This window comes from Gossypium hirsutum, chromosome A07 (assembly GCF_007990345.1).
Source record: "Gossypium hirsutum isolate 1008001.06 chromosome A07, Gossypium_hirsutum_v2.1, whole genome shotgun sequence".
Lineage (NCBI taxonomy): Eukaryota > Viridiplantae > Streptophyta > Magnoliopsida > Malvales > Malvaceae > Gossypium > Gossypium hirsutum.
In genome coordinates this window covers 12243978-12316066 of record NC_053430.1, presented here as the reverse complement: position 1 = coordinate 12316066, position 72089 = coordinate 12243978, and the positions used below count along the sequence as shown (strand labels likewise).

Here is a 72089-nt window from a genome sequence, read left to right as displayed (position 1 = left end):
ATTTTAAGGGTGGAATGATCTAGAACCAAGGAAAATTGATGAATTAGGACCAAATTGAATAGGTGAAGAATTATGAGGGACTAAATTGTAATTTTACCAAATTAAGTGATGACTCAAGAATGAAATTTTAAAAGATTACTAAGGAAAAAATGGTCAATTGGAAGAGAGAGAAATCTAAGACAATGATGATGTTGGAGATATTTTAGATAAATTAAATAAATAAATATTAGTTTATTAATACTTTAAATTTATTTTTAAATAATATTTTATTATTTTATTATTATTTTATTTAGTATATATAAGGAAAGAAAGATGAAGAATCATCATCTTTTCTTTTCCATGCAAACCAACGAGAGAGAGAGGAGGAAGAAAAGAAGTTTTCTTTTTTTTACAATATGGTCTTTCCATCAAAAATTTACCATTTTCACCTAGAAATCAAAAGAATTTCCATAGCTACTAAGAGAGAAAAATGTTAAGGAGACCATGAGGAGTTAGAATATCAAGTTGGATTCAAGCAATAGAAGCTGGAGGAGAGAGAAAATCAAGTTAAAGATTAGTATCAATAGAACAAAGTAAGTACATTAAGATTTTAATATGTTTTTAGGTTTGTTATTATTGACAAAGTATGGAAATAATGTAATAGTAGAGTTTTCTTACATAAGGTCTTATATTCTTGATATGTTAGTGAAGAGAAAATAAGAGAAAGTGATGAGAAATGGTGTAGAAAAAGAAGATAAGGGTGTTATAACATGGTAATTAATATCTTGCACTAAAATAGTTTTGGACAGCAGCAGTAATCTAACTTTGAAAAATCATAAAAAATTGTATAAATCTAATTATAGGATGAATAAAATATGAAATTAAATATTATTAAGTCTAGTTTCTTATAGAAGAAATTATGTAAGCAATGTAATTGTAAATCATGAGATATGATGAATTTTGTGAGACAAGGTCAGAATAATTTCGGGTTCCCCTGTTCTGAATTTATAAAATCATAAAAAATTGGATAAAAATAATTATGAACTTAAATTTGTATATTTATAATCTTGAATGAGTCTATTTTCAATAGAAACAAATGGGAACATCATTCAAATTCTGTATGAGGAGATAACTATTTTTTAGTGAAGAAGGGTCACAACTGTCAGACAGCAGAATAAGGGTGACTTTAAAGAATAAACTGTATTTATTGGCTAAACCAAAAATTCTGAAAATTTTATGGAAAGAATATATATGAGTCTAGTTTCAGGAAAAATTATCGGATATTAATTTTAAGTTCTATATCTCCAGATATAAATAATTTAGTGATTATGACGCAGATAGACAGCTTGAATATTCATAAAAGTAAATAATAAAAATTATAGATAATGTTACTTACAAGTGTGTATATACATTAAGGATGTGGAATGGAGAGAAGGAGGAGGAAAAATATGTATGAATATTCATCTAGCATGGCTAATTTGCATATTTTAGGCTCAGGGACTAAATTGAATAAAAGTAAAACTTTATGGGCAATTTTGTAAAAATGTTAGAAATGACCAAATTGCATGAAATGGATTATTTTATTATTTAAATTATAAAATTGAATGAAATTATTAATTTAGTTCAAGATCGGGGGAAAACATGTTCTAGGGATTAAATTGAAAAGAGTTGAAATTATGGAAAATTCTGATATTTTTATAGAATTCATGGACTGTTATCAATATGTATGAGAATAATAGCTGGGAATAAGGATTAAATTGCAAGAATTTTATTTTCCTGACCCTAAGGATGAAATCGTCATTAATTAAAAATTTAGGAGCAAAATGGTAATTTTGCCTAGGGCATTAATTAAATGCATTAGAATATGAAATGAATGAAAATGATGATCAAATTTATTTATAAAGATCCGGATGACTCAAATACGAGACTTGATCGTGGAAAAGAAAAGATATCGGATTAATGAAATTATAAACACAAACAAGCAATGAGGTAAGTTTGTGTAACTTGAATTGTATTTTTAAATACTTGAAATATGTGGTTATGTGATGAAAATATGATTTGAATGTTCAATTCATGATAATTGATGAAATATTGATAATACTCGATATAAATTGAAAATAAATCCCGGTTGAATGAAATGGAATTCGATGGATCATTGGAAAAGGAATTGACGGTAAAAAAGATTTAGCCCGGACGGGTGATCCTATTCTGATATAGCCCTCCCGAAGAAAACGTGTAAAATGGATTTAGCCCGGATAGGTAATCTGAATTAGGGTCTGAATTTAGCCTGGACTGGTAATTCAGATCCAAGCTCATTAGAGTAATTGTCGTTGCAGGGGATTTAGTCTGGACTGGTAATCCCAACAATACTCTATGAGTTTATATTACAGGGGATTTAGCCTGGACTGGTAATCTCGCTGTAAGGATGAGGTTCGCGGGAATGTGCTTTCTGAAATGAAATGTGTAAGACCATGGTTGAAAGACACCATGGCAACATGATATAAAATGTGTAAGACCATGGTTGAAAGATACCATGGCAACATGATATGAAATATGTAAGACCATGGTTGAAAGACACCATGGCAACAGGATATAAAATGTGTAAGACCATGGTTGAAAGATACCATGGCAACATGATATGAAATGTGTAAGACCATGGTTAAAAGATACCATGGCAACAGGATATAAAATGTGTAAGACCATGGTTGAAAGATACCATGGCAACATGACGGGAATGAATAAGACCATGGTTGAAAGATACCATGGCAATGTAACATGAAATGAACAAGACCATGGTTGAAAGATACCATGGCAACCTGACAGAAAATGAGTAAGACCATAGTCGAAAGACACTATGGCATCATGTCAAAGATAAATAAGACCGTGGATGGGAGACGCGATGACATCTATTGAACAATTGATATTCAGGTAATATATATCAGATGACGAATGGTTATATGAAATGATTGTGTGAAATGTTTACAAGAACTGGTCATATGGAAATGTATGTACAAAATAGTTGTATGAAATAATTATGAAGATAGATAAACGAAATAAGAATAAGTACATGGAATATAATTTATGTTAAGTTTGATATAAACTTTACCGGAACAAATATACATAAAATAAATGGAAATGATAGAGCATGAAATATTAATATAATGAAATGATTGATATATACTTATGAAGAAACGGTAAGAGAATGATATGTTTCATAACATGTACATATATGATTATCTTTGATATGTTGATACAAGGAAATTATGTAAGTAAAGACAACTATTAAACTCAAGCATGACATGTCGAGAAAATAAGTATATCAATGTTGAATTTATATGAAATATGTGCAAGTATACTAACAATGATGTTGTTTGACGCTTAGGCAAGTGTCAAGCTATTGATTGAATGGTAACATGTTTAATTATAAGAAGCATTGAAATGATAAGTACTTAGATAAAAATATTTAAGATTTTGCGAAATTTTTTATGATCCCGATTTAATTTCGGTTGGTTTTTAATGTATGTTTGGGGCTTCAAGGGCCCAATAGAGAGACGTTATGATTAATTTCAAAATATGAATAATAAATGACTCAGAATTATCTGAAAATGTTCAATAAACTCCAGTAATGCCTCGTACCTATTTCGGCAATGGATATAGGTAGGAGGTGCTACATAAAGTCCATGTACAAATATCATCATCTCATGTTTTCAAATATCATTTGTCAAGTATCATCATTTTCTTGTATTTCCTACAGATACGTGTAATAACTCATTTTATCATTCATATCTTCTTATGTCTATAATTGTCTCCCGTTGAATTTATTCGGAATATCAATGGATACACAGGTAATACATTCGAGGTGTACAAATCAGGATCCGTCAATTCATATCCAATGGTACCCATATGTTACTATATCAAAAAGTACACTCTCGAGTCACACATGTATACAACAAGATTACTAGTCTAGGCTAAATCCTTTTATGTCATATGCTCTAAGGAGCTTGATCTGGATTACCCATCCAGGCTAAATCTAATCCATAACATGTGCTCGAGAGGACTTATATCAGGATTACCCATCTGGGATAAATCCTTTCTGTAATGAGGTCAATAGAATTACTTGTTTGAGTTAAATCCCATTAGCAACAAATGCAAGACCACATTTATTTTGGGGAAATCACATATCCATCGATTTTCCATTTGATTCAATTGGGATTTAAACATTTCTCTCAAGCATTATTAGCATGTGATTATTTCATACATCCACAACGTTCATGTAATTCAAATAAACACATTCCACATTCATTTCAACCATATAAGTAACATTCGCATCATTCATCATTCATCATTTATCATTTATCATCTATCACGCATTATCATTTAATTTAAACATTATTATTTATCGGGCTTGATCGAATATGTAATAATTTCACATATTTATGACGTTTACACAATTTACATAAACACAATTAATGCAGGCACGTAAATAAACACAATTTAGTTACACAAACTTACCTCGACAAAACTTATCCGACATTTTCCTCGTTCTAGCGCCGAATTTGGTCTATCCGAATCTATACGAGTAAATCTAACATCAGATTCACACATCTCATATATATTTGGACTCAATTTACATCCTAGGAAAAATTATCATTTTGCCCCTAACTTTTCCATAAATTCCCATTTCGTCCCTAGGCTCGGAAAATAAATTTTGTGCAATTTACTCCCTATTCCAAACCCAACCAAAATCCCATTACAAAATTTACACCACATGTATTCATAAAAATTCAGTATTTTTCTTCAATTTCACAAATTTGCATTTTAGTCCCTAAATCATGTTTTCATCAAAAATCACTTTATAAAAGTTGTTTATCTATCAACAATCTTTCATTTTCTACCATAAATTTCTAATTTTCAGTATATACATCCATGACCCATTTTCCATACTTTGATAACTTTTCAAATTAATCCTCTAAATAGATAGATTAGACTATCCCGGTTTCAAAAATATTAAAATTACTAAAAACGGGCCAAGAAAACTTACCCAATTTGGCCATGAAAGTTTCTTCTCTCTCTCCTAGGGTTTCCATGTATTTTTTGGGAGAGAAGATGATAAATAAAATGATATTTCTTTTTTATCATCTTTTAATTAATTAAATATTTTCACTTTCCAATTTAATCCTTAGCCTTTTCTTATTTTTTCTTGGATGAGTCATACCAAAATGTCTACATATTTTCTTTAATGGTCTAATATCATATAAGGACCTTAAGTTTTGAATTCCATAGCTATTTGATCCTTCTAGTTACTAGAATCCAACTTTTACATTTTATGCGATTTGGTCCTTCCCGTAATTAAACACTTAACCGATAATATTTTCTTATCAAAATTTTCACATGACATGCCTATCATAATACGGACCATATAATAAAATAAAAATAAATTTTATTTTTCGACTAAGATTTGTGGCACTGATATTGCTGTTCCGATTTCACCGAAATTGAGTTGTTACAGGGACAATTGTAATACCTACACCTCCCAAACACATGGCACCACGAGTGGCTATATGAGACTTGAGAGACATCGTTGGATGACTTTCTACCTTATATCGTCCAGCTAGAGTTTCACCCTACATCACCCAGTAACTAGCCACCAGCACGCCTCGTCCTCTATACTACCAACTTTTTAGTGGGAATGCCTTTATCTCCAATAGGGGACTACCGAGGGACCATTGAGGAGTAACAACCTCATACTACCTCAACAAAAGGAATGTTAGAACAATACCATGTTGTACAAGCCCATTTGGCCCGTAGCCCAAAACCCATTTTCTAACCCCTTAGCCCAAACCTAAAAATTTTTAAACCCAAATAACCCCCAAACCCAATAACACAGCCCAATACATTAAAAAAAATCAAAAAAGGAAAACAAAACCTTAAAACTGCCAGCCACCAAACCTTCCCACTTGCCTGGCCACCGCCTCTGCTTCCACTGACAGGTCACATCCACTGCCACAATCCCTTGCAAGCCATTAAAATGAAAGGATAACAAAAATATAAAATTCTTGTAAAATGGCTATAAAAAGCCAGATCTAGTATCCTTGTAACATTCGGCATTTGGTGATTAATAAAAAAGCAATATTAGATTTTAAAAATACAAAGCAAGAATAGAGACCAGAAATATCAGAGGCAGAAATAGTCCAAACGAAGAAAAAATTCAATAACCTAAGGTGACTGTTATTTGATTATCACCATTATTTTTATTCTTCTCCTTTTTTTACCGATTTATCCACATGCACACACATATTATAAATATATTAAAGAAATAAAAAAAGGGAAGAAAAGGTATACCTTTTCACGCGATGGCCGACGATGGTGGCCGGCGGCGATCCCACGGCTATCTCCTTGCCGGATTCTGGCTCTGGCCAGAGAGGATAGAGAAACCCCCCTTTTTTTCTGAAGCAAAGAGAAATGAAATTTTTTAAACAAAATCTGCCTTAAATAGCCGATCAAAACGACGTCGTTTTGGTCGGCCTCCTTAATGCCAAAACGATGCCGTTTCACGTGACCCACGAGCGACCCGACCGGGCGCCTGAGGATCTGCATGTTTGGCTGCTATTGGGATAATTGCACGCACGGTCCCTCCGCTTTCTGGGGATGTTTTAATATGGTCATTTTCGTTTTTATAATTTTGGCCACGGTTTGTTTATCTATTTCATTTTAATCCTCAAACTTCTTAATACTCAAACCAACGAACGGCGTCGTTTAGAAAGGTTGGATTATTTACTCCTTTAGGCCCTCCTGTTTGCTCGCGTGTTCAAATCAGTCCCCTTCCCCTTTATTTATTTTAAAATTCGCCCCTAAAATTCTGTTTTCAACCCAATTTCGTCCCTTTTTTTTTACTTTTTCCTCATTATTCTAATTTAATTTTAATATTATTCATAATATTATACTTTATTACTGTTATATTTTTATTTATTAATATCTCATTTTTATTTAAACTTACATATATATGTTATAAAGTATTATTAATAGTTTAATATTATTGTTTTTTTTTGTTATTATTAATGTATTTGTATGTTATATATGTATTCTTTTAAATGTATATACATTGCACTCCATATTACGCGTATATATATTAGTATTATATTACGTATATTTGTTTTTTTAAACATTATATATATATATATTTTATGTATATTATGTATATATTTTAATATATTATGTGTATATTTTGTTTTGTATATTATGTATATATTATGCATATGCTTTTAATATTATTATATATTTATTTTTAATATATATTTATATGATATTATTAAATGTTTTTTTATCATTATCTTTGTATTGTTATTATTATTATTACACCTTTCATTAGTATCACTATTGTATTATTACTTTTATTATTATTATAACATTTTTTATATATAATTACCTATACGCTATTGCTTTTATACTAACTAATTTAATATATATATACATATTTTAGCGTACTTATTTTGCTTATATATATCATTACTCTCATCATTATCGTTTCATCACCTTTTTATTTATTTTTTTGTAAATTCTTTCAAACCTTAAATCATTCATTACTTGTATCATCATTATTATTATTACTAACATATATATATACTATGTAATTTTTATTATATTACGTATACATTTTTATATCTATACTATGCATAGGTATATTTTAATATTGTGCTATTATAATTATGTACATATATATTTCTGTATTTCTTATTACTTCTATTATTACGTACGTACTTTAATACATATATATACTTTTATATCATTATTATCGTTTTTGTTATCATTGTTATTTTATTTTGTCATTTTTATATTTATTTATTTATTAATTTACTTATGTATTCGATCATTTCATTTTCCTCATGCGCTTGTTTACTAGCCTTGTTATTATTTCACCTTTCATAATTGCTCGTATTATTATGTTTGACACTGTCACGCTTATTATTACGTATTAGCATCATAATTTGCTTTTATATTTTACTATAAATCACATCATGTTTTTTATTCGATACCTTATAATAATTCGTTCATAAAAGTGATATTCTGTATTTGGTAATTCGAGACGATCGTGCCCTAACTTACTGGGTTTCGATTCTTCTTTTTACCTAAATAACGGAATATTCTTTTAAAAAATCACAATACGAGTTCTGAAAAATGCTTATTCTCGGGGATACGAGGTGTCGTGCCCTAACTTACCGGGTATGACATTTTGTTAGCTCGAAATAAGATTTTCACAAGTGAAGGCAATATTCGGTGTTTGGAAATTTGAGGAAACGTGCCCTAACTTACTGGGTTTCGATTTTCTTCGTTTACCCTAACTAACTGAATATCCTTTTAAAAAGGGGTTAAAATATACGAATTTTTAAATAAAGGCAAGCTCGTTCTCAAAGTTCGAGATGTCGTGTCCTAACTTACTGGACATGGTGTTTATTACCTCGAGACAAGAAGGTCTTTAACATTTGAGCCTTTTTTACAAATAGGGATCATATTTCAAAGTCTTTCAAGTTTTCAATTTTCGACATTAACACATTAATTAATCAACTAGGTACCAATTTTTGGGCGTAACGAGGGTGCTAATCCTTCCTTGTGCGTAACCGACTCCTGAACTCATTTTCTGATTTTCGTAGACCAAAAATTATCATTTTAGTAAATCTTAACTTTTATTAAAATGATTAATTTGAGGTGACCCGATCACACCTCATCAAAAAGGATTGGTGGCGACTCCTCTATTCGTTTTCATTTTCAAAATCTAAGTCGATTCTCGTTTTTCAAAAAATGGTTATGACACACGTTTGAGGACAACTGGCCCACTTGGTTGATCACGTGAGCGAGCCACCACTCATACTATCGATGACATGGCACTACCAGACACAGGGCCTCCCACCTATAAATACTCTGAGAAACGATGAAGAAAGGATCTCTCCCCTCTAGCAACCTTAAGAACTCAACTTTAACACTCTATCTTCCTCTTTCTCTAACTCTCTGGCTACTTAGGTAAAATTAGATTAAATAAGCTAATCGAACCAATTGCATTGAAATTTGATAATTCATCTAACCTAATATTGTATAAAATTCATATAATGAGATTTTTTTTTTACAAAAAAAATTACAACTATAATTATAAGTATAATAACAAATAATACATATTCAAATAATTATTATTAAAATCAAATTATTATAATACACAAACTCTGAAAACACAATAAAACTTAAAAGTAGAATCATAAAATTTGATTAAATAAAAAAAATCTTAAAAAAACCCCCACAAATAATTTACATGAAATCTCAAAACCTTACCATTAAATCTAAGATCTCAATCACAAACAATATATAATAGTTGAATCACAAAGAATCTGTTGAACCAATAAAAAACTATATATGTGCGTAGGGGTGGAAATTAGTCGATAATGAATTGGAAAAATAATCTTTAAAAAGAAAAAAAGCAGAAGAAAACAAAAAAGAGGCCCTCGTGCAAGTGCAACAACTGGACATCACAACTTTTATACTCAAATTATTATTAAATTGTGAGCTGCATGTATGCGTCTGGGTAAACATTCTTTTTTATCGACTAGACATGCAACTGTTAGAAAAATAAGGAGGAGTTTTGAATCGGTTTTATGATTTAGGGTGGGTTTGGGGCGGTTGTGCGGTGCGGTGCGGCACGTTTAATTTATTTTTTGTCTCAAGTTACAATATTGTTATAGTATCTAATCTTATCGTCACCGCTGTTTTTACACTAAACGCAGGTAAACGCACCGCCTATCCAAACTTATCTTTAGTGTTGTATTTTTTTAAAAATAATTACTATAATTTAATTTATTGTATTGTCATTTTAATTTGTTATTCCCTTAAATTTTTTTATAATATCAGTTTTGAATTAATGGGATTACTATTTCTTAAATAATTATTAATATTATTTTTTAAACCAAATATAGAGGGTAAGGTAACAATTTTTGTTTCAAGATATGTTATTTTAAAAAAAAAAATCAATTGCAGAGTAGGTGCAATAATTCTAATATTTATGGTTTTCTTTTGAATATATATTTAGGGGTTTTATTGGGTATTTCTAATCAAATACCAATATTTGTGTCGGCAATACTTCTTTCCATTATTTTATATTAAAATCCACTAAATATTGTATTTCAAATTTCAATTGAAAATTTTGTGAAATTTTAATATGGTTTTTTTATTTATTAAAAAGCAATAAAATTTGAGATTAAGGCCTTGCTCCATTTCTAACCAATCAATATTTTCGTTTTCTTTCAAAAACAAAATATTGTTATTTTTCATTTCCTCAAAATGTAATAAACTAAAATCAAAATAAATATAATGAAATTCCAATAATTCAATTGTCATTAAACTAAAATTTTATCGGTAAATACCATTTTTATTATTAAAACTAAAAATTAAGATTTATTTTGAAAGAATAAATTGTACTCAATATCATTAAACTATTAATAAATTTATATTATGATCACTTAACTTTAATACGTAAATTTACTAATAGTTTAAATAAAAATAAAAATAAAAATTTGCATAAATAAATCAACTTTGTCATTAAATCAAAACTACTAAATTATTAATAAATATATATTTTGGTCACTCAATTTCAAAACATAAAGTTACTAAACATAAAAAGGGATTTGCATGTGATAAAATTCTAATAATTCAATTTTGTCATTAAAGTAAAATCTTGTGGATAAATATGATTAAAAGTAAGAATTAAGACAGATGATTCTTGGCCATTAAAAACCCAATCTTTTATTTTATTTTTTTCAAATTACTTAGAAATTTTTTTTTGGAAAACAAGAATGAAATGCATATATTTTTCTTTAGTGTCAAACCCTTTTCTAAGGATCCCAAATGGATCCTACACTTTCTTTCAAGTCACCATCTGTTTCCACTTTAAGACAAGCCATCAGCTTCAACAAAAAGTCAATATCAATTTTGGAGTAGACTTGGAAATAAGAGATTAAATAAATTTTAACAAAGCTGATTTTAATTTTATAAGTATAGTTAAGATATGTTTTGATTATTTAATTTTTATTTTTTTAATATCAAGTGACAAATTTTTTTTAAAAAAAATGGAGTATCATTATTAGATAAATATTAAAAAAATAGAAATTGCAATAAAAAAATCTCATATATGTCATTATAAACACAAAAGATTTGTGTAATTTGCCTTTTTCTTTCATGATTTTATTCGATAATTTTGAAACCTAGATTACCCATAAGAAAACCGTGAATAATTATTTTTATGTACAAAGGGCATCATAATTTTAAAATTATATGTAATAATAAGAGATAATTGCATTTGCATATTTTCAAATTATTGTTCATATCCTTAAAATGTTGATAAGATATTTTTATTATTAAAATTGTTAACTTAACCATTAAATGACATGTAAAATTTTGTATAGCATAATTTAATAAAAATTAAAAAAAATAAAATGTTGTCACCTAATTTTAAAATTAAACACTAAAAATAAAGTAAAACCAAGAAAAAGATAGAATAAACAACAGTTTTTATAAAAGCTTCGGAACCTTAAAATTAATATTTTTATAATATTTATTTTTTTTAAACTTTTATTTTAAATCATGTCCCATATATCTTATTTAACGATTAAATTAATAATTTTAATAATAAAAGATATAATTAAAATACTTTGAAATATTCACCAAAATAAAAAAATTAACCCAACTGACTCTGTTGAGTATAATATTATATCAAACTTCAATTCCATACAAAATTAAGAATAAAATTGTTTTGATTAAATATAAAATGCAAAAATGGTTGGGTGGCATTAATTTAATGCAAAGGTGAATTTATTCATTCCATGTTTCGATGACAAAAGGACCATCTTGGCTGCACACTTTTCAATGTCGCTACTCACACGAACATCACAAATTAAATATCCTTTTTATTTTTTTCAAATACCATAAAACCCACTTATTTCCTACTTAAGGAGAATCCATGTATTTATTGTATTACCAATTTATTAAAATATTGATAAAATCAATCAAGTTTCACAAATTTAATTATTAATCTGATCATAAAAAATATTGAGAAAAATCTGATTTTTAAAAATTTATAACAAAAATCTCAAGAAAAGTAATTTGAGAATTTTAAGCTTTTAGGTTTAAATTTTATTCTCTGTAAATTATATATACTGATTTTCAGTTGAGATTGTATATTGATTAATTTATGTAAAATTTGTCTTCTAGAAATGTTTTATTTATCAATCAGATTATAATTTATAATGATTAATTTTGATGATTCAAATTAAATAATGATATTTCATTAATTTAATATATTCTCTAATTCAATTTAATATTAGTTAAAATATTTAAAATCAAATAAGTCAAATTATTGAAAAAAGGGAAGTCGTCGAAGCCATTAGCAATAGTTTTGGCAACATCAATTGGAGAGACACAGATGGATTTGAGTTTGAGAAGAGGTGAAGGCTCTATGTAAGAAACTAGAATAAAGAAGAGTGATGAAGTTAAAGGTGAAATTAAGGCTTTCAACGCTCAAGAAAATGGCAGCATTACAGTAATGGTGGTGGAGGTAATAAAAGATTGAGCTTGAAGAAAGGCCAAACTGTTGTCGGCGGTGTGGGGAAAAGAAGAGCTTGGAAAAATGAAAGTTTTGAAGCATTATAGAAGAACCCAATCAGATTGTAAAGGCAAAGCCGAGGAGCAATTTACATGAATAATTTAAAACTATAAATAAATTTTGCTAATGCCTTTTTTTTCAATAATTTGACTTATTTGATTTTAAATGTTTTAATTAAAATTAAATTGAATTAGAAAATATATTAAATATGAATGAATATATAATATTCATTTTATGTTTTTAAAAAATAATGAGGTGTCATTATTTTATTGGGGTCTAAAAACTAAAATTTTTAAGATAATTCTAATATTAACAATTATAAAATACGAATGATGAAAAAGTTTAAAGTTTATGAATATATGCTATGTATTGTATTTGTATTAAAAGTATTTATGGGTTTGCTTGGAATAAGCAAAGTCAAAAATCTTAACCTAGCTCAAAATTTTAACAAAAATATACTAAAATAATTTTAAATATCTTCCAAATGAAATTTAAATTTTATTTATTAAATAATATCCTCAAAGGATATCAATAATTTTACCCAAGTTTCAATTAGTGATTTTTGGTTAGTGCTTAATTTTTAAACCTTCTTTTTTTTAGTTACTTTTAAATCTTCTAAACTTACAAAATAAGCATTTAAGTTCATTCAAATTAGAACTAAAATTATTATGAAGGTTTTTATATTAAAAATTAAATTGTATTTGTCTTTTTTACTTTAAAAAATGGGTAAATTATTCCTACATGTTAAATCAAAGAGTAAATTAGTCTTATAGTAAATTTAACAAATACTGCAAAGTAGAAATCATTGGATAATAAATCATGTGCCTAGGGAGTGTAATCAAATTGCTGATTTTATAACCAAAATGTCTTTTGTTGAGAAGGAGGGTATGCAGGGAGTTAATTGACACTCTTGAGCAATACAAGGCTTTAGGTGTTTTTGTTCATTTCAATTTAATATAGTTAGGGGCGGAACCAAGGCACCCTAAAATGTAAACTTTTACCTTTAGTCTTTTTATAATTTTAAAAATATATATTTATATATAATAAAATTACACTTTAGCCCCCAAAATAAGAAAAAAATGATTTAATCTTTTAAAAATAATAAATATATAGGCTATTAAAATGGTGAAATTTTACTTTTGCTATCATAAAAATATACAACTTTATTTCGGCTTACCATAAAATTTTTTTGGCTCCACCCTGGATATAGCATTATTATGTTATTATCCACAAAAAAAAAAGAGTAAACTAATTTTTTTGTTAAAAAATTTATCCATTTTTACTGTTAAAAATTAGTAATTAAACAATAACACGTAGTACGTCATATGTACATCATTTTGATACAGAAATCAGTTTTTAATAGTAGAGATGGATAAAATTTTTAACAAAAAAATTAATTTACTCTTTGACCTAATATACATAGATTAGTTTAATAATTTTTTTAATAAGAAAGATAAAATACAATTCAACAATATTAAAAGATTGAGAATTCAACTAATATTCAATTGATTAGTAGTGTAGTCAATAAAGCTTTGAAAAAGCACACATCTTGCCCTATCTCAAGGATTAAAGTTCATATTTCATTTTAAGGATATGTAATTAATTTGATGCCCTACTAATTATGAAAGATTAAAACAAAAAAAAAATGTCCCTGAAATTTCGGAAAAATTAAGCAAATTCAGGGCAATGGTCGGATTGTGTTGTCTCATACACACATATTTATTTATATTCCAATCAATCAAAAATAATAAAACATCCAAATCTTCCACGCAATTACAAAAAAGTAATGTATTAGCAAAATTCCAAATCCACAATCTTTATTATTTTTAGTCAATTGATGTGATTAGTGTATAAGACTAGCCTTAATATCTTATTCTAATTGCAAACCTCCAAATTTTCATTGTTCCCTTTTTTGGATTTAAACCATGCTTCCCTTTTCTCTAAATCCTTTTCTATTTAATTATTGCATAATTATGATTTGAGTGGAGACCTCCTTTTTTTTTAATAAATAACAATTACTTTTTAACCATTTTTTTTCTCATTCTCACTTTCATCCTTACTTTTTTTTAGTTAAATTAGAAATTCAAAAAGAGTTAAATCGCTTTTTTTTAAATAAAATGTAGATTAAAATATTAAATTTTTTAATGATGTTGGTATCGTAATCTACGTGATTATTTATGTATATTTTATGTTTACTTGATACTATTTATTTTATAATCATGTGAAAAAATAATTTAAAAATTATTCAAAACATAAAATAAAAATAATAGAAGTTCATAATTTTTTAAAAAAAATAATATGAAATATATATGCATTGTCATGCGGACTACCTTATTTAAAAATTTAATATTTTATTAAAAAATAATATTTTAGTAATCAAATTTGACTCTTTTAAAAAATACAATATCGACAAAAAAACTATAAACATTGTGCCTTTTAATATTTAATATATATTTTGGGAATTAATTTTTAAGCAATTTTTTTAAAAAAAGAAAAAAGAAAAAGTCCATTATTTATATAAAAAAAATTGTTTAGAGACAATTTATTGGGGTTTTTTTTCTCTCTCCTAACAATATTTAATAATTAAATAATATGATTCGGAATTGATCACAAATATCCAAAGATGTCTACTGAAGGTAATGAAAAGATTGTTTGAATGATAATTAGTAAGGTCAGTTCATAGTAATAGTAAAATTAATTAAACTCTACCTAAGAAATGACTTTAATTCTCGGAAAAGAAATTCAGGGTTTTCTTGATTCCAATTTTACATCAAGACAAATGCTTAGTGTTTTCTTTCCTTGTATTTCAATAATTAAACACCTTGCTAAAAATTGAGAATTTAGCCCCCTCGGTTTTAATTTTTCATAATTTTATTTTACTGAAAATTGTCATTCAACAATTTATATACAATGAATTAACAAAAAATCAATAGTTAAAGTTGGTGTGTAACAAATTAAAGTAAATGGACTACTAAATAGATGAAATTCATAATTAAATCTTAAAATTTTAGATATATCTCTAAATTTTCAAAATTTATGAATAGTAATTAATTATAAAATTAAATAAATCAAATCAAATTTAAAATCTCAAAACTTAAATTTCTACCAGTAGTATTTTCAAAATTATAATTATAAATTTGTTAAAAGTACATCTCCTCCAAAGTACACTGCACAACGTATAATCAATCAAAAAGAAAGCAAAAGAATTCTACTTCTTCACGTAATCAATCTAAGTCTGTAAACTGTACTGTTTGCTCTTCTTTTTTCATTTTTAGTCTCTGTTGAAAACAAACCTGAGACACAAATATAAGTTGCAATAAAATAATAATAATAATTTAATTTCAAGCTTTTAAAATAAAATTTTCCTTTGGGTACTAAAAAAAATTCCATTTTATGGTTAAACATTAACATAAATGATAAAATAATCAAACAGTTATTTATAACGTGTAATGTGTATTTAAAAAAAAAACAAAACAACCCAACCCCTAATAAAGAAAACATCCATGGTACTTTTAGCCAAAGAGGGGCAGTCAAAAGCTTGAAACTAGTAGTTACAATGGAACCAAACCCCTTTCTCTATCTCTCTCTTCACTTATTCACATGGTAACCAGGAGCCTGTCTTTTAGTGGTCTTTTTTGTATATCCATGAACAGATCTTGTTGACAGACATGTGAAGCACTGTGCTTTGGAAGTAAGCTTATATATAATATATATTATATTATGTAATATAGAGAGAGATATATAATTTTTAGGTCCAATAGGGTGGTATGCATGTGCCTCTTACCCTCATCACACATTTCCAACCTTTACCTTTATTTTACTTTGACTGAATTAGTTGCATCTTTCATCTAGTTTTTATTCCAATTATATCCAGATAACTTCTTTGTAATTCCATACACACACACACACATATACATACATTATATGTATGTGAAGAAACAGACAAGAATTGGGTTCATTCTCCTAATGCAGTTCTTTCATTTAAAGTTAAATTATATTATATTTTATTTATTTTAAAAATTAAAAATTAATTTTTATATATTTTTTCAAAGAACAAATTAGTTTTTTCTATTAAATTTTTTATCTATTTATACTCTTAAAAAATGTAGATATAAATAGTGATACGTGAAATGTCACATGTACATTATATTAATGTGTAAATATTAATTTTTAATAATAGAAATAAATGAAAATTTTTAATTAAAAAATCGGTTTGCTCTTTCATTATTGAGATTAATTTACTTTTACTTCTACTGGTAGAAGACTGTAAAATCTTTACTATCAAACAAACATTCATGCCCCCGTATTCTTGAAGAATGAATTCTTTCTTAATCTGCATAGTCTGTTTCTTTCTTCTTCTTCTTCTTTTTTAAATGTTTAAAATAAATATATATAATTTCCTTGAAATTCTTTTTTTAAGGTGTAGGGTCCTTTCCTAATGAGCTGCATGGTTCAGCCTATATGTCTTTTATCTTGTCAATGGACTATACATAGAGAGAGGGGTGTGTGGGACTATGGGTTTTAACACTTTACACTCCTATATATATATGGGTGTGTGTGCACCCCTTTAGTATATGTAGACTAATGAGAGAACTCCCATAACCATTTTTGCAGAGCTTTTGGAGATCTTTAAAAGAAGAAAAAAAAAAACAATGGCTCTTTTCATGGTGGTTTTGGTACTGGTGTTCATTCTGGCCCTTTCTATATGCACTGCTTTGTTAAGATGGAATGAACTTAAGTTCAGTAAAAAAGGGTTGCCTCCTGGTACTATGGGTTGGCCAATCTTTGGTGAAACCACAGAGTTTCTCAAACAAGGTCCTAATTTCATGAAAAACCAAAGAGCAAGGTAAACTGCCCCCATACCCCGCTCTCATTTCAAATGTTCTCAAACATTCTGTAATTTTTTCATTTTGGTCCTTACAGGTATGGGAGTTTCTTCAAATCACATATACTAGGATGTCCTACAGCTGTTTCCATGGATCCAGAGCTTAATAGATATATACTAATGAATGAAGCTAAAGGTCTTGTTCCTGGTTATCCACAGTCCATGTTAGATATCTTGGGTAAATGTAACATTGCAGCTGTTCATGGTTCTACACATAAACAAATGAGAGGAGCTTTGCTTGCTCTCATTAGTCCTACTATGATTAAACAACAACTTTTGCCTAAAATAGATGAATTCATGAGAAATTTTGTGAGTGATTGGGATAATAAAATCATTGACATTCAAGAAAAGACCAAACAGGTTTGTTTCTTTTACAGCTTTGCATTAGTTCATAGGTGTTTTCCTCTGTTTTCCTAATATGTATTTTTGTGTATGTCTGTAGATGGCATTTTTATCATCACTTAAACAAATTGCAAGTGTTGAATCAACTTCAATAGCACGAGAATTCATGCATGAGTTCTTTAAATTAGTGTTGGGGACTTTATCGCTGCCTATCGATCTCCCCGGTACGAATTATCGACGAGGACTTAAGGTAAAAAATCCATCAGCATTTTGTTTTTCATTACATTCCATAGTCTCAAGTCGATTAAGTTGTTCATTTATCACCTTGCAGGCAAGGAAAATTATACTTACAATACTAAAGCAACTGATAGGAAAGAGAAGAGGCTGTCAAGAATCACACAAGGACATGCTTGCTTACTTGATGAGCAAAGATGATAATAATAGATACAAATTAAGTGATGCTGAGATCATTGATCAAATCATTACCATCTTGTATTCTGGTTACGAGACCGTGTCGACGACATCGATGATGGCCGTTAAGTACCTACATGATCATCCATCTATTCTTGAAGAACTAAGAGTAAGTAACAAAAAAAAAAATCATGTTCTTCATATCTTTGTAATGAAATTTTTTTGATCTATTGATGAACAAATTTACAGAAAGAACATATGGCAATTAGAGAAAAGAAAAGACCAGAGGACCCGATTGAATGGAATGATCTTAAGCCAATGAAGTTCACTAGAGCTGTAAGAAAAATTGTGGGTTTTTTTTTTTGAGACATTATTTTTATTAATGAGTAATTTATTTTGAACTAAATAGTGATTTTGTTTTTTTATGCAGGTGATTTTTGAGACTTCAAGATTAGCTACTATTGTTAATGGGGTTTTAAGGAAAACTACTGAAGAAATGGAACTAAATGGTAAGTGAGCATTTAAATATATATTATTAAAGTGTGGGATCCATATATTGAAAATAATTCTTTTTGATCCTTACCTTTTGTAATATGAGCTTTATGGGCTCAAGAAGCTGAGTTTGCACTTTGCAAAAGTTATATATAATATAAACATTAGATTAAATCACTTTTTTGGTCTAAATTTTTTTTTTTAAATTAGTCATTGAACTTGGCAATTACTCTTATATTAGACCTTAAATTATTTTTTTGTCCAAATCAGTCATTGAATTTGGCAATTGTTCTCACATTGAAGCCTAAACTTTTTTTAGTTCAAATTAATCTTTGATATTTCCTTGAAAACTCTAAAAATAAGGTTCTAATGTGAGAACAATTGCTAAGCTTAAGTCCCAATATGGAAATAATTGTCAAGCTCAATGTGAGAATAATTATCTAAAGTTTAGGCCTCAATATAGGAACAATTATCAAGTTCAAGCACTAACATAAAACAATAAAAAGTTTAAGTCGTAATGTGAGAGTTGTTACCAATTTTAGGCTCTAAATGGTGATTTAACCCATAGTGTATAGATGTGTATGTGTGTAGAAGGGAAAATGTAATAGACATGAAATGATCTTCCCTATGTGGACCTTAGGTCTATCATGATTTACATGGAATGCTTACCAATCCAGCTAGGCAATCCCTATGGATCATTCATGGTCTTATTTTCAATGATTTTCTTAAAAGAAAGGTAGCTTTTTCAATATATATATCAAGGTAAACTTTTTCTTTAGAAACTCAGTTAGCCAAATGATTAGATTTTCATTGGCCCTCTAGATAAATTGGTGGGCCTTTGTCAATTTAAAGTTCAATAACATACTTAATCTTGAATCCCAGCTTTTGGTCTAGTAGCACTGCCTGTTCACTTCAAAACATAAATTTGTGGGTTCAAATCACAAACTTAATCCCCAATTTTTCATTTTTCTTTTTGTCAGGATTTGTGGTCCCTAAAGGATGGAGAATCTACGTATATACAAGAGAGATAAACTATGATCCTTTCATCTATCCTGATCCATTAGCTTTCAATCCATGGAGATGGATGGTTAGTAATGATCATATTTTTCTCTTTTTTTTATTTAATTTTTTTTATCAACGATATGAAAGTATTAATGAATGTAGGACAAAAGCTTGGAATCTCAAAGTAATTTCTTGATATTTGGAGGAGGTACAAGGCAATGTCCTGGAAAAGAATTAGGAATTGCAGAAATTTCAACATTTCTTCATTATTTTATAACTAGATACAGGTAACATAAATTAATCACTGTTTTTTAATCCGAAAATACATTTGTTTAACAAAGTTAATGATCTTAATTAATGGGTTTTTTTTTTCTTGGAGTGCAGATGGGAAGAAATTGGGGGAGAAAAATTGATGAAATTTCCAAGAGTTGAAGCACCAAATGGACTACACATTAGGGTTTCATCTTACTAACTATTAAAGAGATGTATATGTACATATGATATAATGATTTGTTAAGTTGAAAAAAAAAAGAAAAGAGGTTTAGGGTTGGAGTTCGATTTTAGAACACACTCCGATACTTAAGTCAGATCGAAGTGCAAAAGGCTGCATATGCCGTATTTTCCCTCACTTGGGTTGTATATATCCGGTCGGACACATTAGTGGATGGGACGATGTTCTCTTATTGAGGGGTTTGGTGGCTAATGGTACGAACGATTTTTTTTTCTCAAGGGCGGAACTCGGCTCAAGCTTTGAGAAGCTGGATATGGTCCGAAATATCTTATGCGATGTCGGTTCGGGTTATCGGAACTGCTGATTTGGACTCTGAATCTAATGGGCTTAACAGTAATCAAAAGGGCAGACAAAATGATGTTAAAAATTAATGTGTTCTAACAAGAGATGAGTTTCCTTTCTTTCTTTTTTTTTTTAGGCTAGATTGTGAATTTTCTGAAATTGAGAGTTTGAAAATATAAATTATCTTTTTTTGTACACCAAAGCTATAATGATCTCAAGTTAGACTTCGAAGGAGCATATAAATCATTTCTACGTATTTATACTATAAAATTTTTAAAAACGATATACACTAGTTAGAAAACTACATTTAAAAAATAATAATAAATAGTTATATTTAGAGGTATTCATGAGTTGGGTAAAGTTGAAACTCGTTTCTAAAATATTTCTAGGCTCAAGCTTGACCTTCCCAAAAGGTTATTTCATTATTGAAAAGCAATTTTATATTAATATTTATAGCTTTTTACAAATAGTGAAACAAGTTGGGCTAGGGTTGGAAAATATAAATCATTTTTATTTTTTTAATAATCTCATTATCTACTCTTTTTGACACAATGCCTGAAACTACTTATAACATTTCAACAATTTGGTTATAAGTACATATACATATCTATGTGAGTTAATGATCTTAACTCGAACCCATGTCCTCTTATATTAGCAACAATGCCAATGTTAATCAAGTTAAGATTTGATCGACTCTTTTTTATGTATTTATACTATAAGAGTTTTGAAAGAAATATTATCACAAGTTAATCAGAAATTAATTCAATCAAAAATTTATTTAAAAACACATTTTTAAAAAATAATAAAAATTATTTAGTAATATTTAGAGATGTTCATGAGTTAAATAAAGTAGAAGCTCGACTTGCCCAAGCCCACCCAAAAGGCGTATTTCATAATTTAAAAATAAATTTATATTTTTTTATAAATACTGAAACACGCGGGACTAAGACTGAAAAATATAAATCTAAATCAGATCCAAAACGGATCCGGCCGGCCGGACTACCTAACCCATAACCATATTTAATCTATTATATATTTCTTTTTTTTTCTTGGGTTTATTAGCAGAATGGACTTTTTTGATGGACTGAATTTATGGGCTTCTTAATTTGGTGGCTGGCTTAACCCATTTTTTCTCACTATTTATTATTTTTATTTTTAATAAAATTATAATTTGGTATAATTTCAAATAAAAAAGATAATAAATACTTTTAACTCTAATATTGAAAAAAATATTTTTTTGAATTATTTAATGAAAAGAAGGATAAATAAAAAAGTAAAAATATATAAACAATGAGAATACAAAAATATTCTTAATTTTCTCCCTCTGCCTATTTTCTTTATTCTCAACTAATTTCTTTTCAAAATAAGAATTTAAAAAAATAATATATATACACACGACGTTTGTTAAGAGTATTAGTTTTTTTATACGTGTTTTAATATATGGGATAGCAATAAATTAATTCAATTAGTAATATTTAGCTACTTCCATTACTTATTTTCAGTAAAATGAAGAAAACTTTTTCACCTAGTTTGAAGAGGTTTTATTTTTTTTTACTATAGCTATTACTCATCTTTCTAAGTTTAACTTTAAATTTATATTAATTATTCTTTATTTTATGTCTAATTATTGTAATATATGTAATAAATAAGTTTTTCCTTCATGTTATTATACTAATAATCAAGTCAATATTATTTGATTATTGTAAATTTATTATTTAAAATTTTTTTTTTGCAACTTTATATTTGTATGAAAAATATTTTTTAGGTTTAGCATTTCTCATTTTTATTTTTTAAAAGAGTGAAACGAAAAGTATAGCTTAACGCCGGATAGTAAGATTCTTCTTATTACTTGTTATTATTTGGGTGTAACTTAGAGATCTTTTATTATTTTTGTTGAGGAATTTTCACTCCTTTTGCAGAGAAATATGGAAAGTGTTTGGATTCAAGTGTCTAAAGAGATATCGAGTTTACGTAGAGTAGAAACAACTCATCCACTATTTGAGAAGCCAATTTATACATATTATAATTCGTCTGATCAAATATTTACTCTCTGTAAATTAATTATCTCTTTTAATGAAACTAATAAACAAAAACCTCACCAAGAGATGGATGATGTTGAATTGAACTTCAAAACTTCTTTTGAAAATATCGAAAATCCAAGCAATTTTGCTTTAAATGGTGTCCTCTTTTTGGAACTTGTTCAGTATTTTTCCAACTTGTTTAAGTGGAAAGTTGCCCATTTTTGTTTACAAAGTAACTTCCTTTGACAAAAAAAAAAAAAAAAATACACTGCTTTAATGCCAAACTAAGCTTCCATTGAATGAGATCTCATTTTCATGGACATTCACATGGGACACAATTTCTTTCATGTGAGGTAATATATTTTAATAACAAAGAAATATCATGGAAGGTGATACTCAAAACTAGATTATACTACACAACTTGATCAGCTTAATTCAACTCATAAATTTGTGGGTAACATGAAGTTTTGGATTAAAATAATCAAGGGTAAAATATAGTTAAGTTCACTAAATTATTATTAAGTTTATGTTTGGGCCACTTAATTTTAAAAAGTTATAAAATTGTCACTAAATTCTAGGGGTGAGCAAAATTCGATTCCACTAAAAAAAATCGAAAAAAATTCAAATTTCGAGTTAAACGAATTGAATTATTCGAGTCAACTCGAATTTTTTTCGAATTTCGAGTTCGAATCGAGTTTAGTTTTCGAATTCGAATAACTCGAATAATTCGAATATCAAACTATAATATTTTACATTTTTACCCCAAACTCCCAAACCTTTTTATTCTTCCCTCAAAACTTTTACTCTTTCTCACTTTTCCCCCAAAACTTTTACTCCCCTCCTATCCCAACCCCCCATCTACCTAAAATCCATTTCCCACCAAAATTTTACTCTCCCATTTACTTTTCCTCAAAATTTTACTCCCCAAAATCCTTAAAACTTTTTATTTTCCCCCTAAATTTTTACTCCCTCCCACTTTCCCCCAAAACTTTTACTTTCTTCCCATCCCACCCCGCATCTACCCCAAACCCATCCCCCTATTTTTTTTAAATATTTTTCCTCCAAAATTTTACTCTCCCTATTTACTTTCCCTCAAACTTTTACTCTCCAAAACTTTTTATTTTACCCCTAAACTTTTACTTTTCACTCTTTACTCTCAAATAAAAAATCAAAATTATCCAAAAAAATCCCTAAATATAAATAGTAATAATTTTATTTATATCTACTATTTATGTTATTAAATTAAATTTCACATTTTATATTATTTATATTATTGAATGGTTTAGTCATATTGAATATTTATATTAAAATTGAATTATTAATGATGCCATAAAATATTAGTGTTAAAATTTTATATTGGTATCAATTTCACATTTTATCTTTAAAAATAATTTTTATTAAAAAATCACATTTTTACATTTAATATATTTTTTAATTCCAAAATATATAGTGACAAGAATATGAAGATAATTGAAACAACTAAGCAAGAAAAGAAGCTAACCCATATATAAAAGATTAATAAATAAATTATGAGGTGATGAAAGGTAATAAAAAATTTGGTTACGGTGGACAAATTTTATTACGATGGGTGACAGTTGTTACAAGGACCCAAAATTATTTTTTAAAATTTAACTCGAACAAATATATTTGATTCGAGAAAATTTCAAATTAAATTAAGATGATAAAATATGATTCGTCAACTCGATTAACTCAAAATTTTTTCATTCGATTCGATTTGATCAAACGCTCACCCTTACTAAATTCTACAAAAATATTCATTTAAGTCAGTGGATTGTTAGAATCATTAATACATAGTCTTCTCCATTCGCACTGTCTATACTAAGCAAAAGCTCTTCTTTCTCCTTTTTTTTTTCTTTTACAGTTTAGTTTTTTTTATAAATCAATTTTAAACGTCATGAACTTTCGAAACAAAATCTAAATAATTTTTTTTCTGATTTCCGACACTAATTATCATATTAAAGTATTAGATCTAAGATATGTTTTTTTATTCGTCGACATACATGCATATATTTTTAATTCAATTTTCTAATTAATTATAATTTAAATATAAAAAGAGGCAGAGGAAAACAATTTGGGAATAATGACTCTAACATGCCAGCATTTATTAATAAATCTACATATTCTAGCACATGGATTCATATTTTAGTCTTTTAATTTAATTAAATAATAAAAACAAACCCATTTTTAATAGGTTCATGTAGACATACATGCATCCCAGTTGTTCCACTACTTGTTATACATGGGAAGGAAAAGTCAATTTTCTTTTTAGAAAACACATTAAAATTAATATATTGCAGAGATGGAATATTTACATTTATGGCAACACATTCCTTCTCTCAATGGTAGGTTGAAATGCATATATTTATTGCCTTCTAAAACTTTTAATATTGCATTTGGATTTTGTATTAGAAGTTAGATTATATTTTATTTTTTTACTTAAAAAATAAATAAATTAGTCCTTGTACATTAAATCAAAGAATAAATTAATTATCTTTGTTAACATAATATTAATACTTTGTTGACTTCCAACATTTTAAAATTTAAAAATCTAATTAACTCAAGAAGTAAAATAAATAAATAAACCCTTACATTAAAAAAATAGTAAACTATACCCAATGTCACTAAACTTCATAAAATTACTAAATAATCACTGAATTATTTAAAATTTTTTATTTAAGTTACTAAACTATTCAAAAAAAATTATTTAAGTTACTAGGATGCTACTTTTTTAAAAAAAATTTTTTGACTAGCTAACTCTAAACGATGATTCGACGATTGGAACGATAGATCAATACACATCAACGAGTAGAAAAATATACCTTAGATTCAAGTTGATCTAATGGACAATGTCGGATATTAAAGAAGAAAGTTTTTTGGATATTGGTTCACAAATTTGTGACATTTAAAGTTATTTCATGAAAAAGAAATTGAAGAGTAGAATAGAAAGGGAAGAGAATTTTCGATATTGGTATAGGCAATGTGAGCATAGAAAGCAATACAATAATGATTTTAATAGCACGGTGGCTTTAAATGAAAATTTTTGAATTATTCAATGATAATCATTTTGTAATTTTTTAAAATTAAATAACTAAAACATAAATTTACTACTAATTTAGTGACCTCAGATACAATTTTCCCTTAAAACAATTGAAATTGCCTTAAGCCTTAGATTCAGGCTTTTTGCCTCTTTGAAGAAGTCAAATTACATTTAAGCACGTCTCTTCACACGTGCCACCACTTCATTTCGCACGTGCCATTCTTTTCCCCTTCCATATATACTCGCATTAATTCACAAAATCTCCCTCTCACCCAATCCCTCAAAAAGAAAAAGAAAAAAAAACCCATTCTTTTTGTTGTTTTTTAATCCAAAAATGGCTGAACCAGCAACGGCAACCCAAGCAGCAGCACCCGCAGTACCTCAACTAAAAGATGAACTTGACATTGTTATACCAACTATAAGAAACTTAGATTTTCTTGAGATGTGGAGACCATTTTTTCAACCTTACCATCTCATCATTGTTCAAGATGGTGATCCTTCAAAGACTATCAAAGTCCCTGATGGTTTTGGTTATGAACTTTATAATAGGAATGATATTAATAGGATTTTGGGTCCTAAAGCTTCTTGCATTTCATTCAAGGATTCTGCTTGTCGTTGCTTTGGTTATATGGTGTCTAAGAAGAAGTATATTTTCACCATTGATGATGACTGTTTTGTAAGTTTTCTTCTTCTTTTTTATTATCTTATTTTGATGTTTTGGATTCTGGGTTTTTGGTATTTTAGTCTAATTCTTGATCTTTAGATGTTTTGGTTTCTGGGTTTTTGTTGTTTTGGTCAAAAGATGAATTTTTTTTCATTGTTTTGATTGGATATTATCAATTGAAATTGATAATTTTGAGAGGAATGTGCACAATATGGATAGTGTTAGCTCTATTGGTATTAGGAATGACCCATAGGGAGGAAGCTAGTAGTTTATTTTCGGGGTATTAGAAATGAGTAATGACCATATTGTGCACAATATGGATAGCCTTTGTATATGCTTATTTTTTAAAATTTTACAGAGATTAAACTGAATTTTTTTTCAACTTTGGGATCTGAGTGTATTTTTACCATCAAACTAAGTAAAATGATAATTTGTCATTTTGGAGCCAGTGTCCCTGTCTGCCTCCTTCACTGTCCCTGCCGAGAATGTGGAAATTACGAGTAGTTTAAAATTTGTATAAAAAATATGAAACGATTTGATAAGTAATAACCTTCTCAATAATTTCATAATTTGAATTGATTTATGCATTTTTTTTATAGCATGATGCTGCATTATGGAATGTCTATTGTGATTTCATCTATTTTCATTTGACTAAAGAAGGTAAAACTACCACGGAAGCCTTAGTATTAAGAGTTACGGAAGCCTTAGTATTAAGAGTTGGATTGCATTTCTGTTATAAATTCCATCCATTTCTAGGGTTAAAAATTGGTCTCTATACATAAATACATGTCATTGTTTGGTTATTCCATCAATCACGTTAATTTGCTCTTTGATCTAACGTATTTTAAGTTGAGGGTATAAAATGCAATATAACTCTTAGTACAAGGTGCCTCTATGATGCTTTTACGATTAAAAACTTTTAAGTTATTTTTCACATGGAATGGTCATTTAGCTGCTTAGCACATGCTCTATCATATGAAAATTTACCTTTCTAATTTCTAAATAATTGATTTGCAGTGTGATCTACAACTTTCGGATTCTAAAAATTCTGTATATTGTTTATGATTTTAGGTTGCTAAGGACCCATCTGGTAAAGCAATCAATGCACTTGAGCAACACATCAAGAACCTATTGTCCCCATCCACACCCTTCTTCTTCAACACCTTATATGATCCCTTCAGAGACGGTGCTGATTTCGTTCGTGGCTACCCTTTCAGTCTTCGCGAGGGTGTTCCCACTGCCGTCTCTCATGGCCTATGGCTAAACATCCCAGATTACGACGCACCAACTCAACTTGTCAAGCCTCTCGAGAGGAACACTAGGTTTGTTGACGCGGTCTTGACAATTCCAAAGGGTACTTTGTTCCCTATGTGCGGTATGAACTTGGCATTTGACCGTGAGCTCATTGGCCCTGCAATGTACTTTGGACTCATGGGAGACGGTCAACCTATCGGTCGTTACGATGACATGTGGGCTGGTTGGTGCACCAAGGTATATCATCAAAACCCAAACCGTTCTATAAATTTTCAAATTTCATTACAAGGTAACCGGCTAACCTCCATTCGACGATTTTGTGTAGGTGATATGTGACCATTTAGCACTCGGGGTCAAAACCGGGCTACCGTATATCTACCATAGCAAAGCAAGTAACCCATTTGTGAACTTAAGGAAGGAATACAAGGGTATTTTCTGGCAAGAAGAGATTATTCCATTTTTTCAACAAATTGTACTTCCAAAAGACTGCACCACTGTCCAAAAATGTTACATTGAATTGGCTAAACAGGTCAAAGAAAAGCTAAGCAAAGTTGACCCATATTTTGACAAGTTGGCTGAGGCTATGGTCACATGGATTGAAGCTTGGGATGAGCTTAACCCAACTGGTTCTTCAGTAACAAATGGCAAAGCAAAATAAAAAAGAGAAAAAAAGCGGATCTTCATTAGCCACAGTTGCAATTGTTGAGTTATTATTATTATTATTATTGTACCATTACTTATGTTATAATGGGGTTTTTTTTTTTACAGATTTTTGAAGGACCTTGATGTAATTTTATTGTTTTTTATGTTCCATGAAGTTTAGTTTACAGCATTAAAAACTTCATTAGCTTTATTTTTGTTTTTATAATATTAATAAAATGAATTCCTTTTTTTGGAATTTTGATTCGAAGAAGATTGCATTTACTTTAAAGTTTAATTTTTTTTTATTTAAATTAGTATCTGAATTTGACAATTACTTTTCCATTGGGTATTGAAGTAGGCATCTCTTTTCATATTGTAGCTGATTTTTATCAAAACTAGTCCTTGCACTTACCAACTCTTCTCACATTAAAACCTTGAATTTTTTTTTATCTAATTTTATTTTTCAAAGAAGTATCAAGGATTAGGACAAAAAAGCTTCAAGTTCCAATATAAGAATAATTGCAAAGTTTAAAGGTTAATTTGAAAAAAAAAATTCAGGCTCTAATGTGATAATAATTATCAAGTTTAGATATTAACTTGGATAAAAAAACTTTAAAACCTAATGATTGCTAAGTTCAAACCTCAAATATTGCATTAACCCTTTTTAATATTTCAAATCCAAATAACTTAATGAAAACAATTCCTTTAATTTAATTTATTAGAATTTAATCGAATTTAATCATCATATTTTTGCTAAAATTGATAAGCTATTACTAAACATATATACTTAAACAGTTAATTTTTATTAATTTGTTGTATATAAAATTTCTTAATCCACCATTTTGCTAATTTTTTACATATAAACTATTGATTTCTGAATCAACAATTTAATGCAAGTGGTTCACAGTATTGTTTAATTGAATAAAATTTTCAATTTTTAAAAATTAAAATTAAAAAAATAATTTGTAATTTCTGTAAAAGGATAGAATTCATAATTAGACCACGAAAAATATAGGAAGAATTTGAAACTAATTTAAAATAACTTTAATTAAGAATACATCTAATCTTGAGACTAATTTATCATTTTAACCCTTTTTTCTATATGATGTAACATTCATTATTATAAAATTAATTTCACATCTTATTACGTACGTACGAATTGTTTCTTTTATCTTACAATTTTGATAACTATATAAACAAAGTAATCATCTAATCCATGGTCCACCATTTTCCTTAATATTAATCTTGTCATATATATATATATACTTTTATTTTCAAGAATTTAGATTCTTTACTTTTTGAATTTCAAAATTTAGGTTTAACTATTAATATGGATTTTTTTTTGTTAAAATTGTTGTAGTGACATTTTGAAATAAAAAAAATACTCACTTGATAGCTATGTAATTAAAATAATAACGTAATTAACAAAAAAAATTAATAATATTAACAATTGAACTTGAATTTTGAAATTTGAAAAAGTAAAAAAAAACTAAATTCGTAAAAATTCAAATACAAAAACTAAATTTCAAATATTTAAAGAGTATAACCACCTTATAAATAGAGGATAAATAGTAAAAGGAAAGTCTAACATGTTTACTAGTGTCTTCAAATTAGAATGGTGCCAAAGGTAGGTAAGAGCCTTCATCTCAAAAACAATAAAATTGTAATTATTATTATTATTTTGAAATTGTGAAGCATAAGCTATTGCAATCATAAAATCTAATTTTAACTTAAAAAATTGTAATTCAAAATGGAAGCTTTCTATAAATTTGAACAAAGGGGATGCACAAAATACAAACAATTTTTATGCCTAACTTTGAATGGAAACTCAAAAAGAGATGATAAGACTCAAATTCACATCTCTATCAAATCAAATATTTTTCACTTTAAGATCTAAACAAAATCTTAACGATACTTACATCAATTACGAATTTAACGATATCAATAAAACGTGTGATGACATTTCGTTATTAAATAAATATAAATTTTATTATTAATAAAAAAATTAAATTACTTATCAATAATATATAATTATATAAAAAAATTATAATCAAAATCAATCATTACATATACCGAATTAAATAACTCATTACAAGAAATCTAAAATTAAACTCAAAACCTTCACTTTAGCCTTGGTAGTATTAAATAAATGCTTTTTATTATCAGACATCAATACCTATAAATAGGCATCCTTCATTTAAAAAATGGACTTAATCCAATTAATTATGGACCTAACATTCCAAATATGTTAAAAAAATATAGTATATGGTCATAAAAAGACCAAATGTAGCATTGATGAGTCACCAAAAAATCGTACCTTATCATATATTCAAATGCTCCATTACTCAAAATGGCATCCTAGAAAACCTTGATTAGCAATAAACAATTTCTAAAGCAATCGATTAAGAACTGTTTTAGGGCAACAAGTGTTCCTTAAAGATTGCATAAAAAAACAAACAAAATTTAACATCCCCCACTCATTCCAAATGTTATTATTATGCTTATTCCCAAACATCAATCCTCCACCTTTTAAGGATTGAAAGATTAAAAATATTCTAAAAAATTATAAAATAAACTAAACTCTAAATTTTAAATTATGAATTTATTTATTTTCATATGAGTGTAGTATCACGATTTTTAGTCTTTTCTTTTTGGTACAATGCCTAAAACTACTAAGAACCCTACTCTAACCCTTAAATAAGAAGATAATGCACTTTCGTACACTTGAACCCTCTGTCATTGGCATTGACATGTCAACTAAGCTAAGACTTGATCAATTAAATTATAATTAATTAATTAATTTTATTTATTTTATTATGATTAAAAATAATATAATTCGAATTATGTTTTAAAATCACTGTTAAGAAAATATTGATAAAATTTTCCTCATTATGTTTATTATGATTAAAGATATAATCATTCTATCATGTTATTACATTCATTGTAATCATTTTTATTTTTCATTTTACATCATCATTGTGATTATAATATAATCATCTAAAAAACCTTATAAGTTTATAGTTTTGTGTTTAATTGTTGTGAAAAAAAAAACCATTAATGAAGAAAATAACCAAATATTATAAAACATCAAATCATGTTGCAGTCCCCTAATTAAAATAAAATGATCGAGAATGATGATTTTGAGTTTCAGCATTTAATCTATTGACTAAAGGTATTCATTTTATATTTAATATTGTGATTTTGAATAATAAAAATTAACTGATTTTGAATTAAATTAGATTGGTCAAGGTATTAATTTGGAGAATAGTATTATATCAGTTAAATCAAAAATTAGTATGGATTAGTTGGAGTAATGATTAAATTAAATATTTTTTCCAATTTTTAATTTTTTTAATCGAACCATTCAATTTGGTTAATTAATATTCTAATCGAACCATTAGTTTAGATCACAGGAATTATTTGTTAGTGGTGTGTATGTATATGGCAGCGATTCGTTGGTGCTATTGGTGTGTAAGTTGTTCAAAAAAATGATGACTTGTATTTGATATAATATTAGTTCATAACTTCATATGCTATCAATTAATTAGATAACGATACGTTATTAATTTAAAAAATAAATTCATGTAATTTTAACTTTTAATGATATATTATGGCCTAATTCATTGATAATTTATAAAATTATACACCACCAACACACTCAAAAACACTAAAATTTTTAATTACTTGTAAGAGATGGAGCTGGTAAGCACCTAGACATTTCGATTCAAAGATCTTGCTTTGGCGGTACTTAAAATCATCAATAAATTAAATAAAAAAAATTAAACAATTGAGAAAAAACCATGGAATTGACATGATTGAGGGAACTATATATATAAGAGGGTAAGGCTAACAAGTTATTCAAGTGGAAATAGTTGAAAATGATGGTTTGGGGAGCTCCAAAACAAGCATGGAGGAAAGGTCCATGGACTCATGAAGAAGATAAGCTCTTAGCTGAATATGTTACCTTCCATGGAGAAGGAAGATGGAGCTCAGTAGCAAGGTCTACAGGTATATTGTATATAAATTTTAATTACATACATACATATATATATTTGAGATTATTTAGCTAATCTAAATTGAATTATGGGTTTTATACAGGCTTGAATAGGAGTGGGAAGAGTTGCAGGCTTAGGTGGGTGAATTATTTAAGGCCAGGTCTTAAAAGAGGTCATATAACACCTCAAGAGGAAGGGATCATTGTTGAATTGCATGCCCTTTGGGGTAACAAGTAATACTTCTTCTTTCTGGTCCCTAAATTTCATAACGTTTTGATTAAGTCCTCGAAAGCATCAGTATCATATTAACGTTAGCTTGAATTTTGAGCACTTAATTAGAATGTTATGAAGTAATGGGGATCACCCTTTTTTGTTGTTGTTTCTTGTTAATTTATTGGTCCTTAAATTTCATAATCTTCTGATTGAGTTCTTAAAGCATCAATATCATATTAATCAATTAACTCATATTTTGAGGACTTAATTAAAATGTTTTGAAGTACGGAGATCAACCTTTTTTTTTTGTTATTGTTTGTTGTTGATTTATATTCTCTATTATATGAATGTTAGCTTGGAATTTGAGTACTCAATTAAACGTTTTAAAGAATTGACAACCCATTTTTTGTTGTTGTTTTGTAATTGTATGTGAAATGAATTATAGGTGGTCTACAATTGCTAAATACTTGCCAGGGAGAACAGATAATGAGATAAAGAACTATTGGAGAACCCATTTTATGAAGAAGGAAAGGTCAGCTCAAAGGCAACAAAAAAGAAAAGCTCTAAAGCTGAAACAACAGCCACCACAGACGAATAAAGAGGAGACGGCAGCAGTGAGAGATGGTGGGGGAGCGACGGATCACGAGGGAGGAATGTGTGAAGAGGCTGCTACTTTGTTAGATGACTATTTAATGAATGAAGGGTTATGGTGGAACCAGCAGCAGCAGGCTAATAATATTGCCATGCAAATGCAACAAGTAGCTTGTAATTGTTATGGAGGGGATGTAATTAGTAATGAATACAATGGTGTTGGGTACATCTTCTAAGAATACTTTTGGGGATAGAATTTCCTAATTAAGATGAGTATATATGTGTATGCATGCATGTATGGACTGTTTATAGCAATGATAATAAAGATTGGATGTCAAATTGTTGATTCCCTAAATAACAAAATAAACATCAGACATCACAATTTGATAAGCACAGAAAGATATTTGGACAAACACACATGTAAAATCTTGAAACATGACATCCCCATCATATTAGAAGAAGTAGACTCAAATGATAGTAAATTTCCGTTCTCAAATATTTTCAAAATCTAATCATGCTTTGGTCCAAAAATGAAAAGATAGTCAGTTCACCAAGCCCAAATGAATCTTAATATGCAATGAAGATTCATGCCCAATTACCCGACCCGAATATATTAAAAAGGGAAAGGAATAAAAAAATATTAAAATAGCCCATGCAGGTCTCGAACCTGCGACCTTCGCGTTATTAGCACGACACTCTAACCAACTGAGCTAATAGGCCACAACTTTTAAGACATTCCATCTCTTGTTTTTTTTTTTCAAAGAAAGTTGTGAGTAAAATGCAGATTTATTAAAGGTTTTGAAGCATTGTAAACAAATTTGATAATTAAAAGGGGTCATGAATTGAGAGTGATGAAAGGTGCTTTGCCTGGTTTCTTGATTATTAGGGGTAAAGTTGAAAATTACAAGTGGCAAAGGGGATTATAAAATTTTGATTCATTCGTCGAAATGTAGGTAGGTTTATTATTTGTAAACCATTCCAACCTCCATCACTTTTGATTATGATCTTGTTGCTGATAATATTGCAGATTTTATAGGGTGACCCTCTTGGCTCAGGATTCCATACTCCTATATATCTTTGTTAATCTTCACTATGCTCTCTTTTGCATATTTCAGAATTTGGATTTCTGTAATATATAAACAATTATTTATCAAATCCATGAATTTGTAAAATACCTATTTGCCCCTTATTTTTTTAAAGCTGTAATCTTTATTATTAAAAGGTTTAGTGTTTTTAAAATTAATTAAAAGAAAGGGTTTCAAAATTAATCATATAGATATCGGTATTAAATATTAGACCATCTCCTTGAAAAAAATAAACGAAATTATTCCATGTAATTAGTGCATCAATTTATGTACTCATAACTTCATTTGGTTTGTAGTAATCTACAATTGCATTTCCATTTTATGATATATATATATATATTTTTTAATTTGGGTATTAAATTTTTTAAACAAATTAAAAAAATTTAAGTAAAGTCAAACAGATTCTCCACTTAATTCAATTTTTTTATATAATTAATTTAAAGTTAAATGATTTGTTAATATTAATTCTGCTTTTAGAAAAAGGGTTCATTATTCTTGTATCAAGTTGCTCGAATGTGCAAATAAAGTGATTTAACAACATTTTCATTATAATCAATTCAATACACCAATTATATTATTCTACGCACGAATCATATAATAACATATCATCAAAAGTTGATATCATTTTTAATGGAATGCCTTCATTTAATTTATGGAATAATATAGCATCATATACACAAACACAATCAATGCATTTAATATAAATCTTATTTTTATTTGTATTTCTATATCAACCCCTACATGTGAGAAAAAGTGAAAGGGATGAGAATGAAAAGTTGAGTAAATATTTCTTTCTCTTTTTATGAACCCTAAGATATCTTGGGATTATATATATATATTTTCACATTACTCCATGTTTCCTATGAAATTTGATTCAAGGTTTTAAGCTTTATAGGTCATAAAATGTCCTTTTTTAAGCAACATTGATGAAGAAATCACCCTAATCTACCAACAGAGTGGGGAGAGATCTAAAGTTTGAACGAGCTCTATGTTTTCAAGAAGCATAATAATGATAATATTAACAATTCTTTTCCGTGCAACATTCTCGAGAAAATAACAAATAAAAAATTTAAAATGAAATATAATTTATTCCTTTGAGGTAAATATTTTTTATTTTAAATAAAATTAAAAATAATAAAAAATGGTCCCCTCCTTAAAGAAGGTATGGACTTGTACGAGATAAATTATAAATTGGTATATTTTTGCTGGAATGGAGCATATGGCTTGTGGTATCATGTGTCTCCCAATGATCTTTATCTTATAAAAATTATAAAATTATACCACTCTTTAAAATTAAAAGTTAAATTTGGTTTTGGGACCACTTTCATGAGAATATTATAAGCTTCACTGATTTAAATTAAATAATAAAGTATTTGTACTAATCTCTCATTAACCAAAAATAATTCATATTAATTATTTTCATTCTTGTACTATGGTTGGACCACAATAATATATTTTATCCGTCATAAATTAATAAATATGTATATATGTATATATTTGTCCGAAAATCAATTGAAGTTTGTAAAAGAATATATCAAAGAAAAATAACTTTTTATATGATGACCTTTTTTTTTTCAAAGGCAACAAAAATAAATGCATACTAATGCATATTTTAGGTAATAAATCAAATACATTTAAATATATTGAAATCTTGTGTCTTGTTAAGGTGTTCACGGTCGCATGTGTAATTTAGGTTTAAGTCGTGTTAGTTGTATTATTGTTAAAACTTTGCCCTCCTCTTGTAATTTACTAATTTTTTTGAATATATTAGATTATTTATTTTCTTTTTTTATTTATTAGGATATTATTTTGGCAAAAGTTTAAAAATAGCTTTTAGTACATGCACTTTACCAATAATGGAGGAGATGCTCAAAATACAAAAAGGTGTGTTTGGTAGCTACAAGTAGATAAATTTATTTTATTAGAAATAAATATTTAAATTATTATATTTAATTTTGATTTAAAATTATATAACATAATAATATCAATAAAATTAAAATTAAGAAATAAATAATTTAAAAATCTAGCATTTATTTACTAATTTATCAAATAATTTTTTAATATAAATTCAAAATTAAAAATTCACCTTAGAATGAATTTGCCCTCTTATTTTGATATTAAATTAGAAATCTACCATAGTAATATTTTATTTTTTCGTTGCTTCAATTATTAACCATTTTCTGCACATGTGCGATTGTCCCTGTTTATAACAACTAAAATTAATGTAGAAGGGATTTTTATGTTTTACTTTTACTCTTTTACTAAACTAGTTTCCGAAAAACTTATTGTCTCCAATTTAGTATTTTTGTATAATAATAGTTTGGTAGAATTAGTTCTATTCCTAAATAAAATAAAAATTATAAATTCTTCTTAACATATTATCTCAATAAAATATTTAAATTTTACATAAAAAACTATTAATAGTATTTTATTAAATAAAAATAATTTATAAATTTTATTAAAGATATTATCTATAATATCCCAATTCCGGCCTAGACATTATGGCCGAATTTGGGAGTGTTATGATGAAGGGTTTTAAAACACACCCTTTACGTTAAAACTTTACGTATTATTTGTTACCAAAAAGAGTCCACATTTTCGGAAAAGCTCGTTTTATATTCATTATTACAAACCATTATTGTTGTTCTTTAAAGTTCACAAAAACTTTGCAGCGGAAGTTTCAAAATCATTTTAGTCGAAACCATGCTTGTGCCTTCGAAAAACATTTGCTCACGTAAACCGAAATTTTGTCAAACCATTGTAGTTTAGAAATCATAAACGCATCCAAACCAAAAATTCCAAACAAACAGTCCAAAAGTCCGAAGAGCCCCAAAATTACAAAATTCTCTCGAAAACTAGAAATTTAAGTAAATCCACTAGATAATAAATAATAAAATAATAGATTTCTGACTAGTGGTCACCGCTGAGCCTCCGTAATACTGACCCGCCTATGACTGAGGATTACCTGAACAGACAGACAAACGGATGTGAGTTTTCGTAAACTCAGTATGTAACCCAACAGAGATAGTCATGCAAATAAACACAGAATTCTCGTATGCAGAACAAATATAGATTTAGACTTATGTCCTTGCAGAAACAGATGCCAAAATCAAATAATCAGAACAGATATACAAAATCCTACCCCCATTCTCTACTCACCATCTCTGACCATCCCATCATACCATGTGGAGTATAAAACACTCACCCGTCCCTACACACCATATAGTGTCTATATGACACATAACAAAGTAGTATGCAGCCAAGCTGCCAGAAAATAGGTGAAAGGTCACCGTACAGAATGCTTCCTCCACATATACGAATCCCACCTTATATGTAGATATAGAAATCAAATAACAGAAAAACATAAATAACATGCCTCGCATGCTCGTGTACAGATATCCTACATGCTTATACAGTACAATCAGACATACATATCAATTTTCTTACTTAAATAAATCTATCAGAATTACCGATCTTATATAATAGGGTTTGGTTAGCCTTTACTGACCATACGGAAGGCCTACAGTCGATTGGAACAACACATACGACCCTAGGAAAAAATTGAAAATTTTGGGCTAACATGCCCGTATATGCCTACACGCCTAAATTAGCCTTGCCCGTGTATCCCACACGACCTAACCTAAGACCCACACGCCAGTGTAGTATGCCTGTGTGGGCTCACAAGCCCAATTTGGCCTAGCCTGTGTGGCCCACACGGCTACACACTCGCTTGTCACACGGCCTGGCACATGCCCGTGTGGCGTTGACATGCCCAATTTTTAGATTTTACCGAATCTCATTTTCTCGTGTTTTTGTTACACACTTGGTTCAGTTTTAATGCTATTGTAATCCCAATAACGCTGAAACCTATAAAAAGTAACCCAAACACCGTTTTAGCATTCAATTTACGACTTTACAACAAAAATTCAACAACGCTGACAAAGCTACCGTCGACGATAACCATCAATATCACAGATTAAGCCATCGGAACGTAATTCTCTACTTTATAACCTACTCCTAAATGCAGAACCCACAATTAAAGGCTACAAAACAACATTGCTAGCATCCCAAAACTAAAAACGTTTAAAGGCAAGCGAAGATATACTTACTGAGTCAATTAAAGAACCTGGAAACCAAGTTGTAACAATTAAACGAATGATCCGCCAACAAAATCAACAGAAGAATGAAGGAGGATTTTTGCAAAGAATGGAAAACGTCAAAAAAGGGAAAAAAATGAATGAACAGAGAGAAAAAAAGGTCAAAAAAATATAGGAAGGAATATATTATTTTTATTTTTGAAAAAAGAAGATAAAATTGAAATAAAATAAACAATCAAATCCACAAAATCTCAACTTCCCCCTATTATCCCACTAACTAACCAACCCACTAACTCAAGTCTACAGAATTCTAACTTCTTCCAGACTCTCTCAGATAACTGGAGCAAAAATTATCACCCACGCTCACGTAAGAATTTGAACACAAGACCTCTAGCAAGCTAACTCCTTACTACTCGAACCAGCAAGCTTATTCTAATATAAGTTTACCAAAAGTATAACATAATCCCACCTAGCCACTGAGAGAAAAAATACGAGAATTTTCCAAAATTGAGACTTGAATCCAAGACCTCAAACACACACCCAGAACACTTAGCCACTGAAGCAGATACATATTTGTGCCATATTTCATAAAAATAAAATTAAATAATCGAGGCGTTACAACTCTACCCTCTAAAAGAAATTTCGGCCTCAAAATTTACCTAATTCGAACATATGAGGATACTACTGACGCATCGAGTCCTCAGGTTCTCATATGGCTTCCTCAATGCCATGATTCTGCTATAGAACCTTAACTAATGGAATGGACTTCCTCATCAGAACTTTTACTTCTCGATCCAAAATCTAAACCGATTTCTCCTTAAATGTCAAATCCGGTCTAACATCAATCTCCTCAACAGAAACAACGTGAGATAGGTTAGATTGATACCGCTTCAACATCGAGACATGAAATACATCATGGATACGATCCAACTCTAGAGGTAGTTCTAACTGATAAGAAACCGGTCCTACACACTTCAGAATCTGATATGGCCCAATGAACCTAGGGCTCAACTTGCCCTTACGATCGAACCACATAACTTTCTTCTACGGAGATACCTTAAGAAATACGAAGTCACTTATAGAGTACTCGATATCCCTTCTTTTCAGATCTGCATAAGTTTTCTCTTTATCAGAAACCGCCTTAAGATGATCTCGAATCAGTCTAACTTTACTCAAAACCCAAAACCTGTCGCACACCCAACTCAGTCCAACATAGTGGAGTGTGAAACTTACAACTATGCAAAGCCTTGTAAGGTGCCATTTAGATGCTAACTGGAAACTATTATTATAGGTGAACTGAGCTAACGATAGAAAATCCTCTCAACTATCTCGAAAATCAATTACCCAACTCCGAAGCATATCCTCTAATATCTAAATCACCTTATCAGATTGACCATCGGTCTGAGGTTGAAACGCAGTACTAAAGCCCAATCTTGAACCCAGAGCTTCTTGCAGTTTCTTCTGAAACCGAGAAATGAAGCGAAGATCTTTATCAGAGATTATCAAAATCGGAACCTCGTAATGTCTCACAATCTCATAAATGTAAAGCTTCACTAACTTCTACAGTGAATAATCTGTCTGAACTGGAATGAAATGAACGGACTTGGTCAATCGATCCACGATAACCCAAATAGAATCCTACTTAGTAGGCGTTAAAGGTAACCTACTAACGAAATCCATTGTTACACGTTCTCATTTCCATAAAGGAATCTTAACAGGTTGGAGCAAACCTGAAGGCAATTGATGCTCAGCCTTAACTTGCTGGTACGTCAAACAATGAGCAATAAAACTTGTTACCTTTTGTTTCAAACCCGGCTATCAGTACAGTTCACGGAGACCCCGATACATCTTATCCTCACCGGGATGTATAGCATAAGGGCTACTATGCACTTCCTTCAGAATCGACTATCTCAAATCAGAGTCATTCGGTACACAAACCCGTCCTCAAGAACGCAGAAATCCATCTTTATTTAGTCTAAAATTAGATGTATTACCACTCTCAACCTGACGAAACTGCAGAACCAAAGACTCATCCCCTAACTGTTTTTTCTGAATCTACCCAATCCAAGTCAGCTTAACTTGCAACTCAGCTAACAGACTCCTATAATCAAACAAACTGAGATCCACTTTAGAAGGCCCATCAGATCTGGCTCGTTTCTTAGACCTCTGAGCAGAACTAGAGGGCTCTGAATCCCTTTTGTTTTTGCGTCTCTCTCGATCTCTATTCTGGCGCTCTTCGCGCTTAACCTATTTAGCGATCTTCGCTTATCCACCAGAACAACAAATTCTCGCTCTCTTTGCGGAGCTATCAATACCTTCAGACTGTCTTTCAAGCCGTCCTCAAAGCGGATACATTTCTTACAGTTGAATGCTACCATGTCTCGAGTATAGTGGCCCAGTCTCAGAAATTTGGCCTCATACTCGGCCACAATCCTATCACTTTGCGTGAGATTCATGAACTCACGCCTACAAGCATCTACATAGCTCGGCTCACATACTTTCCCTAGAAGGCAGTGCTGAAATAGTCCCAATTAAGACGATCTGGTGGAGTACCCTCATCAACCGATAACCACTACTAATATGCCTCATCGCGAAGTAAAGAAATTGCACCCTTTAGTTTCTTCTCAGAAGTGCAGTTTATGTCATTCATTATCCTTTTGGTGGCCTCTAGTATTCGGCCATGGTAGAGGCGACTCTAGTGATGCCCCTAAATAGTTCAGCTTCATTAGACCGAAGTCGTTCAGTTACTGACCCTTTCCATTACTCTTAGCATGGCTTGGGACAATGCGTCGTCCCCAGCCGAGCGACTTTAAGACCTAGTCTTGGTAGTAGGTAAAACCAGTGTCTTGCTCATATCTATATTTGACATACTGCTCAAAGAAGAAGACTCAGCTCGAGTCCCCTTACGGCACCCGCCGCACCCACGAATACCACGACTGTGAGTTTCACAAGCACTCATTATTTTTTAAATTTTATCTACATTATGAAATTTTATGCATCAATTTCAGTGTTTATTAGCAAATGTGTTATACTTCAAATATTTATTAGAATTTTCAAAAATATTTTAGAAGTTTCAGTTTCTAACTAAATCAGTATAGTTTCAAACAATTTTAGCTACAGTATTTCTAAGTTCAGAAGTACTTACAGGATCAGTGTCGGAGACTCGGTGTACCACATACTTTACTCATAAAAATAAACTTGGTTGAAAATTGTTTCTTTTACTAATCAGATTTTGAACCCAAAATTCACAACTCGAGTTTTGTAACCTAGCTCTGATACTACTTAATGTAACATCTCAAACCCAGCTTAGATGTTATAGCTGAATTTGAGAGTGTTATGATGAAGAGTTTTAAAACATATCTTTTACGTTAAAACTTTATGTATTATTTGTTACCAAAAAGAATCCACATTTTTAGAAAAGCTCGTTTTATATTCCTTATTACAACTGTTATTGTTGTTATTTAAAGTTAACAAAAACTTTGCAATGGAAGTTTGAAAATCGTTTTAGTCGAAACCATGCTCGTATTTTTAAAAAAAACATTGCTTACGTAAACCAAAATTTTGTCAAACCATCACAGTTTAGAAATTATAAACGCATCCAAACCAAAAATTCAAGACATAGTCCAAAAGTCTGGAAGTCCAAAAATTACAAAACTCTATCGAAAACTAGAAATTCAAGTAAATCTACTAGATAATAAATAATAAAATAATAGTTTTCTGGATAGTGGTAACCGATGAGCCTCTGTTGTATCGACCCACCTATGACTAAGGATTACTTGAACATACAGACAAATAGATGTGAGTTTTCGTAAACTCAGTGCGTAACCCAACAGAGATAGTCATGCAAACAAACATAAAATTCTCGTATGCAGAACAGATACAGATTCGGACGTAAGTCCTTACAGAAACAAATGTCAGATGTGAGTCTTCGTAAACTCAGTGTGTAACCCAACAGAGATAGTCATACAAATAAACACAAAATTCTCGTATGTAGAACAGATACAGATTCGAACCTAAGTCCTTACAGAAACAAAGTCAGAATCAAATAATCAGAACAAATATGTGGAATCCTACCCCCGTCCTCTACACATCATCTCCAACTATCCCATCACACCATGTAGGGCATAAAATACCTACCAATCCCTACACACCATATAGTGTCAATACGACACATAACAGAGCAGTATGCAGCCAAGCAGCCAGAAAATAAGCGAAAACTTACTGTACAGAACACTTTCACATATATGAATCCCACCCCATATGTAGATACAAAAATCAAATAACAGATAAACATAAATAACATGCCTCGCATGCTTGTGTACAGATATCCTACATGCTTATATAGTACAATTAGACATACATATAAGTTTTTTTACTCAAATAAGTCTATCAGAATTATTGATCTCATACAATAGGGTTTGGTTAGTCCTTACCGACCCTATGGAAGGCTCACAGTCGGTTGGAACGACTCATGCGGCCCTAGAGAGAAATTTTAAAATTTTGGGCCTACATGTCGTGTGCCCTACACTCTCAAATTGGCCTTACCCATGTGGCCTACACGGCTTGGCCCAAGACTCACATACTCAATTTGGCCTAGCCTGTATAGCTCACATGGTCATACAATCATCTATCACACTGTCGTGTCTCGGATACACGCCCGTATGACATTGATAGACCCAATTTTTGGCTTTCACTGAACCTCATTTTCTAGTGTTTTTGTTACACACCTAGTTTGATTTTGATGCTACTATAATCCTGAGAATGCCGAAACATATAAACAGTAACCTAACACCATTTTAGCATCAAATTTACAACTTCACAATAAAAATTCAACAACGCTTACAAACCTATCATCTACGAGAACCCTTGATATCACGGATTAAGCTGTCAAAGCGCAATTCTCTACTACACAACCTACTTCTAAACGCAGAACCCATAATTAAAGGCTACAAAACAACATTGCTAGCATCCCAAAACTAGTAAACGTTTAAAGGCAAGTGAAAATATACTTACTAATTCGATTAAAGAACCTGAAAACCAAGTTGTAACAATTGAACGAATGATTCGCCAACAAAATCAACAGAAGAACAAAGGAGGATTTTTGAAAATAATGGAAAATGTAACACCCCAAACTCGGCCTAGACATTATGGCCATATCTGGCGATGTCACATAGAATAGATTTTGAAAATGGGGTTATCTCGGTAGAAACCATTCTCAATTATTTAATCTCCCATTTATTTATACTTATTCCAAAATGTTTATTTAATTAGTCGAAATGTCTTAAGACGTACCTCTTTCAGCGGAAGCTTATAAAATCGTTAAGTTTAGGAAAAATCATTCGACATATTTTTTAAAAAGCCTTTGTTTTTGGTAAAATCTTAGCTTTTTTCAAGTTTGACAACATTAAAAGCATAATACACAGTTAAACTCAAACAAAACAACAGTCCGAAAAGTCCACATTTTACAAAAATACCCAGAAAGGAATCAAAAATTTAAAGTAAAACCAAATAGAAAATAGTACGTAACAGGTGGTCACTGCTGAGTCCCCCACTGCACCGATCCGCATAACTCTGTGGATTACCTGTACATATCAGACAGAAAAGAAACTCTGTGTGTAACCCCACAGAATTAAGCATGCACACACATATAGTAAAACAGAATCGGACAGATACAGATTCGGGCCTAAGCCTATTACAGATACAAATACACAAATCAGAATTAGAATCTACCCCCAACCTCTACACACCATCTCCGACTATCCTTACACACCATATAGTACTGAAGCGGCACATAACAGATATAATGCAACCATGCTGCCAGATAACAGGCATAAGTTGCCTTTCAGAACACTTCCTCCAATATATATATCATCCCAACCCCAATATCAGATACAGAATATGCAAGTATAGAAAAAACAATCTAACATGTTCGCATACTTATGATCGTATACAAATAGCAGATAATAGTGCATGTAGACATGCATCAGAATTCCAATCAGTTCAAAATATCAAACAGATAGTGCATACCGTTTAGGGTTTAATTAGCCTTTACCGACCCTACAGTAGGCCTACAGTCGTTTGACGACCCGTACAATCCTAAAGAAAAATCCAGATATATGAGCCCACACGTCCGTGTAGGCCCATACGCCCGTGTGGCCCACACACCCAGGTTGGCCTTGGCTGTGTGGATTACACAGCCTGGCCCAAATACCACATGCTCATGTAGGCCCACACGCCTAATTTGGCCTAGTCTGTGTGGCTCACACGACCACCTTCCAGCTATCACACAGCCTGGCCTTCGTCGATCACACTGTCGTGTCGTCACACATGGCCTACTACACGGGTGACCACATGCCTTTGTGGCGTCAACAGTTTCGTTTTTGGCTTTTATCAAAGCTTCGTTTTCTATGTTTCGGGTACACACCTGGTTCATTTAAGATGCTACAGCAACCTTGAGCCCTTCGAAGCCTATGAAACAACAACCTATTGCCCATTTAAAAAACAATTAACGACTCATCTCATAATCCCGAAACAACGCAAGAACTTACTGTCGACAAAAACAGATATCAATACAATTTAAACTATCAAAGCAAATCTTTTTCACCACCGCCTTCTCCTACACCAGAATTCTGTAAAAATCAAGCCCCTTAACAACACCGGAAATCACACTACAGAAAAAGGATATATCTAACAGTTTACCAAAAGTTAAATATGAAAAAGCCCACTTACCTAGATCCCACGACAAGCACCAAATTTCGAGTATAACACGAGCAACAAAAAGAAAATTGCTTAGATTGACAAAGGGAAGAAGAGAGGAGGAAAACTCACGTCAAAAATTTTTAGAAAAAGAGAGAAAAATGAAATTTTTGAAAAAAATAAAAGATGATGCTATAATCCCCATATCTCTCCCACTAAACCCACTATGTAACCACTTACTCAGAACTCTTGTTCAACCGAAACTCTCTCAATTAAATGAGCCAAAAATAAATACCCACACTCACGCAGGGATTCAAATAGAGGACCTCGAACACACCAACACCCTTACCATTCGAACCAGTAGGCTTATTCTGATGTGGTTTTACAGATAATTAAATATAAGTCCATTGAGCAAGTGTAAGGCTTAAGTCAGAAAAATACCGAAATTTGCTAAAAGTAAGGTTTGAACTTGGAACCTCACACACACACACACTCATAACACTTAACCACTGAAGTTGATACACAATTGTGTCAAACAATTACAAAAACATAAACAAATATTTTGGGCCGTTAAAACGTAAAAAAAAAACAAAGGAAGAAATATATTATTTTTATTTTTGAAAAAAGAAGATAAAATTGAAATAAAAAAAAAATCAAATCTACAATATCTCAACTTCCCCCTATTATCCCACTAACTATCTAACCCACTAACTCACAATTGCCTCAGAATTTTAACTCCACCTAGACTCTTTTAGACAACTGGAGCAAAAATTATCACCCACGCTTATGCAAGGATTTGAATATAATACCTCAAACAAGCTAACTCCTTACCACTCAAACCAGCAAACTCATTTTAGTATGAGTTTACCAAAAGCATAACATAATCGCACCTAAGAAGGATAAGGCTAAGACTGAAAATACCATAATTTTCCAAAAGTAAAACTTGAACCCAAACCTCAAACACACACTCAAAACACTTAACAATTAAATCATATACATATTTGTGCCACGTTTCACAAAAACAAAATTAAATAATCAAGGCGTTACATTATCTAAATCTCACTAACTACTAGTATTATTAATGTATTATAGTTTTTTTAATTTGAAAATTAAAAAACCCTAAATATCAAATGTTGTCATAAATGTATAAATTTTTTTTATAACATTTAAAAATTTAACAAATAAATGAAGATATTGTAAAAGGGATTGATTGCTTTTTTTTTTCTTTCTAAAAAACAATATATATTGTGTTTTAAGAATAAAAATTCCAAATAGACTTAATCACAAATCAGAATCATCAAAGTCAATCGTCAAGTATCCTACCTTATATTTATAAAACCCAAGCAAGTTTTTTTTGGTATTCCAAAGTGTGGAAATTCAACAAAAGGATATGCTAAATGGTCATTTTGCTTTTTTTATATGATTACATCATATAGCTAACTTTAACTTTTGTTTGAGTATCCTTCCCTCTTAAAAATTCCCAATTCCAAATAAGGATGATCTTAAAAAACTTAACTTTAAGTATTAATAAAATTTTGTCATATTATTAAATTTTGAAGACATTCAATTATTATCATACATCTAACCTCCTCTTCAACTAATTTTTTTTTAAAAAAATAGGTAATTAAAATATAAAAAAACAAATAACATAGGAAGTTTAAAATATACACAATTCTTGTTACGGAAAATTCAATGCAATATATTTTTTACTTTTAAAAAATGTATAATACGAAATAGTAAAAAATTTAAAATGAAAAAAAAATCCATTGTAGAAGCTATTTTTTTAAAAGAATTGGTTACACAAGAATAAAAAAAATATTAACTTCTGAAAAAAGAATAAAACGATTAAAAATTGTAAAAGAAGAAAATATGTTTATTTATAATTTAAAAAATTAATTATTTTAAGTAATTTAGTTAAAGTTAAATAAAGTTGGAGAAGATAGTAGATATGGATAGGTGCACAATAATAATTTGATGTCTTTAAAATTTGATGACGTGGTGAAATCTTATTGATGCCTAAAAACTAGTTTTTAAGAGGATCCTAATATAATTTATTTCTTAAATAATTTATTAAAGAATCAAATCTTAAGTCTTTATTTTTTACATATAAAATTTTATTTTAAAAAATCGAGTTTTATCGATAAGTGGGGCATAATGGTAAGCTTAGGGAGAGAATTGCGGGAGAGGTTGCAATTTTACTATTATACTAACTAATAATATTATAAATTTTAAAAGGATTAAAAGGCATATTTACTATTTTCGAAAGATCATTGTCTGCCCTCCTTATCTATACTTCTGGAGAGAAATCATATTTAAATTATAAAGATAATATTATCGAGAGAGACATTTATAAATTTTAAAAAGATTAATATTTATGAACCAGAAAAAGTAATATAAAAAATGTATTATTTAAAAAAAGAAGTATGTTGTACTAACTTGAAAATATATAGAGAGATATAGATATAAAAATATTGTTGTAAGAAAAGCTATAATAATAGAAGAGATGAGATATGATGCACACAACTTCACAAGAAAGGCCTAAAATTCTAATTATTAGTAGCTATTAGATTGTAAGATGGAGCTTTTTTTAATTTTTTATTTCAATTTCCTTTGATTTCTCTAAACATTGACCTGAAATATATATCTATGTCTTAGACTCCTAGCTAGTACCTTCAAGGTTTCAACTATTATCCAACCCCAAAAAAGGGATAAAATACATTATCTTTTTATTCACAATAAATTATCTAAAGGAAAAGAAGAAATTAGAGAAACAGACAGTCATTGAGTGAAAGAAATAAAACTAATATAAAATTTTAAGTAATTATTTTTTATATAATATGAGGAGTAAGGGATGGGGTACACTATTTAAAATTATGCTAAATGAGAGTCGATCAAAATTTTAACCACTATTTCTTTCAAGTCATGACTCAAAAAGTAATTATTATTGATAAAAGTAAAAAATAAAAATTATTTTGTTAATTAGATATCAGTTATATTGGTAAGGTTGAAAATCTTAGACATCTCTAAAGCTAACATCAATTCTTAGAAGAGCGATTCTTGTTTTATTTTAAAAATAAATAAATTAAATTAACCATATAACCTTCTAATATATCACTTGTTTTAAAATTTTCATTATTTGATAAATTTTTTAATTGGATTGACATCCCGTTAATTCTTAATACCGACACAGTTACGTGCTTAAATAATAATATAAAAAACATACATGTAAATTAATTTTAAAAAAGAAGAAATTTATATAGATATGTTCGTAATAGAAAAATGGAAAAAAAAACAAAAAAAGAAACTTTATGTACCTGTAACATTTATTTATATTGTTGATAAAATCAAGTTCACACAAGGGTGCTAAAACTGTTAATGTAGTTTTCAAGGGAGCTACGAGAGTCTAATGATATTTGGATAGAGTTTTGGCTGAGGAAAAGGAAAATAGTCTAAATGCCTCTATAGAAAAAAAAAAAAGGGAACTCATATAGAAGAAAGACATGACGCGAAGGCGCATAACTAATGGGGCAAGCAGGAGCCTTGGTCCCCTTTAACTAAATGGAAAGTTGTTTTATAGCTCCTCCTAAAATTAAAATAATTTACTCTTTTTTAACCTTTGATTTTATGAAAAAAAATTTAATATTAACCCTTTTAAAAAATTAATAATTTAATCTAAGTATTTTCAATACAAGATTTTTTGGTTTACCCCTCATTTTATAATCTTATTTTGACCTGCCTATACAAAATTTATGGCTTCCAAGCAAGTGTTCTGCTATAGTAGAGCCATGGAATGCTCCATTTGAATGTGATTGGGGAATTTTATTAGATGTGATGATAGTAATTTTTGAGTAAATTTTGACATAACTTTGTGACTGTACACGCAAGCATTTTGATTGAGCACTCTTTAATCGAGCGATTGAGAGATAGGCAAAATAAGAATATTTTTTTTACTCTAAACCTTACATCCTAACAACAATTAAGACGGGTAAGAATGTCAAAAACCATGATTAATAAAGTGATTACTATACATGGAAGTACTTAAACTTGGTAATTTGTACTTATTTAGTACCTAATTTTTTTATCTAATTAATATTTGAACTTAGAAACGGTTAATCAACTTGGTACTTTTTTTAGATACCAAACTAACTTTGTTAATTTTATCATCTTCAACCTACTAAATTACACCACGTATATTTAAAAACCAATCATATTAAGCCATGTGTATTAACAAAAAATAATATAATTTTTAATTTTTTTATTTTTATTATAAAAAACTTTTAATTAATTAACAAATATTTTCTCTCCAAACTCGTTTCGTCTTCTCCAATTTTCAACCAAAAACCAAGTTTTAGAATCCAGTAACCCAAAATCAATATCCAAAGATATATAGTGAAGTAGGCAAAATACTGATTAAGGAAGCTGGTGGAAGTTTGTATGTAAATAGGCGCAAAATCTGCTGATTAATAAGTTTCAACAATCGATGGTTGTGTGGATAAAATACCCATCGACAATATTCACTATAATTAATGGTTGGCCACGGTAAAATATTAAATAAATAAATGCTAGATTTAAACCATTAGGTCCTTGCAACTTATGTAGGAAGCATCAAGAACACCACATTTTTCGAACACCTCCAACAACATATCATTATCCAAATTCGAACCCTTTTTCTGTATCAACCGAATGATCTGTTCATAGTTCGCCTCATCTTTTCAAAGTAATCTCTCACAATCCGATGCATGGCTTCCTTATCACACACCAAAGAAAATTTTAGAAAGTGAGTCTCCTGCCTTTAACCCTTACTAAAATCCAAAGGGAACAAACCAAAGGTTAATGAATAAAAACAAAGACTGACACCTGACAACACCAACAACAAAATGGTAAAAAAAAAATCAAAAAGATGACAAACTTAATCAACCGAACAAAACACTAAATGAGCCAACCCTAATCAAACCCAGAACCATGAAAATCGCACAATCAAGCACTAGGGGAAACACCTAAAACTCGGCCATCAATACAAGCAAATGACCTCCATCAAAACACGAAACAGCAGAAGCCTTTCCCTTATCACCAAAGTAGCTAAACACATGCTCAAAGTATAAACAATTCACTAATATAAGTATTGTGATATTATTACGAGATATTATCTTTTAAACATATATTTAGGAATATATTATATATCTTTCCTATTTTTGTGTGACTATTGTAGTATAAATATTTTGTATACTCTTGAGGTTTTTGAATAAGATTGGAAAGGGTTACCTTATTCTTGTCATGACATCTGAGCTGGGTATTTAATACAAATTATTTTTTTTCTCTACGGCTGGTGGTGATTTTACTTCACCACCACCCTCACTACCATCACCTGAAATTGAACTTAACTCTTCGTTTTTCTTGGATCCTCAATTTCGACCTAGTGATTTTATTACTCTTATTCAATTAAAGCTCGACAAATTCAATGATTGGGCTTATTCTATTTGTGTTACAATATCTTCGTGACTTTTGAATGCATTAGAGATGATGAATTGGTTAGTATGGATTATCCACGGACTGTTGAAGAAGTGGCAGTTTCACGAAGGGTAACGAATGCAATGAGGAATCAGTGTGTGCCTTAGATTACCCTTTGATTTGGTCATCTATTTTTGATGATTTCCTACCCCATTTGAGTAAAAGGGTTGTGGTGATAGATATGTTTTCTCGGTCTTCCGCTGAGGTTGAGTATAGGTATATGGCTGAGCTCAAGTGGCTAAAGACCTTGCTATTAAGCTTAGTGTTTATCATCCTAAAGCTATTTCTTAATTTTTGTGATCATCAATCTTCGTTGCATATTGCTATTGTGACAGCCCTAATTTGACCCTAGTCGGAAAGTGGTTTCGGGACCACAAAACCGACTCATAAAAATAATTAACCGTTATATTCTATGCTTATTATATGTGTAAATGCATGTGTGAAAGTTTCATGCTTTGATTTTGTCATTTGTGTGTGAAATTTAATAAATAGGACTTATATGAGACATTTTTGAAATGTGATAGGTTAATTTTAAAATGGTCTAATAATGCATGTTATCAAAAATGTGGACTTGCATGCCAAATTATCCATTTTTGTTAGTGGCCGGCCATGATATTGTTTAATATATATTATATATATTTTCTATTAACATTTTTTTATTTACTAAATGAATTAATGAATAAAAGATAATAGAATAATGGTTAGTGGGAGGAGAAACCAAAGTTGGTTCATCTTTGCTCCTCCATTGCCGTAGCTAGAAGAGAGGAAGAAGAAAAAATTTCTTGTTTGAATTTTGGCTTAGGTGATTGCTTGAATGAGGTATGTACAATGCAACTCTTAGAAATTTATGCATAATTGGGATGATTAGTTTGAATTCTACTTATTTCATGGTTTGAATTTAGGATATTTGGAGGTTTGAAATTCGGCCAAGGAGCTTGAAACTCTTAGTTGATACTTTAATGTCGTTAGAATGGATAGTAATGTTGGGTATGATGAGTTGTTAGTTGTTTTTAACTTAAAAGTTGAGGTTAGTATGTGTTTATAGGGAGATGCCGAATGTGGTCTTTGAATATGACTTAAGGAATAATATTTGTGGCTTGAGTTAATAACATTCGGCCAAGGACTATATGTGCTAGCAAATTCGGTATAAATGTATAGGTGTTAATTACCTTGTATTCGATGTTTTGAAGAATAGGTAGTGGTTGATTAAGGTGAGATGGAGTAAATTTTTAGTTTAGTTAAGTTTGAGCATTCGACATTACTTATAACATTAGATATGAAAGTGCGAGAGGTTAGAATTTCTTTTAAGTGAGTTATGACCTTAATATGAACAAGATAGAATCGGCTTTAAACATGATTGAATGGTTCGGTCATCGTTTGGCATAGGTGACACCTATATGAATTTGCTACATTTGGTCATAAAACGGAATTGAATATGAAGGCTAAGTTTGAGTAGTTAGGGCTGAATGGGTTATATATGATATTAAAGCATGCAATAAATATATATACATGTGTATACGTGGTTGTGCATAAATATGAGTAAATGATTAAATTGTGACAGTCACATAGGTATATATATGCCTTATGTATGTACCTTGTGTTATAGAGACATTCGGATATATATATAGTTAAATTCATGTATAAGAAAGCATGGTAAGTTATGTGAATCTTTGTTTGTGTATACTAATTAGATATAGGTTAAATAAGCATGAAATCGAGTCATGGCATATTTTATAAAATATAATATGTATTGGAGTTTTATATGATTGTCAAATATGATTACTAAGAAGTAAAATTGAGTGAGTAATTAAACAAATTCATTTGTTTAAATTAAGCTCAAGAGCAAAGAGGATCTAAATCAGATAGGGGAAAGGAGAAAGCAATCGAGTAGCCTATCCGCAATTGTTCAAATATATCCGAGGTAAGTTTTGAGTAGTCTCCTTTAATATATAATTGATGATGTTTTTATATGAGTATATTAGGTGAATTGTGATCTTTTGATTTTTCCTTGAATGAAGTTGTGAAATGGATATGTGATATGTGATATTTATGTATGACTTTTGAGCCGAAATGTAAATGATGGTGTGCATATTGAGTATTAGATCCGAATGTAACAAATGACTACTAAAGTGATAAGTAGAATGAGATGTGTTAAAGTATGACTAAATATGCATGATATTTGGAATTATAATCCGGATTTAAGGTCCGCAGGCTATATGCTGGAATTATATTCGGACTTAAGGTCCGTAGGCTATATGCTGGAAATATATCCGGACTTAAGGTCCGCAGGCTATATGCTGGAATTATAATCCAGACTTAAGGTTCGTAAGTTACGTGCTAGAAATATATCCGGGCTTAAAGTTTCGAAGGCTTTGTGCTAGTGGCTGGACTCGGGTTTTAAACCTAGCAGGCTTAACGCCGGTGATTCGAGTAAGATTATGAATTCGAATGTTCGAGGTAAACTAACTATTGATTATGTATGATACATTATAATAGTCAGGTATGTATTATGTACTTATATGTGAATTGATTTTAAAGTGAATTATTAGTATCAAAGAACAATATATATGTGTAGATGATTATTGTATCTATGAATAAAAGAATAACCTATTCGGTCAATGTCTGTCATTATAGAAAAGTATGTGACTTAAATTAATTGTATGAGGCATATAGTAGAGCGAAGAATGTGCTGAAGATTTTCTTTGTGTATATATATATTCGGCTAATTGGCTTCATAATTAGTATACTTGAGTATATTCAGCCAAGTGATTTATAATTAGAATATGAGTTTTGTGATACTTAATGTTTGAAGTAAATGATATGTTTTAAATGTTTGTAATGCTCAAAACTTACTAAGCCTCGAAAGCTTACTCGGTTCCTATTTCTCTGTTTTATAGATTGTTGATTTTGGCCACCAACTCGGGGATCGTCAGCAGTTCATCATACTATCGACCTTTTTGGTACATTTATATTTTGGACTCGATATGGCATGTATAGGTTAGGCTGATGATAAAGATGTTTTGAATTTGTAAATATTTTGGCCATACGAAAATGGCGTATAACTTAAATATCGGTATGTATTTCAGCTCAATCTCTGTTTATATTTATTTGCAATGTGAATGAGATAATTAAATGTTTAGTTCGGTAATACCTCTTAGCCTTAATCCGGCGATCGGATTCGGGTTAGGGGTGTTACAGCTATTGAAGTGGATTGTCACTTTGTTAGAGATGCAATTCGGGATGGGTTGATTTCACTTTCTTATGTTCGACCTCCGTTCAATTGGTTGACATTTTTAGAAATGTGCTTAGTAAGCCGCAATTTGAATACTTCTCAACAAGTTGGGCATTTATGATCTGCATGCTTCAACTTGAGGGGGTGCTAGGCTATTATTATGAGATATTATTTTTTGGGAATATCTAAATATGTTGTATATCTTTTAAACATATATTTAGGAATATATTACATATCTTTCCTATTCTTGTGTGACTACTGTAGTTAAGGTCTATGAATAAGATTGAAAAGGATAACCTTATTTTTGTTAAACATCAAACAACCCCAAAGCTCCCCATAACAAATGCCAAATAAAGGGGGGAAAAAATCAAAGTCATCACAACAACACAAGACAACATCTCTTAGGAAAAAAAAGACCACGCCATCCTACGGAAAGAAAGCGGCATAAACGAAAATTCTCATTTAAAGGACAACACTCAAAACTCCTTAAACCAAGAAATTAAAAATTCGAAGTTCAATCTATACTCCTCAATCCCCACTGTTGACTTGAAACAAGTGCTAAGTTACAAGCAAAGTATAAACAGAAGTTATTGCATGCAGAAGTGGACACTTTTACAAGCATTGCGATAGGCACAATGAAAACAGGGACTAAAAAGGTTTGTTTACGCAGTGTGGTTTCTTCACATCTATGAAAGCTAGCTCAGTTCTAGCTTCAAATAAATACAACCAAAGATAGTAATTCTAACACACCCCAGCTAAGAGTACTGTAACAGCCCGTTTTTTTAGGGTTGACCGGAACAATGGTTTCGGGGCCACCAAATCCGAACGAGTAGGTTGGTAAATATTATATTTAATATTTACGAGTTAATTGTGATTTTAAAAATGTTTTTGATATTGTGATTTTTGTTTTATAAGCGATTTATTAAGTTCAAGTGGTATGACCCTAAGGTCAAGTGGGTTTAGAAAATGAGGTATCGGGATCTTGTTTCTGTAAACCGAGTCTTAAATATTTTTATAAATATTTACGTAGTGGCAATAAGATGGTATTAAAGTTTCGTTGAACAATTTTATCGTTTCGATAGTTAATTAAACAAAAAGGACTAAATTGTGTAAAATGCAAAAGTTGTGTTCTATAACCTAAAGGTATTAAATAGATATAGAACTTAAAAGTAGAAGTCCTTATTTGGTAATTAGCCCATTAAATAGATAGTGGGATATGATGGCTTGGCATTTGGTGTAATAAATAAAGTGTATAAAGGTTAATATTGTAAATTGGTTAAAAATAATAATAAAATGAATATAATAAAAGAATCAAGGTGTCATCTTTTTCATTCTCTTTTTACCAGCCGAATATGAAGGCTTGAGAAGCCATGGAAGAAGCTTCCAACTTTCAGCTAATGCATGGTAGGCATTTCTAGTCCCGTTTTTAATTATTTTTATATTTTCGGGATCGTTGTTGCTTAATCTATCTAATGAGGGGACTATTTTGCAAAACCATTGAATAGTTTGATATTTTCCATTGATGAGTATAATAGGGCTTTGAAGTTTAATGGAAGAATATGAGTCCTTGTTGATAGTTAAACACTTTTTGTTAAGTGATTTTTTGTGAAATTGACAATTAAGGGCTAAATTGATAAATGTTAAAACTTTGTGGTTAAAATGTCAAATAAATGAAATGTGTGGCCTGCTAGAGACACTAGTGATATTCGTCTATAGTAGAATTTTACTCAATTTCATGAATTTGCATTTTTAAGATATAGGGACTAAATTGTAAAGAAGTTGAAATATTAGGGGCAAAACTATAATTTTTCCAGAAAGTGAATTATGGACTGTTTTGATACCATCAACATTTGGCTAAGCTTAATTATGGTTAAAAATGGTTAATTTGCATGTTTTGATCTCAGGGACTAAATGAATAAAAGTAAAACTTTAGGGGTAATTTTGTAAAAATGAAAAAAATGACCAAATTGTATGAAATGAGGTGTGTTAATGTCTAAATTAATATACTGAATGAAATTATTAATTTAGATCAAGATCGGGTGGAAAATCGAGAAAAATGAAAAAATTACCAAAATGCCCCTGAACTTTGGTACCTCTACAATTTAGCCAGGTAAGTTCCTATGCAATAAGCATTGTTAAATTGATGTTTCTAATGCTTTAATATTGTATAAATTGTATATACGTGAATATTTTAATGTCTGACGACATATCGACAAAATGTGGCACTTAGTGTGCGGGGCAATCAAATATGGTACTCAGCGTACGAAACATTGAGAATGGCACTTAGTGTGCGAGATATTGAGATTGACACTTAGTGTGCAAAATATCGAATGATTCAAAGGGAAATTATAAATTGTGATTGAATGATTGAATAGAGCAAAGTGAACAGGTATACATGCTATATTATATGAATTGTTTATGAGATGACTTTATAATGGTGATATTTGGGCTTTGAGCCTATCAAGCTTTAAGCTGGTGAATAATATTATCGGGTTTAAAACCTAGCAGGCTAAATACCGGTAATTTGATAAAAGTCTAAGACTATGAGACCTTGTGTTAAATCGGTAATTGAATTTGTTCAATGCATTAAGTTGGCCAGGTATGTGATATATTCTTATGCATGTTAGATCGATTGGAATTGAATCATGAATGTGAAATGAGAAGCATAGGTGAAAATGCCTATGTCATATATGTGAGTAAGGGCAAAACCATCGTAAATTATCGATAAGGGTAGACTATGTGCAGAATCATCTTATAATTGCTAATTTGAACGGTTGTGTGCGAATCATTGAGCATGATGTATTGTATTGAGATTATGCTTGAGTGAAATTATAGATATGTGATGAAATTGATTTGTGATATACATGTTTAAATAATGTGAATGCAAAGAATGTGTGAAAGAGTAAATTTGTAATAAATCTGCTTGGGACAGCAACAGTAACGTGATTTTGGAAAATCACCATAAATTTTTGGAGTTGAGTTGGAAGCTGAATAAATTATGTAATTAAAGCTTCATAAGTCTAGTTTCTTAAAAGAAACCTGTAAGCAAAAGAATTGCTGATAATGAGATATTTTAAGTGGCGTGGGATAGAGTCAAATGACTTCGGGGTCCCCTATTCTGTCTTTAGAAAATCATTATAATTTGTACAAAAATGGTTATAAGCTAAAATTTATACGCTTAGACTCCTTAATGAGTCTAGTTTCAAATGAAATCAAATAGAACATATTTTGAATTCTGTACAATAAGAAATTTTATTCGTGGTGAAGAGTGGTCAGATTAGTCAAACAGTGAAACAGGGGAAACTTTAAGAAAAATCTGGTATTGATTGGCCAAACCTAAAATTCTAAAAATTTTATGGATGGAAGATATATGAGTCTATTTTCAGGGAAAATTAACGGCAATTAATTTGGAGTTTTGTAGCTCCAGTTATAAATAATTTAGTGACTATTGCTCAGGAAGACAACTTGTAGTGAATTTGTGATTATGTTGTAAACATTGATAAAACTTGTTAATGAGTTGCTTATTGTTTTCTTATGAACTTACTAAGCGTAAAGCTTACTCCCCTTTTCTTTTCCATATTCCCTAGGGTTTCCAGGTTAGCTCGGGTTGGAGGCCGTCAGAGATATTATCACATTGTCAAGTCTACGCTATCGGCGTAAGTAAATCTTAGTGTTTCGAGTCTATGGCATGTATAGGGTTGTTAAGTAAATCTTAGTGTTTCGAGTCTTTGGCATGTGTAGGGTTGTAAAGTTGAGTAAGTAAATGATACAAGACTAAGATATTGGTAAATATTTAATAATGCCTCATGAATATTTTGGGCCTTGTAAGCCCGATTAAATGATAATATACGTGTGTATGAAAAGTTTAAATCTGGTAGCACCTCGAACCCTATTCCGGCGAGGGATACGGGCGAAGGGTGTTACATTTTATTGGTATCAGAGCCATGGTTTAGTCGGTTCTAGGACTACCATGGTGTATGTGAGTCTAGCTGTACATGCCATATTTGACCTGCGATAGTGCGATATCTCCTGACTCTGACGAAAATTATTTGAATAGGACAGATAAGTCTTTCAATCAAGCTAATTTTAATATTATAGAATATGTACTCAGATGTTCGAATGAAATTGTGTTCTATACTGATTTGATTAAATTAAAGTTGGCTCTGAAATGTTTAAGTGTTCATGAATATATGAATCCAAAGTTAAATGAAATGATATGTTCAAAGTGCACATATGTGATGTTTTATAGACTTGGTTAAGTCACTTCAATGTGCAACAACAAGTGAACATAGGCACTATGTGTGTGAGTTCCGTAACCGAGCACTGTGTGTGCGAGATCAGTTGTTGAGGCACTGTGTGTGCGAGTTTCGTAACTGAGCACTGTGTGTACGAGATCGGTTGTTGAGGCACTGTGTGTGCGAGTTCCGTAACCGAGCACTGTGTGTGCGAGATCGGTTGTTGAGGCACTGTGTGTGCGAGTTCTGTAACCGAGCACTGTGTGTACGAGATCGGTTGTTGAGGCACTGTGTGTGCGAGTTCCGTAACTGAGCACTGTGTGTGCGAGATCAGTTGTTGAGGCACTGTGTGTGTGATTTTCGTAACCGAGCATTGTGTGTGCGAGATCGGTTGTTGAGGCACTGAGTGTGTGAAATGAGATCATGTAAGACCTCATCCGAGACGAAGGCATTGATTTGAAGTAGTGTATAAGAACGTGTCTGGGACACTAGCATCACTTATGATTCGTGTAAAACCCTGTCCGGGACAGTGGCATCGATATTGAATAAACTTGGTCAGATGTATGTAGTCCATGTGAAAATGAGACGTGATAAATAACAGATAAATATATGCTATATGTGCTTGACATGTGACCTTGTGGCTCCATGAATCAAACAGGGAAAAATATGACATGTTTTGGTTGGTATGTATTGGATATGTGCAAGTTTTGTTCATACGGATGAATTGACAGTTATCACACAAATTTAAAATCATAGTCATAAGTTATTAGTAAATATAAATAAGTGAAGCTATTTAATAAGGTTATATGAACTTAGAGTACTATGAATGTATATGCAATTGAGATTATTTTTCAATTCGGATTAGTGATATGGAATTTTCATAATCATTGAAATGATTTATTTGCTTAAGGCTTACTAAGCTTTCAAAGCTTATTCTGTGTGTTTTTCATAAGACATATATGCTTTCCAACCGAGCTAATTCTGATAATACAGAATGTTATACTCAAACGTTTGAGTGAAAATGTGTTGGTGATGAGTTGAAACTCATAAAAAGGTATGAATCAGAATGCATGATATTCTGCTATTGATAAATGTTATAATTATATGAGTATATGAGTTGTGATGTTGGGTATATGATTTTTGTGTGAATATTTTTATTTGGAATTTATGATTTGATTTAGCGTATGAGCTATATGTTAAGTACCAAGTGATCATAAGTAAATGATTGCTAGATGTTTGAGAATACGGAATTAGTAATGAACTGTCCGTTCATAATAGTATGTGTGATGTGCATGCTTACGTAAGAGTTAAAATTGTTGGCTTTACAACCCTCACCCCCTCATTGGTAAAGCATTATAATGAGATCCGTACTATATGGCTTAAATAAGCTTACAAGTGCGGAATGACAGAGTCTCGTGATTGAAGGATTAGTATTGTGATCAGATAAGAGAATGAGTCCGCAAGTGAAGACAGCAACAGAAAAGATATTGGATCGTGTTGAAGGCCATTTGTAATATGCAAAGTCACTGTTAAAAGAAAAGTTGAATTAGATGAAACCAAATATTCAGGTATGATATCTAAAGAATATATTAACTGGAAGTTCTTCCGAATTGGCCTCCGTTAGTGTTGGGATAATGAGAAATTAGTGATGTCAGAGATAGACAGTAGAATCATATTTGAATTATAAAGATATTTGAGCATAGCAATTATAGTCGAATGGTTTACGAGAACTCTTTTGGGTATTCTATGTGTTCAATTATCCTCAGGGGTATGTGAAGCTGTATATTTTCAGATGAAATTCTTATCATATGAGAACGTTATCTATATATATTGATATATGAAAGCATTGTTGGGCTGTTCGGGTTACAATCAGCATTATTATATCTTTCTCTGGTATTCTATTTCATTTTATTGAAAGAAAAGATCGACGATTAAATCTGTGTGATGTTGGTATTCTGCTCCTACTAGTTGTTGATCTGCTTAGTATACATGAAGATTATATTGTTTCTGTTACTGTTGATTCCGGTGCATATGAGTGATGCTTTACTTCTGGATTTCCTCTGAAACATCATTGAGATATCTGTCATCTGATATGGGTGCTTTCTTAAAAAAGATTAGTATAGTGATATATTCGAGAATTACAGTATCTCTGCTTTCTTATAATTCTATATGGTTATCTGTGAAAAATATTTATTGAATGACTGTAACTATATTTCAATTTCTCTTATGTTCAAAATGCATTATTGATAATTGGGACATTATATATCTATACGGTTGAGATGTCAGCCTTATTATGGCACTATGATTTTAAATTATCTGATGGTTGTGGCTTCAGTATGGTTCAAAGCTTCGCTGATTAATAATTGAAAAGTTATTACTTGACAGTCGAGATCGATTCAGTTGTCTAGTTTGATTAGATTAATTGCTTGAAGGATTAATCGAGTTACTTGTATCTGAATCTATCCACAGGGTGGAAATAAAGTTTGAATGTTCACGGATAAATAGATGAATATTCTGAATGCATGATTCATATTCTAGAAGATATGATACAGAATTATATCCATCAGAATGATTTTATTGAGAAATGTTCTTATAGATCGTGATTGGGAAGTCTGAATGATGTGATACTTATCAATAAAGTGGTAAACAGTTGAAGAAATTGTTAATTGAAGCATCAGTTCTCAGGTGAAGAGTTATTCGACACAAGAATTAAAGATGGTTTGAACTGTTGAAAGATTATGAGTCAGCGATTGATTATCAATCTGGACAAATGATTATAGTCTTTGGGGTTCTGAGCGAGAATCTTTATGTGTTTTACGGTCGATAATCATGTGATTAATCTTATCAAATGATGAGTAGTTATTGGCTGAGCTAGAAACTAAATTGATGTTTAATTAGCAAATTTGTGAGGTTAAGAGCTGTGTCAGTGAATTACAATTTAAAAATGGTACAACGTAAATTGATTTCTGATTTAGAATTTCAGATTGGAACCTACAATTGTTCGTTATGTCGAGATAGAGTTCGTGTATTGAGAAATCCAGAGATTTTACAACAATTGTGACATCTAGCACAGTGGTAATTATCTGTCCGTACGGGGAGTACTAAAAAAGTGCTAGTTTTCATTGTTCAAATGGACACGAGGATTATATCGTGTTACTAAAATAAACTACTATGAGCTTTGGGTATGGAATTACTTTGTAACACTGTGTTCTAGAACTTGAAAGCAACCGAGAAAGACATTTATTGTTGGTTAAGTTTGCATATAATAATAATAGTTATGAGATGAATGTTAAGATAGCATTGTATGAGTGTGGTATGGTTGCAATTATTGAACTTCTTTGTATTGAATTGAATTTTCATAAAAAGAATTTCGGGGTCGATGTGATTGGAAAGACTAAAGGGAAATGAAAGTAATTCATGACCTTCTAAAAACAGTTTCAGATTTGTAGAAAATATATGTGGGCTTGATGCGTAAAATCATTGAATTTTCAATTAGAAAATTGAGTATTTGTAAAGGTATTATAGTGGGAATAGAATTTCTAGATTTAGCTATAAAGAGAAGTTGAGTTCGCAGTTCATCGGATTGAATGAGATTATTATCAAAACTTGATAAGACCCGTAATGTGTTTTTTTATATATATGATGTGATGATACAAATAAGATCCTTTATCTATAGTATCTCTTACAGAAGTAAAAACTTAGCTTGTTATGATGTATAGCAAAGAGCAGATCATAATCTTAGCTCATGAGATTGAAAAGTTGAGAAATCTGAGGCTAGGTGAGAAATTGTTGAGGTTGGTGAAAGAAAATCACTAATTTATTCTCTGGCAAGATTTTCGGGGACGAAAAATCCCTAAGGGGGGAGAGTTGTAACAGCCCGTTTTTTTAGGGTTGATCGGAACAGTGGTTTCGGGGCCACCAAATCCGAACGAGTAGGTTGGTAAATATTATATTTAATATTTACGAGTTAATTGTGATTTTAAAAATGTTTTTGATATTGTGATTTTTTTTATAAACGATTTATTAAGTTCAAGTGGTATGACCCTAAGGTCAAGTGGGTTTAGAAAATGAGGTATCGGGATCTTGTTTTATAAACCGAGACGTAAATATTTTTATAAATATTTACGTAGTGGCAATAAGATGGTATTAAAGTTTCGTTGAACAATTTTATCGTTTCGATAGTTAATTAAACAAAAAGGACTAAATTGTGTCAAGTGCAAAAGTTGTGTTCATAACCTAAAGGTATTAAATAGATATAGAACTTAAAAGTAGAAGTCCTTATTTGGTAATTAGCCCATTAAAGAGATAGTGGGATATGATGGCTTGGCATTTGGTGTAATAAATAAAGTGTATAAAGGTTAATATTGTAAATTGGTTAAAATAATAATAAAATGAATATAATAAAAGAATCAAGGTGTCATCTTTTTCATTCTCTTTTTACCAGCCGAATATGAAGGCTTGAGAAGCCATGGAAGAAGCTTCTAACTTTCAGCTAATGCATGGTAGGCATTTCTAGTCCCATTTTTAATTATTTTTATATTTTCGGGATCGTTGTTGCTTAATCTATCTAATGAGGGGACTATTTTACAAAACCATTGAATAGTTTGATATTTTCCATTGATGAGTATAATAGGGCTTTGAAGTTTAATGGAAGAATATGAGTCCTTGTTGATAGTTAAACACCTTTTGTTAAGTGATTTTTTGTGAAATTGATAATTAAGGGCTAAATTGATAAATGTTAAAACTTTGTGGTTAAAATGTCAAATAAATGAAATGTGTGGCCTGCTAGAGACACTAGTGATATTCGTCTATAGTATAATTTTACTCAATTTCATGAATTTGCATTTTTATGATGGACTAAATTGTAAAGAAGTTGAAATATTAGGGGCAAAACTATAATTTTTCCATAAAGTGAATTATGGACTGTTTTGATACCATGAACATTTGGTTAAGCTTAATTATGGTTAAAAATGGTTAATTTGCATGTTTTGAGCTCAGGGACTAAAATGAATAAAAGTAAAACTTTAGGGGTAATTTTGTAAAAATGAAAAAATGACCAAATTGTATGAAATGAGGTGTTTTAATGTCTAAATTAATATACTGAATGAAATTATTAATTTAGATCAAGATCGGGTGGAAAATCGAGAAAAATGAGAAAATTATCAAAATGCCCTTAAACTTTGGTATCTCTACAATTTAGCTAGGTAAGTTCGTATGCAATAAGCATTGTTAAATTGATGTTTCTAATGCTTTAATATTGTATAAATTGTATATACGTGAATATTTTAATGTCTGACGACATATCGACAAAATGTGGCACTTAGTGTGCGGGGCAATCAAATATGGTACTCAGTGTACGAAATATTGAGAATGGCACTTAGTGTGCGAGATATTGAGAATGACACTTAGTGTGCAAAATATCGAATGATTCAAAGGGAAATTATAAATTGTGATTGAATGATTAAATAGAGCAAAGTGAACAGGTATACATGCTATATTATATGAATTGTTTATGAGACGACTTTATAATGGTGATATTTGGGCTTTGAGCCTAGCAAGCTTTAAGCTGGTGAATAATATTATCGGGTTTAAAACCTAGCAGGCTAAATGCCGGTGATTTGATAAAAGTCTAAGACTATGAGACCTTGTGTTAAATCGGTAATTGAATTTGTTCAATGCATTAAGTTGGCCAGGTATGTGATATAAGTTGGCCAGGTATGTGATATATTCTTATGCATGTTAGATCGATTGGAATTGAATCATGAATGTGAAATGAGAAGCATAGGTGAAAATGCCTATGTCATATATGTGAGTAAGGGCAAAACCATCGTAAATTATCGATAAGGGTAGACTATGTGCGAAATCATCTTATAATTGCTAATTTGAACGGTTGTGTGCGAATCATTGAGCATGATGTATTGTATTGAGATTATGCTTGAGTGAAATTATAGATATGTGATGAAATTGATTGGTGATATACATGTTTAAATAATGTGAATGCAAAGAATGTGTGAAAGAGTAAATTTGTAATAAATCTGCTTGGGACAGTAGCAGTAACGTGATTTTGGAAAATCACCATAAATTTTTGGAGTTGAGTTAGAAGCTGAATAAATTATTTAATTAAAGCTTAATAAGTCTAGTTTCTTAAAAAGAAACCGTGTAAGCAAAAGAAATGCTGATAATGAGATATTTGAAGTGGCGTGGGATAGAGTCAAATGACTTCGGGGTCCCCTGTTCTGTATTTAGAAAATCATTATAATTTGTACAAAAATGGTTATAAGATAAAATTTATATGCTTAGACTCCTTAATGAGTCTAGTTTCAAATGAAATCAAATAGAACATATTTTTAATTCTGTACAATGAGAAATTTGATTCGTAGTGAAGAGTGGTCAGATTAGTCAAACAGTGAAACAGGGGAAACTTTAAGAAAAATCTGGCATTGATTGGCCAAACCTAAAATTCTGAAAATTTTATGGATGGAAGATATATGAGTTTATTTTCAGGGAAAATTAACGGCAATTGATTTGGAGTTTTGTAGTTCCAGTTATAAATAATTTAGTGACTATTGTTCAGGAAGACAACTTGTAGTGAATTTGTGATTATGTTGTAAACATTGATAAAACTTGTTAATGAGTAGCTTATTGTTTTCTTATGAACTTACTAAGCGCAAAGCTTACTCCCCTTTTCTTTTCCATATTCCCTAGGGTTGCCAGGTTAGCTCGGGTTGGAGGCCGTCAGAGATATTATCACATTGTCAAGTCTACGCTATCGGCGTATGTAAATCTTAGTGTTTCGAGTCTATGGCATGTATAGGGTTGTAAAGTTGAGTAAGTAAATGATACAAGACTAAGATATTGGTAAATATTTAATAATGCCTCATGAATATTTTGGGCCTTGTAAGCCCGATTAAAGGATAATATACGTGTGTATGAAAAGTTTAAATCTGGTAGCACCTCGAACCCTATTTCGGCGAGGGGTACAGGCGAAGGGTGTTACAAGTACTCACCCATGTACCTCAATGATTAAATCTCTCACCACTAAATTCTTCCTTTGAGAACTCAATCTGTAAAACCAAAACACAAATGTTTTACAATCACAAATGCACTCTTCACAAATAATGTTCCTCACTCGAACAGATAAGTTCTCTCAATAGCTAGTACATCAACCTATACAAGTCTCTCAATTATATAGAGTTTTTCGAGACTTGCTAATATAATGAAGATCTATTACAATCCCTACTAAACATCTACTAAAATAGCTAAATACAATATAATATAAACAACCAAGGTAATAATGATTGTTGGCAGATAAAACATCAACATTTCAATCCGATCTAAGGAATTTGATATGGCTGATCCGATCCGATCCAATATTCTAAATAAGTAACTCCAAGTGATTTGATTTGGACTTGAGTCGTTCCACGATATCAACTCAGTCTAAAGATATGATTCAATAAATTGTCAATCTTCCAAATATGACAAGTTGTTGTTTTGCTGTAGTGGTTGGGAAAATGGGCAGTTCCTCTGGCACATTGTTGCAACTTCAAATATTTCAACAATCTAACCAATTCCTGGATATCCTCTTTTTCATCCCCGATTACTCGTAAGCCCAACTTTTTACCAAGTTCACATGCCTCTGAACCTTCTTTCTTAATAGGCTATTATAGCAAACTAATTTACTAAAAAATGTATTTTTATAATTATGATTTTCTTGTTATAAATAGTTATTATTGAAAGAGTTGATTGAATCTGTATAGTTTTCTTTTTAATGAGTAGACTTTTCTATTTATATTGGTAATAATTAATAAACTCTTTATATGGTTGTAAATGTGAATAACTTGGAGTACACCAGGCTTCCTTAGTAATTTCCCCCTAAAAATCAATGCCCTTAGCGCCGTCAGCAAAATCAAAGGACACATTATATCACAATTTTTATTTGCTCACCCCCCCCCCGGGGGACCCCCAAAATAATGGAAAGAATTGTACGGAAGCGGTCACTGTTCCAATCTCTGTGGCTCAAAACATGACACTAACAGACTGTTTCATCTTTTGCTAACCAATCACCTTTCGAAAACTCATTTCATCCACTGTTTCCCTTTCCTTTTTTTTATATGCTTTTAAAAAAAATTAATACAAATAATTTAATTTTTAACAAAAATAAATAATTATTTGCTAACGGTCAAGAGTTGAGTTTTCAGTTCAAGTTTTATCATATGTGATTATTATAGGTGAATTTTCAATCTCATTATATGTAGTTATTATTTGATTATATTTTAATTCTTCATAAATGCATATAGATAAATATTAACGAGCTTTTGATACGGTTAACAAAGATTGAGATATTAAGTCCATACGTGATTATCATATATTAAGTTCATATGTTTTATTTTAGTATGCTTTTGTTAAACTTTTGTTGTTGTTTTGTTTATATTTTACAACAGAACAGATCGAATGGAGAAAAAAATCATATACAATTCTCCGATTATATAATTGTATAATGTGAATGTACTTGTAAGCATTAAGAGAAATAATTTCTTTTGTTAATACATGAAATAGTAAACCTAATTATTATTATTTTATTTTTCTATTACCTTTCTTCTTTTTCCCTGTATATATGTATGTAAAAATGGAAACTCAACCCTTTTGTTTCTTATTACGACACCTGAAAAAAAAAATAGAATCCTATACTTTTTTTTTTCTTTCCAATATCCATTTTTGTTTCAGTTTCATATTTCCTTTTCCTCCGTAAAATTTCCAAAAAAAAAGAAAAAAAAAAGAATCCATGAATCATATATTTAGGGTTTCTTGAACTTTGCTTTTTTGCTTTGTTTGTTTAGTAAGAAAAATTTACTTTCCTGGGAAAATAAAAAAACAAAATATGGGTAGAGGTAGGGTTCAACTAAGACGGATCGAGAACAATATTAGCAGACAAGTAACATTCTCAAAGAGACGAAGTGGTTTATTAAAGAAAGCCAATGAGATCTCAGTTTTATGCGATGCTGATGTTGCTTTGATTGTTTTCTCTAACAAAGGAAAGCTCTTTGAGTTCTCTTCTGATCCCAGGTTTCTTCTTTTTTCTCTCTTTAATATATATATATGTATATGTATATTCATTTTTGGGTTTTTCTTATTTTCCTTCTTTGTGTTCATCACTGCACTGTTTATGGCTTTTGCATTACACCAAAATCCTCAGCTTCTAACAGATATTGTGTCTTCAGCTAAAGAACTTTGCTGAACATTTTTATTTATGTTCTTTTTTTTTTTTAGATAACAAGACATAAATTTGTGTATTTTTTGAAGATTTTCTGTACAATTTTTCTGTATTGAGTTGTCAGATCAGTACAATTTTTTGAAGATTGTTTTCTATAAATTTTATTTTATTGTTAGTGCATGTACTTGAATTGAACTTTCATATTGAACACTAAATTATTTTTTTGCTTAATAATAATGCAAATTAATGGATTGTACCCTAATTTTGCTTATGAAAATTTAGCGCATATATATATATTCATTTAGTCAAAGAAATTAACTTCTATAGTTTTATGTTCATATAGAATTTGGGCAGCAAACAATTATGGTAATGAATTTGGGTTAAGTTTAATTCAAATGGCAAATTACCCTTTTGATTTTGGGACTTTAATTAAGCTAAAAATTTGTCAAAGAAAAACCAAATTAATTCAAGTTTTGGGCAAATTTTCTAGAGCTTTGTGCCATATATAGGGCTTGGTGTTTTTATTGCATATTTTTGTCATTGTTTTCATTTTCTTTTTGCTATTCATTTTAACCTAGGATATTGGAATTTGTTTTTGATTCACCTAGAAGATTGCCTCCTAATGATATTAGCTATGTTCATAGACATTATATACATTCATCTATATATATATATATGGAAAGTGAGGAAAGCAATGTAACTTTGTTATTTACAATTTCCATATTGATCATTATAATATTCCATTTAATTAAATCAAGTGTCTTTAATTTTATTTTTCACTGTTTTAATAAGAAGAAAAAAAGTTTTGGATTGAGTTAAATTAAGTGTATATGGAAGTAGATTCATTGGACTTAAATTTTTATTTAAGTAAATTAATTATTAAGATTTGAAAGATAATAATTCACTTAATGAGTGGATAAATCCATTTACTTTTGTTAAATGATATATACAAGTGTAGAACCATTATTTACTAATAATAATAATGGGTAAATATATCGTATAGTGTAATTTCTAAATGTGATATTTGATATTTCACAAATGTTATACATTTTGATATTTGAAACTAATAGAGTTAACTTTTTAATGTTTAATTTGAATTTTAAAGTTGATTTGGTGTAAGTTAATTACTAATAATGTTAAGTTTAATTTTCATGATTTTGTTAATAGAATAAATTTAGGGTTCATTGAGAATTTGTTTAATTTTATGGTTAATTTGCTAAAAATAATATGATGGTTGTGATTTTCTTTTTCAAGTTTAAAGATTAAATTAATGAAATTTAATTACTAATATTAATAGTTAATAATAAATTTTCATCAAAAACTAATCTTAAAACTCAATTGAACATTAATTCTTTGTTTAGTTACCAGTGTAATAATACGAGGAAAAATCTTATTTAATACATGTATTAAAATAATTAGACATAAAATAAAGAAGATTGGTACAACTTAAAATTAGAAAGTAAAACTTTTGTAAAAGTAATCGATTATTTTTTTTTTATTTTTGTTAAAAATAAGTCATAGAAGTATTAAATATTACCAATAAAAATGATTTATTGTTAACTTATATACTAAGACATGTTAAATAAATAATATCTCTACCAAATGTTTGTATGATAAAATTAACATTATTACCTAGAGATGTCAAATAATGTTTTTTTTAAGCAATAGAAATACATTATTAATAAGGGAATGTGTAGGTCTTCATGTTTTACCTTGAAGTATAATTTCACCCTTGTTAAGAAAAAAACTAAATAGTGAACATAATTAAATGACATGGTAATATTTTAAGTGACATTATTATTTAGGTAAATACAACTGTTCAAGTTGAGCTATAATATTATTAGGTAGATATCACTAAAAAATGTGACATCATTTTATTAAATGCACATTGTAAAATTGATAATCTTTTAATTGTTATAAAAATGCTACTCCCTTATTTTTCTAACATAAAAGATCTTTATGTTAGATTTTTAAAATAAAGAAAAATCAAAATATACTTCAAACAATAATACAAAAAATTTCACTCAGTGAGTTGATAAGTGTCTTAAATAGTATTATCAGTGAATAATAAAACACACAAAAAAAATTAAAGTCTTAAACCTAAAATAAAATTATATATATATATGTACAATGATAAAACTTGTTATTTCTATGGTTCATTTCTTTGTTCATGTATGTCGTTTTTTCCCTTGATTACAGCATGGAGAGGATCCTAGAACGATACGAACGACAAATATATGCCCCAACTGGTTCTGAATCACAGGTATGTCTTGCATTAAATCGTGAAATTTTATCTAATACCTGCATATTGTCTGAGTAATTTTTACTCGGAGTGTAACCATTGCTGCCGTTCCATTCTTATCTTTTTAAGGTAAATACTTGTCTGATAATCTCTTAGATGATTATTGTTCAAATCATGTTTTCGATTCACTATGTGTTGAAAATGTTGAACATAAAAAAACCGTAAGCTACCAATTATTACAATTTGTTGAAATTCCATTTCAAGCTTGTAAATTTCTATTGTTAGTGCTTGTTGATTTAAAGCAACTTTCTAACAGGCAAATTGGTCTTTGGAATCTTCCAAACTCATGTCAACTATTGAAGTCTTGCAAAGGAACTTGAGGTACAAATATGTAATTTCATATGTTTGAAACTTGGTCTATTCTGGGTTAAACATATACTTGTATTTGTTTATTTTTGAGTTTGTTTGTGTTCAGATTATGTTGGTTAAGAAATTCAATTTTTGTTTTTATGTTTATTTATGCAAATTTGTGTTTGTTTATACATGTTTTTGTTCATTTATTTAAATTAAATGAACATTAAAATATATCTTATTTTTTATTCAATAATAAAATATAAATATTAATAATTATATTATAAATAAAATAAGCAGACAAAGCTTCTAGGGTTGCATTGGACTTACTGGAAACTTAATAAACTCAAGCAAATGATTTACGTACGTACGTACGTACATATGTATGTATGTATGTATGTATGTAACACTTGTGTGAATGCAGGAACTTTCGTGGAGAAGAGCTTGAACCCTTGAGTTCAAGGGACCTGCAACTTTTGGAACAACAAATTGGTAATTCTCTGAAGCGAATACGAACTAGAAAGGTTAAAAAAACTGAATAATTTCAAAATTTTATATTTTGATTATATGAATGCTCTATTTTATTTTATTTTACTCAAATCATGGTTTTCTTTTGACATGCAGAACAAACTCATGAATGAATCCATTTCAGTGCTGCAGAAGAGAGTAAGAACTTTGTCATATCATAGCTTTGGAGTAAATTAAAAAATTCAAAAAGAATATGGATAAAAAGAAAAAAGTTACTATTTGTGACTATGAACCTTGTGACAGGAAAAGACATTGCAAGACCAGAACAACATGCTAGCTAAAAAGGTAAAAAATTATTACAGTTTTTTGTAGATATGTTCAAGCATGGCTTATATTCTAGTTTCATTTATTGCCTTACTGCCATGGATAAAGCTTAAAGAAAAACAGCAGACACCGACAGAACATGCACAACATGAAGTGCAACAAAAACTTGTCCAAAACTCACCACCATCAACATCCATACAACCACCAACACCACCACCGGCTGCAACACGGTTTCCTTGTTTGACTATTGGGTATTTTTTAACTCTCTTTTCTCTTATACAAAATAATGTGTTTACCTGCTAGCTCAATAACCATTCCATAATGGGTAAAAGCATGGAAGACCTCAAACTAAACTAAGAGTTAAGTATTTTACTTTTTTAATTAAAAAATATGAGTAAATTAGTCTCTATACATTAGAGCAAATTGATTTTTTTGTTAAAAATTTCATTTATTTCTATTGTTAAAAATTGGTTTTTGTATGTCAAAAATAAAGTACACGTGGTAGGTTATATGTAATTATTTGGTTATTCTCTTTGCCGCACCAATTTTTAATAATAAAATGAATGAAATTTTTAACAGAAAGGATCAATTTGTATGTTATTTAATCTAATGTACAATGACTAATTTGTTTATTTTTTGAGTAAACGGGATAAAATACAATTTAACTCTTAGTACAAAGACCTCCATAGTACTTTTACTTTTACTTTTACTTTCTATAATGTAAGTTATATGCACATATATGCCTTGGCCTTTTAAAGATAAAAGTGCCATAGAAATTCGGCATTTTACCCCATTTACTCAAAAAATGGATAAATTAATTCTTATATATTATACCAATGAACAAACTGAAATTCCATTCATTTTTTGCTATTACAAATTAGTCCTTATACACCTGCATGAGATGTACGTCATTGATTATTTTATTTTTTAACAGTACAAAATGTTTAACAAAAACGACTAATTTACTCTGTAATCTAATAGACAAAGATTAATTTACTATTTTTTAATTAAAAATGATAAAATGTAATTTTATTTCTAATTCAAAAACCTCCTCGGCATATTTACCATCTTTTAAAGCAACATGCAGGACTGAAACTCATGCAATTACACTGATTCCTCAAAAGTTTTGATATGAAAAATCATGCAGAGGGAGTTACGAAGCCATGAAAGGGACAAACAAGGAAGCTGAGCTCAATCTCAACCTAGTACCAAATCAGTGATATTATAACAGCTGTTCAAATCGAGTAGTACGAAACCATGTTTTCATATATAGTGAGAATTTCATAACATAACATCCTCAGAGAAGTTCAAATGTATCAGACAAACTATATACAAGTTGTTCATTTGAAAACTCAACGATGTTTTTGCTCAAATTGCAGCATCCCAATGTCATCCAACAAGTTTGGAGTTCAAATCTCACGATTTTTACTTTATTCCAAGGTTGAACCCTCACTAGCATAAATATATATAAAGGAACCGAAACTTAGTTGAGTTTGATTCATATAAAATAATACGGAAATTCAAATACCTAAACCTGCAATTTATTTCCCTATCCTAGTTTGCTGCTTTGTAAATAAAAGAAAAAAAAAGGTTTTGTTCATTTGTTAAACTGTACAGAATCCTTAGTTCTATAATATATAGAACGAAGCCTTTGAAGCGAG

General features: G+C 29.9%; 5 protein-coding genes and 1 non-coding gene across 11 annotated transcripts in view; 4 read left to right on the top strand and 2 right to left on the bottom strand.

Annotated features, from left to right (window-relative positions):
* Positions 1-17136: 17136 nt before the first annotated feature.
* On the top strand, positions 17137-20736 carry LOC121232120 (cytochrome P450 85A). 2 transcript variants are annotated; one of them, XM_041117580.1, is made up of 9 exons: positions 17137-17462; positions 17540-17861; positions 17944-18093; positions 18175-18423; positions 18504-18590; positions 18685-18763; positions 19727-19833; positions 19911-20035; positions 20133-20736. In XM_041117580.1, the coding sequence occupies exons 1-9, from the start codon at positions 17269-17271 to the stop codon at positions 20218-20220; spliced, it is 1401 nt and encodes a 466-aa protein (XP_040973514.1). In that variant the 5' UTR covers positions 17137-17268; the 3' UTR covers positions 20221-20736. The 2 variants fall into 2 exon arrangements, with proteins under 2 accessions (XP_040973514.1, XP_040973513.1); XM_041117579.1 differs by having other exon boundaries at positions 18504-18602.
* A 5151-nt stretch (positions 20737-25887) lies between these two features.
* On the top strand, positions 25888-28436 carry LOC121232118 (UDP-arabinopyranose mutase 1). The gene is made up of 3 exons (XM_041117577.1): positions 25888-26296; positions 27356-27775; positions 27864-28436. The coding sequence occupies exons 1-3, from the start codon at positions 25955-25957 to the stop codon at positions 28194-28196; spliced, it is 1095 nt and encodes a 364-aa protein (XP_040973511.1). The 5' UTR covers positions 25888-25954; the 3' UTR covers positions 28197-28436.
* A 3608-nt stretch (positions 28437-32044) lies between these two features.
* On the top strand, positions 32045-33309 carry LOC121232119 (MYB-like transcription factor EOBI). Its single transcript, XM_041117578.1, has 3 exons — positions 32045-32188; positions 32279-32408; positions 32834-33309. The coding sequence occupies exons 1-3, from the start codon at positions 32059-32061 to the stop codon at positions 33213-33215; spliced, it is 642 nt and encodes a 213-aa protein (XP_040973512.1). The 5' UTR covers positions 32045-32058; the 3' UTR covers positions 33216-33309.
* Positions 33310-33625: 316 nt separating this feature from the next.
* On the bottom strand, positions 33626-33699 carry TRNAI-AAU (transfer RNA isoleucine (anticodon AAU)). The gene has a single exon. It is a non-coding gene; the product is annotated as a tRNA-Ile (tRNA).
* A 32771-nt stretch (positions 33700-66470) lies between these two features.
* Positions 66471-71801, top strand: LOC107887339 (truncated transcription factor CAULIFLOWER A-like). 5 transcript variants are annotated; one of them, XM_016811536.2, is made up of 8 exons: positions 66473-66895; positions 69243-69306; positions 69602-69666; positions 70061-70160; positions 70261-70302; positions 70408-70449; positions 70537-70679; positions 71553-71801. In XM_016811536.2, the coding sequence occupies exons 1-8, from the start codon at positions 66711-66713 to the stop codon at positions 71593-71595; spliced, it is 684 nt and encodes a 227-aa protein (XP_016667025.1). In that variant the 5' UTR covers positions 66473-66710; the 3' UTR covers positions 71596-71801. The 5 variants fall into 5 exon arrangements, with proteins under 5 accessions (XP_040972452.1, XP_016667025.1, XP_016667024.1 ...); XM_016811535.2 differs by having other exon boundaries at positions 71516-71801; XM_016811534.2 differs by having other exon boundaries at positions 66475-66895; positions 71576-71801.
* The window catches only part of LOC107887341 (E3 ubiquitin-protein ligase At3g02290), a 2516-nt gene continuing 2100 nt past the window's right edge, over positions 71674-72089 (bottom strand). The window contains exon 5 of the mRNA XM_016811537.2: positions 71674-72089. This exon is cut by the window's right edge and continues 28 nt beyond it. The gene's annotated coding sequence lies outside the window, so the exon portion shown is untranslated.

Coding starts and splice junctions, on each gene's coding strand:
- LOC121232118 (XM_041117577.1), top strand. CDS start 25,955: ATGGCTGAACCAGCAACGGCAACCCAAGCAGCAGCACCCGCAGTACCT. Junction 26,297..27,355: donor CCATTGATGATGACTGTTTT/GTAAGTTTTCTT, acceptor TTATGATTTTAG/GTTGCTAAGGACCCATCTGG. Junction 27,776..27,863: donor GGGCTGGTTGGTGCACCAAG/GTATATCATCAA, acceptor GATTTTGTGTAG/GTGATATGTGACCATTTAGC.
- LOC121232120 (XM_041117579.1), top strand. CDS start 17,269: ATGGCTCTTTTCATGGTGGTTTTGGTACTGGTGTTCATTCTGGCCCTT. Junction 17,463..17,539: donor ATGAAAAACCAAAGAGCAAG/GTAAACTGCCCC, acceptor TGGTCCTTACAG/GTATGGGAGTTTCTTCAAAT. Junction 18,424..18,503: donor CTATTCTTGAAGAACTAAGA/GTAAGTAACAAA, acceptor ACAAATTTACAG/AAAGAACATATGGCAATTAG.
- LOC121232119 (XM_041117578.1), top strand. CDS start 32,059: ATGATGGTTTGGGGAGCTCCAAAACAAGCATGGAGGAAAGGTCCATGG. Junction 32,189..32,278: donor CTCAGTAGCAAGGTCTACAG/GTATATTGTATA, acceptor GGTTTTATACAG/GCTTGAATAGGAGTGGGAAG. Junction 32,409..32,833: donor CATGCCCTTTGGGGTAACAA/GTAATACTTCTT, acceptor AATGAATTATAG/GTGGTCTACAATTGCTAAAT.
- LOC107887339 (XM_016811534.2), top strand. CDS start 66,711: ATGGGTAGAGGTAGGGTTCAACTAAGACGGATCGAGAACAATATTAGC. Junction 69,667..70,060: donor GTCTTGCAAAGGAACTTGAG/GTACAAATATGT, acceptor GTGTGAATGCAG/GAACTTTCGTGGAGAAGAGC. Junction 70,303..70,407: donor TTTCAGTGCTGCAGAAGAGA/GTAAGAACTTTG, acceptor ACCTTGTGACAG/GAAAAGACATTGCAAGACCA.